Raw genomic sequence first — 58,530 nt, forward strand, 5'->3', positions numbered from 1 at the left:
CTTTTCATTTGCTAACAGGACTAAAACAAATTGCAATTCCTACTACTTCAGGGATAGCCGTGAGTCAGGAGAGCTCAATCCCACAGGGTCCATTTGCAGTGCTGCCCTTTCCTCCACAGCAGAGCAGATGTAATTGGTGCTCAGGGCTGGCTTTCCTGGTTGAACATCCCCCAGGGTACAGGCTCTACCATCTCACATTTGCCAGTGTTGCTGGCTTTAGGATAGTCGCTGGTTCCCTAGAAGGGGGTAGAGGACTGTTTTAGTTTATGGTGATCTTTTTTAAGTGTCTTTTCTGGCAAGGGCCACTGACATCTGGACAGAGTTGTATCAGAGCTTGTGGAAATGCTTTTAGCTAAAACAAATATTGAAGTCAAACCTTTACAGTGTTTGAAACTATCTATAGGTGTGCTTTACCAAGCAGCTTAGGCTGATTTGAACCAGCATTACTGCTGAAAAAAGGCATTCTGGCCCTTCCCTCTCCTGTGGCTTCTCATTCCTGCTCTAAGCTGTAACAGCAAGCTCATTGGGCTGCAGACAAAGCCTTCAAAACAGTGATAGCTTCCTGCTGGATCACTGAGCTGAAATGGCTGAGCATGCCAGGTACTAGTGCAAGCCCAAAAGACTGCAAAGCAAGGGTGGAGATGACAGGACTTCCCCTTTCAGTGCAACACAGCTTTAGATTAGCTTAAGATACTCGGGGAAAATGGACCATCAAATCCTAAAGCGTTGAGGCTAGAGTGCTGACCTGAGATATGGCAGAACTTGGTTAAAGTCTCTTCTGTGTCAAGCTGAGCAGGGATCATCACCAGCCAGCATCAAATTCACCTACCCTTACATATACAAACTCTGTTTATCTCTCTCCATTGTCATGAAAATATTCTGGATTAAAGTAAAGATAAAAAGAAGAAAAAGCAAAACGTCAGAAACACAGAAGTTGCTGCAACAGGGTGTCTAACCCCCATCAGCTGTCCTGAGTGTAGTTATAAACACACATGCACCTGCACACACCAACTACCCTGCAAATAAGAGACGTCAGCCTTGGACAGTTTTGCTGATCAGTTGCCAGCAGTCTCCTGACCAAAATATATGGACTAAGGCTTTGAACTGTGGCTGTCGGCTAGATGAGCACCTGCTCCTCTCTCTCTGCCCCAAACACATAGTTAATTAGCTGCTGCATGCTTAGTTTTGTTTACTGTTTCCCACTAACCTCTACTGTGCTGCTTTTCCATGAGAGCTTAGATAAAGCTGAACACAGCACTTACTAAGCTGGCAGAATTGGACTCCCTCTTGGAATTGATGTAAAAGGGCTCTGCCAGAACTGAATGTACAGGGCTCTCCAGGAACCCACACCAGAACATGGGCTGGCTTTAGAAAGACTGGCTGATCTTATTTCCCAGGTGCCTTGTTTAGCAGGACTATGGATGAACCAGGGCCTCCTTCTTGCAAGACCCTGGCTGCATCACGGGGTGTAATGCAGAAGATTTGTCACTGCTTCCTGCTGCCATTTAAACCTGTCTCTGCTCCTTACAGAAAGCAGTGTAGATGTTTCGCAAAGGTGAATGCTATCAATATGTTTTCTAGTCTGGCTATTTCAACACTTAATTATTCCATTCCCACTCCCCAAAATGTTTTATTTACTTGGCTCCTTGGAGCTGGCAATCACAGACAAGCTTCAGGTAGCAGAGGTTAGGAGGAGCACATCTGGCTTCCCAGATTTGAAACTGTCCCTGAAATTTGGTGCCCCAATGGACTAAAAGTCAGAAGGAAGGACTATAGCTATTTGTGGTTTAGCAAAGCCAGATAGCTTGTGAAATTTGTTCCTTGTGCAAGAACACCAACCTTTTTTTGACCCTAGACTCTAATTTCAGTCCTCGGCATCTGAGCACTGCACCTTTGATCAACAGCTACTAGTATGTAACATCCCCAACCGTTTGGCAAGGTTGAGAAGCTGCTGATTTCACACATTTCCTTATTTTTCACATTCCCATTCTACTTTAATCACCAGCCTCCTTTCATATAATTACTAGAAATAGCCGGAGATGACAGAGAACATTGAGTAAAGTCAGTCTCTCTCTCACTTATGGCTTACACTGCAGTCATCTCTCCATGGGGAGTCCAGGACAGTCCCTTGGCCACGTCAACTACTGCATCTCTGCCCATCAGGAATAAGACGGTGCCATTCCTGGCTAACGCTGGGAAACGTGAAGAGACAACATCAAGAGTCTGAACTTGGCTCTACCATAATACTATGGCTGTGGCTGTAAATAATTTTTACTGTAACATGATTTGGACAACATCTCTCATCAACAGTTGGCCTGATTCAAACACTGAAAAGAGGAAGGACATCCTCACAATTAAGCATGTGTCAGATGAAAACTAAGTGGCAGAGGCAGTTTAATAACCTAGCACCACACCCTGCCTGATGGCAACAGAGGACATCAAGAAGTCACTGTTGTTGGCAGTGCTAATGGAGGCCTTGTCTGAATCACAGAAATGCGCACCTACGCTGTACGTCTCCAGCTGGGATTTATAAGCGTTGGGAAGCACCTTCTGGTCCACAGTAGAGTCTTCTGCGAGGCAAAGACAGGAAACATTTCTACCAAGCAGAGGAGACAAGTCAGACTCTCGCTTGGTGTGAAAGACAGTGCTCTTGGACAATGTTTCCAATGAGCAATTCCAGCCCAATTTCTTAACAGTCATATTTCAGAATATAGCCCCAATCACTTATACTGCAAGGTTTTCAGATTTCGTTACGTTTCCTAGATTTGAGAAAGACAAATGACTTTACTTGGCTGATTTTTTTAAAAACTGGAAGTTGCAGAAAGAGAATAAAAACAGCTTGTTGTTGCAACTGAAATGACCTTACTTGCACCTGATCTTACAGCTTCTCAAAATCATCATTAGCGCTATTTGCACACTTTACTTTTTGAGGCTCACCTCAGTTGCATAAACATGTGGAGTTGTGGGCAGATAACAGGAGTAAAAGGACAGGCAGAGAAACGTAAGCGCTTGAGTAGGACTGAGACCAGGTCTGCAGGTCAGTTCCTCCACGCTACAAATGGAAATCTTGGCTTCAGCTTATGCAAAATGCGGCTCTGGTGGATATTAAGAATAAGGTTGCAGTGGCGTAAGTGGTCCTTGTAGGTCTGACCACCTGTAGCAGGAACCACAAGCTTCATGCCTACTGTGTACGCATGGACCTATGAGACTCTAAATACCTGTTAGGAAGAGCAGTCTTCATTCACTTCTATGTATTATGCAGAGGCATACAGAAGTCATGACTCTGCAGTGGTAGTTACTATGTAGATGCATAACAAGGAGTTGTGGCTCCAGATGGACAGTGGATTAAAGGAGGTTCTTCTATCAGGTTTTGAAACTAATTCTTCTAATGACAGAAACAATTTGCATATTACTTCACTTACCAGTCAAAGTAACAGTCAGTGGCAGTCGCTATTAGTAGCTCATACGTGTAGAAAATTGCTGCCAAAGGTTACGGTTCTCCATTGGGGAAAGCTTTTCTTTTAGAGATTTCATTGAAACCACATCCTAAAAACAATGTGGACCAGAGATGGAGATGATAATCACTTGCTGAAAACAAGTGGTTTCCAGCACTTGTATAGAATTGGCTTCATTTCTGGGAATGAAAAAGTGGAGCCCGATGAACACTGAACGAGGCAGGAAAGTTCCCCTTACTGCTTAATGCAGTGGTAGTGGGCTTTATACGAATACATACAAATGTCAAACCCGAGTTTAGCGAGATCCCTTTGTGCTTACGAAGCCTGTTCCTGAGCTCACTGGTGGAATGTGAAAGATGCTTCAAGTCAATCACACCATAAAGAAAAGCGTAAGACAGTTGCCCCTCTATTCTCTTCAATGGATGTGATATTTTGTATTTGCAGCTAAAGCTACGGGAAATTCAGAGAGATCACATCCATGCTGCATGGCTGAATTGTGCTAGAGTCAGGAGAGAAGCCCTGGGACCATCGTGTTTATCTGGCCAGCGACAGCAGCCACTGTGTCCATTCGCTTTGACCTGTGCCCTACCTCTGTGCAACAGCCGACTCACCTGGTGCTGCAGACGGCATTTTGCATGAGTAACATAGCACTCTTTCCTGCGGTGAGCAATTTAAAGCAGAAAGGCGGGTCTGGTAGGGGAATTGTGAAACTACTGCACTAGCACAGAAGAGTGGAATGCTTAAATAACTGAATATCCTTACTGAAGAAGAGTGCATAAAACAAGCCAGAATTTCTCCCTGACACTTACGCTTTTCTTTGGGGGCTACGGGAGTTCCTACAGAGCTTTCCTAGCCACGATAGTAAGAAATAGGATAACTGCATGGTGCTAAGTCACAGCTGGGGAAGTGGTTCTTCCTGTAACACTTGACCTTCCGCTGAAAGATACTCTCTCTGTTTTGTTATGTACAAAGAAACACCGGGCCTTGGAGAATGAATGGCAAATGTGGAGGTCACTTGGTGGCTTTGTCTTCATTCTTACCCATCCTGTACACCCAAACTGACACCAGTAGATGAGGTTCCTTTTCATATTTTCCTGAGAAGGCAGCAACAACTGCTTTGCAAAGCGCTTCTCAGCCAGGCAGTATTACCTGGGATAATAAGGTCTGGAAATCCTTCTCTTCCCAGTAGCACTTCCAAGCTCTGGGCCTTGATTCAGTTCCTGAAGCATACATGGAAACTGTGTTAATCCATCAGTTTCAACATTCACGCAGCTTCTTTCCAAACCTCTGTAAGCAGACTGATACTGCAGGTCACTTCCTCAAGCCTCCTCTGAAACCTTCCTGGCACTTGACTGCCAGGTCTAACAGCTGCAAGCAATATTTCCTTCTGACTGTGAGCAACCAAGGAAATTTAGCCCATCCTATCTGATGCTAATTTGGTTACGGTGACACATCCCCTTCCACGATTTCCAGGCCAATTGCTTGTCGCGGTTTAAGCCCAGCCGGCAACTAAGCACCACGCAGCTGCTTTCCCCTCCCCCCTCCCAGTGGGGTGGGGAGGAGGATTGGGGAAACAAAAGGTAAAACTCGTGGGTTGAGATAAGAATGGTTTAATAACTAAAGTGAAATAAAATACACTACTACTACTACTAATTGTAATGAAGAGGAATATAACAAAAAAAAAGAAATAACACCCAAGAAAAGACAAGTGATCCACAATGCAGTTGCTCACCACCTGCTGACCAATGCCAGAGCTGCGATCCGCCCCTCCCGGCCAACTCCCCCCTGTTTATATACTGGGCATGACGTTCCATGGTATGGAATACCCCTTTGGCTAGTTCAAGTCAGCTGTCCTGGCCATGCTCCCCCCCAGCTTCTTGCACACCTGCTTGCTGGCAGAGCATGGGAAACTGAAAAATCCTTCGCTTAAGATAAGCCCTACTTAGCAGCAACTAAAACATCAAGAGTGTTATCAACATTATTCTCACACTAAATCCAAAACACAGCACTGTACCAGCTACTAAGAAGAAAATTAACTCTAACCCAGCCAAAACCAGGACATTGCTACAACATTCTCCAGCTGCCAACACAATCCCCAGGAGTCTGTAGAAAATTTTCATTTCAAGTGTTCTAGTTGTGGAGGATGGTGGTTTAACTCGTTATGTATAACCAAATCAAAGAATCTAATCCTAGCTATCAAAGCCTTTAATGGGTGGAAACGCCTCCAAACTAATCTCTTTCCTGCTTCTTCTGCAGATAACGTACTTCAGGAATGATGGAATAACCTACACTATAGGCTTAGGAAAGTAGGATCTGCTTCTGTCCTGCAACTCACCTGGTTTGGCACTGGCTTTCATGTGCACTGACACATTGCCTTCAGCACAAAATTCAAGACCTGTACCCTCTGTTTTCCAAAGTAATAAAAGCTTTGGCTTAGCAGTAGTTGATTGCACTCAGCACTCTGCAGAATATTTTTTTTTTTTCACATTTGCAACCAATAGAAAGAACTGAAAAAAGATGCCAATGCTACAAAGTTGTAGTGCTTTGTAGGTGAATTTAGCGATAGCAGGATTTGCTGATGTTATCCCAATGCTTCCAGCAGATAACCCTTCTCTCTGTGCTCCCTTTGCTTAGCTGATTCACTCTGCTACACACATTTTGGCTTGTAAGCAGTCCTGTGTAGGGGGTGTGCAAGTGAGACTGATTCATCTCTAGGGGGAAACAGACTATAATGATCAAAGTATACTTCTTTGTGGCCGGGCTAAACCAGCAGATTTTGAAATGCAATGAGCAGCTCAAAAAGTGAAGCACACCGTGACTCAAGAGTCATACACACGCGATCTTTTAACAGCATCAGCAGTCTAACCCCCCTAATGCAAGAGCCCTCCCTTCTCTCCCAAGTTTCCCTGACAACAGTTTTAAAAAGCACAACTTTATCGTCCCCTCCCTATGCACCACATGCTGGTGTCTCACCCAGCCCTTACTCGCTCATGCAAATTCCACTGCCTTTGCCAGGTAAACCCCCCACCCCAGCTTCAACTGCTGAGATGTAGCAGAAGCATCCTCACTATACTTCCAACACACATGGCCTGAAGCTTCTCGAGGTCAGTTACACTCAGCTGTGACAGTGCCTGAGTCCACAGGGAAGATGCCTCACCGAGCTGCACTCTTTGGATCCTGTGCAGATACAAAGAGAGTGCATATTCCTGAACCTGGACACAGAGCCACTAGAAATGCCTAAACTATTGCAGCAGGTGCTATGATGTTTCAGCAGGAGGAGGAAGTACGGGCCCAGGCTGTCAACTTCTCTTTGCCAGCAAACCCATGTGAGTAAGATGCAGCATGCCTAAGCATTTACTCCTGTTTAAGACCCCTTATCACCCTGCACAGGATTCTTCCTAGTCTTCCTCTCTGCCTAGGAGATGTGAGTGCATGTGAGTTGTGAGGTGTCCTAGGCTTAGTGACAGCAGGATCCAGAGTTTGGGCAAGACAGTGCAGGTTTGCCCCGTCTCAGGGAAGGACTGTGATTTTTAAGGTACATCCAACTGACTCAGCAACATGGTTGCATTCTAAAGAATGATCTTTAAATATGCATGTTTTGGACTTGGACCTCGCCCAGGGTAGTCTGGCTGGTGCAGAAACGCTAGCTCAATTTGGTTAATGCAAACCTGAACCAGGTCCACGGAGATCCTCATCTGGCTTTGAGACAGCATTAGCTGCTGGCTCCACTGTTCCTGTAGAGCTTGTTATTACAAACAGTGTAGCCACACAGAGGAATACCATCAGTCCTCTTCTATATACAGCTCATCTGACTTTCGGAGACCCAAACACTTCCACCTGCACAGTCTGAGTGGCTTGGCTGGCTGTAACCCTTTTGGAAACCAAGTACCTCAGGCATTGCTAAAAACTGATTTTCTTCCTCTTTTCTACCCACTACCTTGCCTTCCAAGTCAGACAAAGACTGAAAAGATACAGGAGTGAATCTGTGGTCCTGTTTAATGTTTTTTGTGACCCACTGGACTGAGTTTAGCAAACAAAAAGTCAAATAGAAATAAATTTTGATATTGTACATAGTGCTTTCAGGCCACCTTCAAAGAAGATACTGCACTGCTCCATCTCCTCTGACCTAAAGAGAGGTTTCAGCCAACAGCACGCTTCATTTACTTTGTTTGGAGTTACAACTTGGGCATTACTCCTCCATTTCATTGGCAAAGCTGAAATAGTGACGCGATTCAAATCAAGGCACCTGTTGTAAACAATGATGCTGCAACACAGCACCTTTGGCATACAAAGGTTGCAATGAACCAACAGGTAACTGCTCCTTGGAGTGGGCAATGCAGCCAGCACAGGTTTAGGACCTGGAATTGGTTCCAGCAGAGCCAGCTCTAACAGCTTCACCGTTGCTCTCTCTAGAGACCTGACCGTTTAGGAAACTGTGCTCTGCCTCCTTTCTAAGCCTCCTGGCTCTGCCGATCTCTTGACACTTGGGAGTTGCTAAACCCCTGTAGTTTCCTAACTCTTTCTCAATCATTTGAATCACAAGGATCCTAAAACCTGTGGCTGTCTCCAGTTTACATCCTCTTTAAGGTGAGAAGAATCGTATATATCCACCTCCACCCACGGTCACCTCTGGATGCCCTTCTTGTCCCACCCTCAAAATCATTTCCATGTAGCCACTGATCCCTTGTGGCTTTCCAAACTCACCAGTCAGGTCAGCAGCAAAACTCCCACGGAGAGTAAAACCAGAAAAACCTAATACAAATAGCAATATGAAGCACATTCCTATCCTACGCATGCTGCTGCATGCCAGGGAGAAAAGACTCTACGTGGAAAAATAGTTTGCACCAGAATGCTCACTTCCTCCCTACCTTCTTCTTCTTCAGAAGTTGAGTCCAGATGTCAGTAACATAAATTTCTAAACTGCAAGATCATCTGTAATGCATCTTGACCTTGAGCAACTGTGTTGTAAGCTTGAGAGTTTGTCTAGATTACGGATTTTGAAGAAAAAAATGAATGTTGGGGCTAATCTGCTTTATCCTCAAAATTGTGTTGCAGAAGCTGTGCTCTGAAGGCACAAAGAAGTGCAAGGAAGAGAGGCTCCTAATGGTTAGTATCCAGCTTCACTTATTTCACCGGCAGGAGCTGAGCTTAGCACGTTCCTTGCACAAACTGTACATAATTTACATTTATGGCTAAACTTTTTTGATCTTGCAAAGACTTGCATTTCCTCCATTTCTGGAGTGAGTCAGGCAGGATCAGCGCATTTTAAACACAGTTCTAAAAATTGTGGAATGAAGCTCTGCTCCTAGTTGCATTCACAAAACAAAACAGGAAATCAATAAAAGTGAAGCAACTGAAGGGATGCCCACTTGTATCACTTTGATAACCTTTTTTTGTCAAAATTGTCATTTAGGACAACGATTTTTTTTTTTTTTTGGTCAGTGGCACATGATTTATAGGAAAGCAATCCAAAGCTGTACTATGACTGTGATTCACTTTCCTAAACCTATTACCATGAAAACTGTAAATGATGCAATAGGCTGTGACTGCCATTCAAAGATCCATCATAGCATCCACTAAGTAATTTATACTCCCAGGACTGCATTTTACAGTAAATGGAAGCAGAGAATTGTCAGGAACATGCTGTTGGGAGATTAAAAAAAAAAAAAAAAGACGACTACTGCATCAGTGTTGGTAAGTTGACCACGCATCTTGAGCATGCACAAAGCATCTGGGGAGGCAGGCAGAGGAGGGGCTACCTGGTATCTCAAAATCTTGCCACTCCACCACAAGCAGTACAGCGGTGAATTAAATCCCAGACTAACAGACACCACTGACAGCCCTGCACTGGAAAAGCATCTCACAGCAGCCTCTGCTCTCACAGGACTTGCAATACCAAGTCCCACTCCTCTGCAGTCACACAAACTCAGTGAAGGCAACTCCAAGTTTGGTGCCTGAGGAACAGGCCTAAAGAAACCAGCTAGAAAACCAGAAAGTCGTATGAGATGAGGAAGACCCCTCCACATACCAGAACCTGACAGAAGTGCTGAACATGTCCATAGCTGGAAGGTGAAGCGTGGTGGTGGCCATCAAGTAACACAGGCAAATATGGGCTGCGGAAAGCTGGGCTCTTCACTGAGCAACTGCGAACAGTGGTGGGAGATGCTGAACTCAGTTCATCAGAGGCAGAATATCAGAGCACGGACACCTCAGCGCAGGACTGCTCATTAACCGTACTTCTCATTGAGGACTAGACTTTTAAAAAATGTTTAACAAAGGAGCCCAGCGATGCCTGGGGAAGGATTTAATAAAGCAAGGGTAAAATATGCGAAGAAAGGCAGTGGGGAACGGCAACTAGCATTTGAAGAAGAGTCCGTTTAATTCCTTTGCAGCATACACAGGGAGGAGGTATTGTGCAGAGCTGCCTGCATAGAGTGCTGTACAGAGACTGTGCAGCTACCAGTGAGTGATGCTGAGCGTTTAAATCAGCAGCAGCAGCACAGTCCGTCGTGTGATGAGGGGATCCTTAATGTAAAGGACCATTACCGCAGCACAGGCTCTAACGCAGTGTTCTCCCCCTTTGCAACACAGCATAATCTGGAGGATTCCCGATGACAGACTCGCATCTGCTGTTTTGGTTTCCATTGTAAAAAACCACAAAGGAAAAGCTATGTCGCAAACCGCTTTGGCTTGCCATTTGTCAACATGAACGCAAATCCCTCTGCTGCAGAGGGACTGCCTCTGCAGTAAAGAAATAAATAAGTATTCCTCCAGCATAGTGAAAAATCCCCCTGAAGTGAAACAGGAGGTTCCCAGAACTTCAGAAGCAAGGCATTGCCTCTCCAGGATTGTGACTGTAAGGAAAAGAGAAGTTTCGGTCCCTTTCAGCTACAGAATATGAACGACAAGGATGCAACAAGCAACAGTTTATTTGTAGAAAAATCCTTTAAAATTTTACTACATTGTAAGATTAAGGAAAAAATAGTATTAATATATGTACATACAATATATATAAACAAACACACATCGCACCATTAAAATTACATGCTTTTTAGAACAGAGAATGGGTCATATTCCCTCATATCAATTTTAAAGTTATCACTGCAAGAAACCTTGCTTCCTTTTTGTTTTTATCCCCATCAAAGTTTTCAAGTACAGGAAGTAAGTAATGCAGGATCTAATAGTAGAAAACCTTTGTTATACACAAATTACAACTGACAGCTATACAATATTACTCTGCAGTATCCAACACTTGTGTTTTTTGAACTCTATAATGATACGAACTTTTACCTGAGGTGCATGGAAATAATGAAGCATGATAATTGGCAAGTTTAAGAGATTTTCACATTATGATTTGACTGTAATTGAACTTGATTAGGTATCACATGTCTATACCCATAGTACTGGCACAAGTATGCTCTGTGTGAGTCATCACCAATGTCTTAGAAGTGCAGGAAAAATTAAAAGGCAAGCACCACTTGCAATGATAAGCATGCAGACAATTTAAGTGAAACAGAGGTAGCATGTTCTTGTAACTCCAGCAGGGTCATTCAAATCAACTGCACCCTCCCTTCTGCAAAAGGCACTCGCTTTTTCAGCTATAAACAATGTGTTTTTAAATTCAGTCAGATTGACCACAAATGGTGGGTTTCTCTCCTTACAAATATAAAAAAAATGTTAAGCAGAGGACACAATGAAAAGAAAAAAAAAATGAGTGTAAGAAATACACATTTCAGGTAATATGTGCGATTCTTCTCCCCCTACCTTTTATGGGGAGAATCAAAATATTTTATAAAACAGTTGCAGTACGTAATCCAAAAGTTAAGACTTTCCAGTTAAAATGGCAGTATTAAGCAGCACATTATATATCAGGAATAATTTTAAAACACCAGAAGTACACCAGCCTTTTTAATAGATAAAGAGCAACAATTCACCGTTAGAAGTAGAAAGTTTATGCACAAAAAGGTGGTGCTGGAGAAGGATAAAGATCCTTTGATGTAAAACCTCATAAATAAAAATGCACAGAAACTCTTGTACACTACCTTTTATCCTTTCTGCAGTTTGAAAAGATGCAAAACACCTGCTCTTACCGTGACACTACAGAGCTAATTGAGTTATAAGATGTGCCACTGTTGCAACTGGAAGCATAAGCCTCTTGACCATTAGCATCTAAATTTATTTTGAATACAGAAGATGCCTTCAGTAAAAAGTCTGCTGCATCTCTGCGACCTAATTCCCTCAGCTTAGACATTAGGATACCTACAGTGCTCTCAGGAGCATTACTCCACTCCTGCAGAAGGGCATGGACTGGGCTTGAGAGAAAGTCATTTTGTGTTCCATTATTTGTATTGTACTTTGCAACAAGATCAGGGAGGCCCAGGTTCATGGCCAGAAGGCACCAATCTTTGCCCATAGGATCAGGTGGATCCAAAAGTCGACTTAGTTTTCTCCTGGTAAGTAGATTCAGATCGGAAACATGAATATCCATCCCTAGGCTTCCCTGGGAGTAGACATCAAGACACCCAAAACACAGTATACTGCTAAAGCTCTCTTTGTATCCCCCCATAGTGTTAGTTAGTGATGTCTCCTTTTGACTCTGTGCACGGAAAAAGTCTCTAGGCTGGTAGACCATTACTGGTTCATGATGTTCCCTCAGCTGCTGAGGGCTAAGGTAGTATTTCCCGGTCAGAAGGCCTGGTAAGGTTGTGGCCATTAAGTTATCAATGGTGCTGCATACAGAATCCAGAAGTAAACAGCACTTGATCTTCTCTGTTTCCAGTCCTCTAACTTGAACCTCTATACCCTGACCATGGTTGACCAGCAGCACTAAAAGCTCAGCTCCACGATTCATAATCTTTGATCCATTTACCCACAGACGTATATCAGCATCTCCCTCTGTGCTTTGCTGATGAATCCACCTGCAGAGATTCACCTGAACTTTATGAAAAATTCCACAAGGAAATGGGGTAAGATGTTCCACAGGAACGATTCTAACACCGCCATAAATCAGCACCTCATCCTCCTCATCTGTCCAAGACCTGTGGAGATTGTCAGTCTTTATGAGAGCAGGAATATCCACCATTGCTCCACTGCTAAGGTCCCTTGCACAAATATCCATAGCATCCAAAATCTGTATCAGTTCTTCCACATCACTATCTGTCACCAGACGCTGGATGTCCTCTATAGTGTACCGACCTCTATAGTGATGGAGGGCTTTTGGGTTCTCCACTGACAGGATTTTTCCAAGGACATTTGAACAGAGCCAGCGAGGATCCAGAAGCACAACATCTTGGACAGTTTCACTCTGCATAATGTTAATCTGTTTATAAACATGAAAGTTACTATTTACATCTTGTGAAGTACAAGATGATACCCCACGTTCTCTCCTTCCTAACTTACTGACCCAATCATTTAATTAACACTGCTGACAGGAGAAAAACAAACAGTGCATTTTAATTTCTTGCAAGTATTCAGAACAAAGAGCAGATCTTGTTCTTGATTTCCACTAGTAATGAAGCCATTAGAGCCCAACAGCTGTAAAGCCTAGCCATGCCCTGCAAGCTCTTTATGCAAAGGTGTTATCCTACAATTCAATTTCTAATGGACACACAAAAATTTCTCATATGCAGTGAACACATTAGGCACTACCTCATTTAAGATGATAGCATACTTATCGTTTCTGGGTATTTTATATTCTTACAACTATAGCAATAAACTCTAATTCTTCCTGTCTCAAAGAAATAATGTGGAATGAAATAGGAGTCACAAGACTACAATGATAACAAAAAGCATTATTAACCAGTCTCTACTTCTTATGATGCCTTAAGAGGGAGGAGAAAAAAAAAACCCAAACTATAGACATTTGCTTAAATCTCATTAAGCAATATCCTACCAGAGCAGTACCTTGCTAATAAAGAGATGCAATTTAGATAAAAAACACTTACTTCTCCTATGCTATGCAACTGCTGTGCAATATGCCGTAGGTCATCTTCACTTGCTAGGGGATTAAGCTGTTCCTGTGCATCGTATACAAACTGCTGCAAGGACATCAGCTGGTTGGGTCCATTCATTTTTCTCCATGAAGGCAATGTGGAGATTATTTTTTCACACAGATGAGTCATAGGTGGGCAAGTCTTACAAAAGTACAGAAAACATCCATTTGTAATTCTACTCTGCTGAGAGTAACAGTACTATTGTTGGTTTTTTTTAATGGAGGTTATGAGGTCTAATGCATTCATGACCTATATTCACATCTAAAGAGTTCTCTTTGTGACGGACCCTTACTCTTCCATCTGGCATTCACTTGCCGTAAGATCTACCTTTTCTTAATAAAGTGAATTCTAGAAGCAACTTTTTCACTGAAATAAGCAAACTTTCCAAACATCACCATAATTACAAAGGGAATCCTGACACGTGGAACAAAGTCTGGTTTATATAGTCCTGCCTTGTCAAATGTGCTGACCACCTGAAACAGTGACTTCAAAATGTATCAATTGCCTTCATGCATCTAGAAGTTAATCTTTATTTCAGAAATTGTCAAGATTTAATTAAAATATGTACTCATCATCTGTACAGGACCAATTTACTTCAACAGGTGAGACAGCAGGGTACCAGGTAAGAAGTAAAGATGGTACTTTTATCTATTGATTCTCTTGGACATCACTGATGCTTTCATGCTACACTCTCAAGCCACAGCACACACTTCTTATGCAGCAAAGCCCTCCAGATTTCTAGTGACCTCCAGAAAGCTAGTGACCACGGCTACAATAAAGTTTTGTCAGAGAAGAAAAGCTTATTAAATCAAGAGACCATTGGGAGTGTAAAATAGGCTGAATTTTGCATAAACCCAAACATTTTCCTCGATCTACAGAATGAACTCAGTTATACATTCACTTCTAATTCATTTTTTAAAAAATACCTATCAGAAGTAGCTGCAGAAAGTCTTGTTGGTGTGTCACACAAGAGGGCCTTTGGTATAAAGAAATTTAAATCCATTTAGCGCAGGCTACATAACAACTTGACTTGGTCACCCTCAGTATGGAAGTCTCTGTGGATTCACGGTGGTAACATCAAACCATGGCTATTTTACCTTTAGTCTCATATACATATACCTACACATACATATAAAACTCCAAGCACATATTTTTCAGTAAAAAAGTGCAGTAAAAAGTTAATGCATATTCAGTTCACACATCTATATTGACGATTATCTTTCTAACAGCTGAGGACACTGTTCTACTCTGGTGGTTTTTTTAATGAAAAACTTATTTGCCTGAAAAATATTCTGTTTCTCTGCAACACTATGCTGATAAAAAAAAGATTTAAAAAAAAAAAAAAAAAAAAGAAGGGCCAACACTGGAATCCAATCACTGTCAATTCAAAATAGGAAACTGTAACTTTGAACTGAAAATCTCAAATCATTTCCTTTCAAGAGAGATCATTTTCGTGACCTGTACAAAACACCTACAATTTTGAAAATGCTGACTGAATCTTTGATGTCAAGAGTTTTTTTATCATCAGGCCTGTCATGCATGCTGCTAAAAAATTGGAACAGCACTCGTTTCTTTAAGTTTCATAATGTAAGTATTAAATTTACAGTAAATTATTATGCAAGATTTTCACATTTTGGCTGGCCCAACCCAGACCATTAGCCATTACTTACAGAAATTATCTGGCTTCTTATTTCTTGCAAGTGATTTCGGAGAAGCTTCATATCTTTAGACCCAGATGCTCCAGCATCCAAGACAAATAACTTGTCTGAAATTTGCAGATCATTTCCAAATCTAAAAGAGAAGAAGTGAGCAATTATTTACTTAGTCCCAAATCCAGTTTTATTTCTTAATCCAGTTGTACTTCAGTCTTAAATTACACGAGTTATTTTTCTTCAATATGATGAATGAGTTTAAGTACTGATTATGCTAAGATATTTTATAAGCACGAACAGTATAGCTGCTGTCTAATTTTCTTGAAAATAAACAGAGATATTGAGAGAAAATTGTTCTATTTCCTAAGGAAGAAGGCTGAAGATGTGTAAGAAAATTAAAACTGCATCACAGAACTTGTAATTACAAACCCAAACATTTTACTAGAGAAGGAATAGCAGGAATTAATTCTTTTTACGGTCTTTGTATTTGTTGTTTTCTTTCTTCTCACTTTAAATAGTTCAGTTGTCATTGCTATTGACACCAGCTCTCTTTCTCCCTTCCTTTTGACTTTTCAACCGCACATACTTGTTTTCCTAGCTCTGGACTGATTTGCATTTAAAAGGATTCCAACACCAAAGATTACACACAGGTATTTTCTGTTGGTTTATTTCAATTAAGATACTGCCCTGCCACTATTTTGCTGGAATTCCTACATCTGTTTCTTGTACAGTCCAGACAAGTGTCTATACTCACAGGTAGGGATGGTTCCTCATACCACATGTTAGCCACTTATGTGCTCAGTGTGAATATAAATTATTGTTATTTTATACAATAGTATGTTCGTGAAAAATTACCTATTTCCATCTACAATTAGCAGGCTCTCCAAACATTTGCTGAAGAAGGCTAGAAGTTTCCCAAACTTTTAGGTACCTCTTGGATGACCTTGTTACCTGTGTGATTCCACCATGTCCAGCTCTTCACAAACTGTGTAGGGAGTACCTCCAGGCCTGGTTTAAGTTTTTTTCCTACCATCCTAAATCAATTCACAGCAAAGGGCGGCCCTCCTGTAAAGCTTCCTCTTTTGCACCCCGAGCTTGTTGCTGAGAACTGCCCACTTTTCTGAGACTGGTGCAAAACCTGTGCACCAAGATGTTAGACAGATGGCCTTTGGATGTATCCCAGTGTTTACAGGGTGAGACTTCCTAAGCCTCAACTCATTTTTGCACCACTTGGCTTATTTTAGCTCACTTAAGGCAGCTCACTCACTGTAATATTGGTAAATGTTTCAATTTTTGCACAATATAAGCTTCCTGAACATACTCAAAATATCGTAATATCACAAAGCTTAAGCCACATAAAAACATTTTACATATTCCTATGCATTTTAGTATTTTTTCCTTCCAATTGACATGTTTAAACACTACATATAGATACACTCCCCATTTACCTGTTCATCATCATAATATCATAAAGCTTAAGCCACATAAAAACCTTTACATATTCCTATGCATTTTAGTATTTTTTCTTTCCAGTTGACATGTTTAAACACTACATATAAATACACTCCCCACTTACCTGTTCCTGATTTCTTTCAACAACGACATGTCTTTGTCATACCAAAACTCTCCCCCAACAGGCCGAGGAAGATTCACTATGTCAGCATGTGTGGCGACCAAAACAACATGCAGGGGACTTTTCAGCTTTCCACCAAATGCTAGAAGAGAAACCATAGTACTCCCTCACTATGAGACATGCCTATGGAGGTGGCTGTCTTACTGAGCCGCGAAAGTAGCAATACATTTTACATTCTTCATACCAATCACTTTTGCACTGGATTTACCAACTCTAAACATAGCCATACTGTGCTTACACCACTGGTGCTTTGGCTGTTATCTGCCTATAGGACTGTCTACATAATAACCAATTTGAATAGCTAGACTCCTTGAATAACATCAGATACATTGATATTACATGACTTTATTAACAAAAACATTAATAACATTAATGATATATCTATTAACTACAAACTATGATAGTGTGAAGGAAAATAATTAAAAATAACAGCTTCTTGAAAGGGTTTCTCATAATCTTTGGATGGTCCTTAATACTACAGGTGCAGAGTAGAGTATTATAAGTAGAACACAAAATGTCTACAACATTCATACATTGGTATGAATGCTATTTTGCAGTACTTACACAAACAATGACCTCTCACTTAAGTGAGAGTTAAGTAGGAAAGCCTGGCAGAAACCATGAAAAAGAATGAGAAAGAAAGATACAAATGGCATGAATGAAGTGACAGTACAGAACACAGAGTTTTCAATCTTTTCTCAAACTGATCTTCCAGAAAAGAGGAGACATCATTAGACTATTTTTAAGAGACAGTACATCCAAACCTGCTGTTTTAGTCTAAAAAAAATTCACGTGGGAGAAATACGCTTACATCATTGCTCAGTTTTCATCAACTAAGAGCTACAGAATCTTGATTCATTCATAAAAAGCCACATTGTCCCAAATCACTGCATAGCACTTCAAGGTCAGTATTTTGTAATCATAAATCTTTTTTTTTTTTTTTTTCTCTGGAACCTGAAGGACTTAGACAAAATAACTGGAAAGTAATTCCAAAAGTTTAAGTTTTCTGCTAACATCAGTTACTACATATTACCTGAGAGAATCGTAATAGTACAAAAATGCATGGGTACCCAAATTGAGCTGACCAGTATAAACACTGATTTAAGCAAAGTATCTAAATAATGCTGATAATTAGATCAGCAAGAAGAAACTATTAACTCAAATTCTAACTTGGTCAAACCAAGAACTAAGTTTCCTTGCTAGACTAAGGAGCTGTGAAAAGCTTTCAGCAATTGCAAATTAACTGTATATTCAGCTTTGATACTTTTCTGCAAATTTCTGAGCTTTTACTTGGAGAAGTAATTTCATGTCAGTGAGATCCAAATGCTCACGTTGTTAACCTTGTGATTTGATCTAAAATGGAAAATGAAAGACATGCAGATGCTTGAACTGAAAACTGAAGGTCTGCCTTGGCTCATCATTATCATTATCTGACTGAGATAATACATACAGGATCGATCAGAACACAAAAAGAGAGGGGAAATACTCTTTGCACTATGTACGTATTCGATGTGCTTGTCTGGTGAGTCCCTAGCAGTGTTATAAATGTCCATGAGCGCTGAGTTAGATCCACTGGCTGGAATACCATTTTGGTTCACAGAACCAAGACACATGTCAGAGTTTGGTTCGTCCATGAAACTGTTACAGTCTGCAGACCAATGCTCAGCTACAAACACGAACAAGTTACATACCTAGACCTACAGATCTTTTAAGGAAAAAAAAAAAGTTATTTAAGTTAATTTGTTTGCCTGCTTGAATATAAAACAAGTAAGCTTACTTAAAACTTGTGCGAAGTCTGAGAATATGTGAAGTGAAATTTACAAGAAATACTGATTTCTGTATGCCCTAATGCACCAAAAGGTTAACATACTGAAGTTCAAATACAACTCTAGTTAAACATGTTAAAGTTGCACGTACTGAGAGGTAACGCCACTCCACAATGTCATTCTGTCCTGTTCTCACTGACAAGACTAATTTACGCTGGAAACACTGTTAATAGGGGCTAGATATAAGTAGAATTTAAGCAATGCATCTAAAACTGGTTTTAAATGGTTCCAACCCTCTGAAACATTTTTCCACACAGCTTATCTGACATAAAACATCATCTGCCATTTACAGATGTAAATCCCAGTGCCACAAGAGGCTGCACTGTACCTCATGATCCTTTTTAGTTGGACTAAGTGGTGTGTGCAACTCTTCAGGCTTGTTCCACAGATAAAATTACCTCTGTCTAAGAAACCTTGTGTAAAGTTTGTTTGAATACATGGGGATGAAGACACATAACAGCACTCAGCATGGAGGATGTACAAAGTTGCAGAGAAACACAAGAAGCTTTATCCTACAGTCCCCTAAGATTTCATTAACAGGCAGAAGAGCATACCTATTGGCTCCTCAACTGGGACTAACGATTTCAGGAGACTGAGCCAAAAGGTCACTTGGTTTAACTGGATTTCATAAGGCTCCTCGAGACTAAAAAGCACGATGTGAATTGCAGTGGGATCATTTGCAGCAAAATAATCGTAACAGCAGAAATACACAGGATTCCCAGAGAATTCCCAGATGCTGAAATCACCAACTCCTGAAAAACAGACAAACAGATGAAGAGATCACACTTTGTCAGTAAACATGAAGCATCTTTCAGCCATGGAAAGACAAACGAAAGAGTTAATCTGATTTAAACTTTCACAAAGATAAACCATATGCATGTGAGAAAGCAAGACTGCAAATGCAGTCATGAACAAAGGGAACAGGTTTCAGTCAGTGTCAGAGGCTGAGAAGTTGGGTCCTCACAATCTGTTCCTCTCTCACATTCACTTCTCTAGGACATTCAGCTGGATGCCACATGGAAGCACCTGTGTGTTAAACGCATGCAGCCTTACACATTAAATTGGCCTTTGCCTTGCACAACAGCAACAGATCTTGTAATTCCCTTGAAAAACCAGAATAACTGCTCCCCTTCTTTTCCTGCTCACCCCAAAAAGCTCAACATTTTTATTAATTTTTCTTTTTAACATGCCACCGCTGGTATTAAAAACAGCTGAAGGATATTCTCAAAAAAGCAACTTTGCTTTACAGAATTGTACTATTCACATCGTGTTGTTAAGTCAGGACTGAAGAATCACCATGTTAAGGAACCCAACAGAACTGTGCTTCTTTTTGCCATCTCCTTTAGCTTCAGGTGAGAAAAGTATTAGTGTATTGCACTGTATGGCACTTCCCAGATGCACCATCTGATTAGGGTGAAGTCTGCTGTAATTCTACTACCTCTGTTTAAATAAATGCTGATTAAGATGAACCTCAAACTTCTAGAAGAAGATAGAAACCTCAAATCTGCTGTTATGAGTACAGCTATTCAGAGTTCACCCATGTGCACACTGTCATTCTATATCAAGACAGCACAGAGAAAGAACCCCCTTCTGACAGTTGCACAACTCTATTTCACTGCAGAATTTGACATGGTTTCAAATTACACTGAAAGAGGAAATTAGCCTGGACAAAGAACAAGCGTTAGCTACATGGCAAACTCTTCAGCACCTAGGACAAACGTTTTGCCACTGCATGTGTTTGTGGGCATATACTGCGGACAAACGTTTTGCCACTGCATGTGTTTGTGTGCATATACTGCATTCATAAATAGGCTTCTCTCTCCAAAATAAAATCTTGATTAATCCTAACTCAGCCGCAAAATTGCAGCTGCTAAGGCATGCAAAACATTTTCCTTATGAAGAAGAAATCCTGCTGGGAGAGATCTTACCACCTATGTAGCGATTAGTGTGGCTGGTGGTGTATACACACCATTTGTATGGTTGCCACAGTCAAAAGCTGTGTATGTACTTACGACAACTTCTCTGACTGACCCCTCTTACTGCTAACTGGTTTCGACTGCAGAGCAGTTAGCTTCCTTTCAAAAAAAAAAATTAAATCAGAAGCTCCACTCACTGTGTTTGGTGAGCTCCAGGGCTCACCAAACATGCTCCAGCCCTGTCATGGGGTGAGAATGGTAGGTCCTTCATACAGCTGGGAACCACTTACACGGTGAGGACACTTGGGTCTATGGGACCAGATTAAATCTGATAAAATCCCCAAAGGACATACAGTATCGGTGAAGGAGCCTTCACACTAGTAGCCAGTTTGCCAATCCACTCCTATTATACCAAATCCCTCCTTCCTCCTGCAGCACTTACTCACCTCAAAAACATTTCTATGTGATACTATAAGGATCTGACACAACTGATTACTACAGGTATTACATGTACAGAACTTCATGCAGATTTACCTTCTGCTTAAACAAACCAAACCCCACCAGCGTTGGATTCTCAACCACAGTCACTAGCATACCAAGCCAGATTTTTTTTTTTTCCCATTTTTATTTTCAAAAACAAGCAACATGGCATTAACTGTCCCGCAGCATTAAGGCACACCAGCCCAGGGCTCTGCTTACCGTGCAAGCAGGCATTTTGAATGTCAATGGCCTTGGTGGACTGGTCATCAGCAGAGAAGTGAGAGTGATGAGCAGGTGAAACGAAAGCTTCTAATACCCCTTTGGTCAGGCCTGGCTCAAACATCATACTACGGCTTCTCACGCTGACATTCTCACAACCAGGATAAAGATTCGTAATGCTTACTGAAACTGGGTCAGGGAAAGGAAAATGAGATTACAAACCATGTGAAAATCACAACCAGATCACTTCAAAATAGGTATGCAAGGCATAAAAGCTGATTAAAAAAACCAAACTGCTCTTCAAAGAAAGGGGATGACTACCAAGCTGTGGGCATATACAACTACATCCTTATTCTGAATGATGAAATGAAAAATATTAGAATGATCCCATACAGCACTTATTGCCCTTTAGCAGATATACTGCTGGGTGGGAAGCACAGAAAAAACCCGAATGATTTGGGAATGAAAGGTTTCAATAGTTAAAGTTCTTCTATGTTGCAAAGATATACTGCTTTTTTAGCTAAGGGGTACAATTTCATAGCATGGTCTATTTTTATTGGCATGGAAATGCTACATATTTATATAGTTGATTCCTGTAAGTAAGGATAAAAATATCACCGTGTAACAACTGTTTCTGGGGAGGTGAGGGAGAAAAGCAGGCCCTTAACCAAAATTATTTTATTAATAAGCAATTTGTTTAGTTTATGCTTAATTCAGATTCCCTAAGAGTAAATGAGAAACAAAAGGGCTTTTTAATTGACTTGCACCATCTAGTGGAAAAAGTAAAGATTTCTTTCCTCCACTAGATGCTGAATTCTAATATTTGGGTTTTAATATAGAAAGAAACTACCTGTCAGCTGTAAAACTATACTTTCATGTTTGATCTTCTAGTGTAGTATTTAAATCTTTAGGATCTTGCAAATAAATACATGGTGAATTCACACACTTATTTTTACAGAATTTAAACAAACCTAAGCACATGATCAAGTATAGAGAAATTGTGCTCGTTTAAATGTTTATCTGATTATGTCACTCAACCCATAATATTATTTGCATGTTATATAATGATTTTCATCCAAAAAGAGCAGATACTGAAACAAGCAAAAACTAAAACTCCAAACATTAAAACACCACCATAGTAGCTTTGTTTGCACAGAACTGCACAAGTTTCAAGTGTGCATAGCACTGCACAAGTTTCTGGCTTTGTATCTAGGTAAGCTATTTTCGAGTGCATGCTTCAAATTCACCATTATTTCTATAATGATTTGCCAATGTGACTGGCAGTCTTGTCTGATTTCATGATGGTGTGAGCACATAACACCTATCCTCTGGTTCTGGTACCAACCAACATAAAAAAACCTCTCTTCAGTCAAAACCTTCCTGCACTGCCTCCAGGAACTGATATTCCTTGAGTGACTTATCTCCCCTTGTATGACACAGTAAATTAAGATAAATAAATCAAGCACTTCTGATTGATTCATTTAATCAATTTCTTTATTCTGTTGTCACAGATGTGAGCCCCTTGTGTTAAGTAAACAGCAAATGCAACAACAATCTCTGTGCCAGGTATCTTGTCTTGTTAAGCCACTCTGTGAGTGCCTTACAGCTTCCTCAGGTGACTAGACAGAAAGTAGAGATGAAATCTACTACTAGCACTTTTCTAACATTACTTAAAAATGATGAATGAAACCTAAACCTGCAAGTATTATCCAAAGGTTTTTAAAGAAAAAGGCCACCCGACCCCATCTAAAACTTACGTAGTAAGACTACTTCTAAATAGCAATTTAAACCTGAGCTCTTCAAAGTGCCTGCTTAGCTTGTACACATTGTGCAGTCTCTCAGTGTTAGAAAAGGGACCTGGACAAATAGTTCACTACTCTTTCCAGTGTTCTGCCACAACTGTGTGTTCTTCCAAAGCCAGGCACACACTGAAGTGTAAACGTAGCTAGTTCCTCCACATGCTGCAGCTCTTGCCACTTCACACAGGCCAAGTGGTGCTACATGGGGAAAGCTTCCCGATTATTTGCATACATTTACTTCAGTTTAGAAAACCTCCATTTTCACCTTGTTTGGAGACAATTTTAGACACCTCTAACTGGGCTAATCCACTCCTGTACCTTACAGAAAAGCACTCCAAGGCATCAGGGGCAGTTCTGAATCCTCTGTTATTACTTAAAGATCACATAAAGATGCAGCAACTGTTTCAATTTTGCACTGAGTTTATTGAAGCTACTCAAACAAAAAGGCTGACAAAACATAATCCCCAAAACCACCATGGTGGAATCTGGTCACGACATTGGCGTTCATAGCCTAGGACTTTTTGTGAGAAATAAATGCCAGTGTTCACAAGTCCTGTCCTCCACTCTCCAAGTTCACTTATGCAGCATGTGAGTAAACAAAACCTTAACTACTCCTGCACCCTCCACACCTGCTGCTCCTCTTCGTTCTTACTTTAGGTACTAGCCTGTGCACAGGGAAGCCAATACCCTCTCTGCTTTGCTTCGGTTTCTTACACACTTAGCCTGTCCTGTCTTTTGCAGCGCAGCCAGCAGCTCTTCCTTAGGAGCTATACAGACTAAGAGGAAAATGCTTCCTTGTTCAAACGTTACAGCTTTGAAGCCATACCTGAAGGTTTGGAAGACAAAGGAGATGGGGGGAATCTGGTTGAGTTTGTGGAGGAGAGCCTAGGCCTACGTCTTCGGAAAAAGCTTCGTATCAGGCCGCACTTGAGAGACTCCACGAGGGTTGTTTTCCCAGTGCCAGAGTGTCCAAACAATTTCAGTTTGATCCGGGGCTGTGGATTCTGTGTGTGCCGCAGCTGCTGGATAAAAAGCCCCCGGTGGGTATCCTAAAATTCAACATAAAGAAGAAATCAGATGTGTGGCAGGGAACTTCTGCCTCCCAATAAACTCAAAACACGGTGTTTAGATAATGCTTTCTTGCCAGGTTTGTGTTCATGTGGATCAGTTTCTCCATCTGCTTCATCATGCAAGTGATCAGTTACTGACAGAAGGGCAGGGACAGGTGGACAAGGCACAGCTGACTGCTTGCTCTCAAGAGCCACCTTGAGTCTTCATGAAAATCACACATGACTTCAGGCTCAACATCAGTGAATGGGATCATTTTGACCTCTGATGGAGAAGGCAAAGGAGGAAAAACTAGCCTCTTTCAGTACCCATTCTCCTTACCTGTCAGTCTCAGTAGCATAACCAGTATCCATAATCTTATGTAATATACATGCAGCACTGAAGAATTTCAGTGACAGCTACCACCTGAACAATCTGAAAACTCGATGTACATTTCCCCTCTTCTTTACATCAACTTTTTCTGTACTTTTTGTATTTGGGAGAATTCTCCTCTTCTCTCTCCCTCCTCCCTGACCCAGTTCTCTGTTTATTTCCACTTCAGTTCTTTGCAAGGTAAATATTGCTTTTCCCAGACCACCTTTATCTCTCCTTTCTCACACACTCATTCTTCTTCACTTTAAAAGACCTCTCGCATACTATTCACCTTCCATTTTTCTACCCCTCTACTGCAAGTGTACATCCTTCAGACTGGTTTCTCTCTTTACTCCTGAGCCTCAATAGGTCTGCCTCCCTACTTAATTCTCCTCTCACAGTTTGCCCTCTGTGTGCATTTATTGTCTTTTCCACCGCTGCAATCTCATCCTACACAGGCCTCCCTCAAACCCAATCACATCTCCTACAGAAGAGCTTTTCACTTTGATCTCCACCATCACCCCTCTGTATCTTGTCTTGTAGTATCTGAAGGATACTCCTTGTGTTCCTGCCAAAGACAGAGTCAGGAATGAACAAGTCAAATCTGTCTCTTCTCTTTGCCCAGCAAGAAGCAATCAGACATGGATGCTCTATTTCCCACACAACTTGAGCTTGAAAAATCAACTCAATAAGGGGGTGCAGTGCAGGACAGCAAACTATCAAGTGTCTCTCACCACAGAAAGACCTATTTTAAGGAAACAGGGAGATAGCAGAAAGGTGGAAGGGCAAAGGAACTAGCTTCATCTTCTCTTCCTTCATTCCCCCCTTTGGAGCTGAGAGAGAGGCTCTGTTGTTCTGCATTTGTACCGAGTTTAACGTGTAGGATGAGTCATTAAACGAGCACCTACAGCCCCCCAAAATTATAAGCATGCAGCAATTAAGCTGAGAAATTTGACAGAAATAGTAGCGCATATAATTTAGTTCCTTCCTCGTTAACAGGCATTTATTAAATAAGTTAATCACAATGCAAATACTGCACCCCCTCATGGCTAATACTGAATCCTCTGTCAGAGCCCCTATGACAGTAGGTTCTTCGTGTGTGTGCTATTAGGAACAAAACCCTCCACAGGCACTGAAAATAAAACAAGTGTCAGGTATGCTCTGTACTAGATGATATTGACCATTTTCAGTAGTACTAGAATATTTTCAGTACTTTGATATAATTTATTCATTTCAATCGACCAGATTCTCTGTTGCAAAGTATACTCTGATGAAGTATGTAATTACCATACATTCTCCCCAATTACTGAAGGCCTGCTTAGATATATAAGTATACTCTGCTATCATGAAGAAAGTTACAGCTACTAACATCTCTTTCAGAAGAGATTTATCTAACCTTCTCCCTTTTGTTCAACTTGTATTATTCCATATTTATATCATGACTAAAACACAAATTTATCCACCTGCATGCAAACACAGGCAAGGGTTTGGTGCAGGGATACAAGTACGCAAAATGGATCCTGTTATGACAAACGTTTACAAAAGCTAGCATTGCAAAGGAACCTGAACTTTGGCACTTTCTGACATCTTCACTGATATATTTTACAATCCTAGCAAGTATAGATTTCCTGGCAGGACTAAAGGATATGATTCTACTTCCACCTTGGCAATGCCTGGTACACACCATCTTCTATTGCTACTCTGAAATGGTCATTTATTTCAGTTTTCCACAGACCCATCAGAATAATTAAAACACGATTGTTTTAATTGGTCTGGCTCTTGCCTGTGATCTCCAGGCAAGTGGTCCCTGAACCTTTACGGCATGAGTGATGCTGCCTATCCAGAATAATCAATATGTATCAGATGTGTCAGACTTACTGCCTTACAACAAGCCCAGATCAGCATTCCATTCTAGTTGTCAGGGGATTTGGAGATACTGAAATTGCAGAATTAAAAGAAGATATTGAGAACTTACGCAACTATTCCATATGGTATTAGAGTTTCCAGAAACGGCACAAATGCCTCATACTTCATAACCCTAATCTAACTAAAATGGTGATGGTGCGGAAATAAGTCCTCTTGTGGGATGTGCTAATTCTTAATAGTTTATTTTCCAGTTTCTTCTAAACACCTTAGATGCTTTGCCAGGCATTGTCAGAGACAGGGTAAGATAGACCAGTGGTGCAGACTAGCTTAGCCATTTTTGTTAACATGTACATACTAACTTTAACTGAGGACATAATTTCAAATTAAAAATATGAAAAGAAAAAAAAAAACCAAACACCCCCCCCAGCCCCCCAAAAAACAAAAAAAAACCCTCCACCTCCCCCCTCCCCCAAACCCCCCCAAGAACCCCCAAAACCACGAGACACCATTCCAGTAAGGATTTTTGCAACAGCTTTTTAGAATGGCTTTGATGAATGTCTTATTATATGATTTCCCATGGTCAAACTTTTCTTGGTATCTTAAAAACATTAAAACCTCAGTTAAAATTCATGCATTCCCAACCTTTTTAAGTCTTGCAAGCAGACTGGCTACATGTTCATGCTGCTCTGCTCTGGCAAGATCTTCTGCTGTTTTCCCATCCTGTTAAAACACAAATTATTAGCAGCAGTTCCTTCCTTTTGCCCACGACAAAAAAAAATCATGTGCAACATAGCTCAGTGGCTCAAGGCAGTAACAGAACTGCTGTCAGATGCAAATGAAATAGGGAGAAGAAAAAAAAAGACACCAACCAACAACCAGTAACGATTACCCCCCACCAGAATCCCTGTTTTTTTTAAATTGTCAAAAAAAAAAAAAAAAAGTGCAATGCAGAACAATGGCATTTCTTTTACAAATTGGCATCTGGATGCCACTGTAACAAGACACTTGGAATTCAGAGCCTGAGAGCGATGTCAATACTCCCCATCTGAATTCCTCTTCTCTTCTCACCAATTACAGGATGATAGTGATTTCTAGATATTACATACTAAACAGATCTAAAAGTGTAAACAGTTCACAAAGAGTGGACACATCAGCATATTCACTCACATTAATAGCAGGTGAATTTTGGTTACTAATGGATAAAGAATGACAGTGGCATATCAGTCACTGGAGGTTTCCAGAAAGCAAGAACATTGTAAGGGATGTGGTTTAAATTGCATCAGCAAATTTAAAAGAAGCAGCAAAGCTGCCTTCAGCATTCCAGTCTTGCCATTTAATTACCCATGTTTCACAGGTCAGCAGTTTAATATTAAACAGGCTCAATGAAAAATTGCTCACTACTTTCACTCTTACAACTACATTAATGGTATTGTATTGTTTTAATTTTTGGTAACAGGTAACTAATTTATGAGCACTTTGCTGCTTTCACTGTCTCAGATAAGAGCTTTCAATTATTAAGAAGTAGTACTGGAAAACTAAGATCTCTTTCTTGGGTTTCTATCTTTGATTTTACTAGTTTTTCATGTGAAACCTGCATTGCCTTAAGTAGTTCCTGAGGTTACTGCAATTATTATCCCTACATATGAAATAAGTATCTTTGACAATTGAGTGTCCACCTACAGAAGCCATTTTCAGGTTTCCATAAAAGTTATTATGTACTCCAGAACTTCAAATAATTCAGACAGAACAGGAACAGAACATTAGCAAGAAACAGCCAAAATCGTAGTTGATGGCATGAACTGACTAAATTTGAACCGATACCTTACCCTTAAATTCCTTCCATAGTTGACATGTAATTGCAACTTTAGTAAAGAAACATGTGAATGTATTTTTTAAAATTAATTTTCCTTGGAGAAGATGTATCAAAGGGGAAGAATCTTGTTGTCTGTGCTGACCCTACCCTCCAAATCCCAGTTAATCCCGAGTGCCTGCTGTATGAGAGGAAGAGTTGTCTAGTGGCTGGGCAGCTAGCTTGCCATCAGGAGAACTGCTTCAATACTTCTAGTGCTTCCTGAGTTTCCAGTCTTGGGCACATCCAGGGGAATCCAAAACCTTCAAATAAAGCGGAAACCTTGATCCCCTTCCTGAGAATCCCTGTGGTAATAGGATGTAGCCTTCACCAACCTGAAGTGTGAATTTTATCTGGATCTCCAAATCTTTGGCCACCTCTTAAGTCCAAAGCAGGACTGCTACAGCCTGGCCCTGCACTCTTCCAGAGCGCAGTATGTTCTTGTTGCAATGTAAGATTGGAGATGGCCTGGCAAACTCCAGCACCAAGCACACAGGCAAAGACAGATCCCTGCACGGGCATCATCCCTTTGAATCAGAGCAGGTACCACACCTCTCGATGGGTACGCTACAACTGCCCTGGCATGGGATGGGTAACTTCATGCCCTTGCTTTCTGTGTCTCATTGCTCCATGGGGGTTTGTTCTGGCTTCAAGCCTGGCTTTGGCTAAACAGCTGTACTCTGATATATTGTTTGTTTAGCTCAGTCACAGCTATTTGGGCACAAACACAAAGGAAATAACCATCTGATGAGTATTCGGCAAGGAGTGTGGATGGCAGTGGCTCAGCCAGAGCCTGATCGGTGAGCATGGTTACAATGCGATGGAGGCGACTGCTCCCAAAACTGGAAAAATAGCAACAGGAATGGTTCAAATTGCTAAAAGTCTACGTAGATGTGTGCACAGAGGAAGCCTACCTGTAACAGTGGGATGGCACTGTCATGACCCAGAGCTCCCTCCCCACTTCCTAACAGGTTCCTGAGCTCAAGACCAGCTGTCTGATACAGCTGTCTAATCTTGGTTCAGACTGCTGTGAAGGAAGAAGACCTGAAAAGAAGCCCCATCAGGGGCTTTCGCACTACCTTTTGCTCAAGCGTTGCTCTTAGGCTGAGGCTTTTGCCCTTGGTCCTTACCTGAGCAACACTACAGCTATATGCCTACGTGTGGCCATATAGCCTGACCTGGCCTCTAACTTCCCTATTTGACCTTGAACCTGTCTCTTCACTATGGACTTGCCTGGTGACCACTAGACCCTTGGCTGACCATGGTCACTGAGTCCAATTCCTGACCTTGACTTTACCTCAGACCTGCCTCATTGTTATGGACTTGTCTGGTGACCCGGACTCTTGGCTGAAGCTCGTTGCCATCACTGGACCTGCTCTGCTTGCCTTGCTTGGGTACTGTGGGACTGGGCCCTTGTTGGTGAGGACACTGTCCCTGCTTGCCTTGTTTACTCTTGGCTCCCAGCTCACCTTCCCTTATGAAGCAATGCTTTAGCAAGGGCATTGCCTGACAAGCATCATTTTTGAAGTCCATGGTCATCAAACCACATAGTAAACAAGACAGGCAGAAAGGCCTGTGGAGTAGGTGAAGGATACCCCAGAGCACTGGCAACAAGCACCAAGTACAGCAGAAAGAACACTAGGTCAAACTTACCCCAAAAAAGCATTTTGAGATGTTTACATTGACAGATGCTAGCAGTTCAATTCACATGTCTGTTGAAAGTTTAGACTCAGATCTAGAGGCTCAATTTATTGATTGAGGTAGCAGGTGGAAAAAGCATTTGCTTCCATGAAAAAGAAATTAACAGAACAAAGTACCCTTTTTTGTCCAAAACTGTGAACAAGATGAGGCTGTTTAGTTCTCTGGATGTCCACTGTAGGACGAACTGTAGAGCTGTCCTGGTTTCAGCTGGGACAGAGTTGATTTTCTTCCTAATAGCTGGTATAGTGCTGTGTTTTGGATTTAGTAGGAGAATAATGTTGATAACACACTGATGTTTTAAGTTGTTGCTAAGTAGTGTTTATACCAAGTCAAGGATTTTTCAGCTTCTCATACCCAGCCAGGAAGAAGGCTGGAGGGGCACAAGAAGTTGGGAGGGGACACCGCCAGGACAGCTGACCCAAACTGGCCAAAGGAATATTCCATACCATATGACATCATGCCCAGTACATAAACTGGGGGAAGCTGGCCAGGAGGGGTGGATCGCTGCTCAGGGACTAACTGGGCATCGGTCGGCAAGTGGTGAGCAATTGCATTGTGCACCACTTGTTTTGTATATTCTAATTCTTTTAGTACTATTATTGTAATTTTATTATTATCATTATTTTCCCTTCCTTTCTGTCCTATTAAACTGTCTTTATCTCAACCCACAAGTTTTTGTTGTTTTTTTTTGTGTCCCCCCCCCGATTCTCTCCCCCATTCCACTGGGTGGGGGGGAGTGAGCAAGCGGCTGCGTGGTGTTTAGTTGCCAGCTGGGGTTAAACCACGACAAGAGCACAACAAGAATTAGAAAATACATACACAAGCAAAATAGCAAATGGGTTTCAGTAAGTTATTTTGCTATTCAAGCTTTCAGGAAAAGTACAGGGTATCTATACACTGGAATAGCAATGCATAAGCAAAGCTGGCATCTGAAAAGGGCTTGGTTACAGGATCCATGAAAGCATATTTCACACCTGGTGGTAATATTGCATCGCAACTGCTGACTGGCTCCTTTGGTGCAAATCAGACAGCTATGCCTGCAAGAGCTGGTCCTGAGTTTAACTGGCCATTTGCAAGCATCATCATTCAAAGTTTTTAAGTAATCTGATAATTTTAAACTTGGTACAATTTCAGAAACTTTCATAAGGAGAAGCCAAGAACATGGTGCCAGCTAGCACATGAGCACAACAGAATTTTTTTGGGCGATATTCAAATATTGGAAATGATTGTATACTCCAGGAGTGTAAGGTTTTCTAAGGTCACTTAACATTCATGCAATCAAATTCAAAATCAAACTAGTCCTAAAATGGGCTTTAGCCTGGGGAGGAGACAGGGAAATCATACTGCAGCCCAGTTACTTAACAGTGCTGAAAAGGTTAACTCCTCAGAAATTGCATTCTGAGAGAAGAAAAAGGTAATTAATTCTACTGCACTGGCGAAAGAGCTGTTAATAAGACTTTTCAGAACAGTTTAACATCCACCTAGCAAACTCATGCAAAACTGAAATGCTATTAAAATCACCACATGCATTTCCTTCCTCTGCTCTTTTTCCCTTCTCTCTGCCACAACATTGCTGGAATAATGGATAGTTATCTATGTTCAGTCTGCTTCTCCTGCCAGATTTAGTATCAGAATGATTTACTTTGTTACCTCCTTCAAAACGATCTAAACTAAAGAGATAGAACATACTTTTATCTTGGAAGGACAGGGTCCACACAGACAATTATACGAACACAGTCATCATGACATAAATGAAGTGATACAGCTCAAGAATTCCCCCATCACTTTTTTGTTGTATCTATCTCTACAGTATGTAGTAGTGAAAGTACAGATACACAATGGGACATACCAAAAAAAAAAAAAAAAAAAAGAGAACGAGAGACAAAAACAGGTGACAAAGGAAAATCTGCAAAACACCCCACAAAGTCCACTGCATGCACATTTCATTATTATTGATTAATAGGGGACATGGCAATCTACTATCCAGTAGTTAAAGTCATTTTTAGATGCTAAACTTGTTTAAGCCACAATTCCAAGTTCATTGGCATTCTCATGCCACATGAGATACACGTTTAGAGGAAAAACCCACACTACAGGAAATGCACAAAAACAATTGTATTTTCTACCAAATGGGTAAAGCAAATGAAACAGAAGTTTTCTCCTTTTCCCCTCCATTTCAGCTGTCTCAGGGATACTTTGCTAGGAGAAGAACTTTGGAAAACACGGACTCAACTAAAATCTAATCACAACATGATTTCAATATACAGAGCAATAGTTATTTCTGAGCAGAATGCGTTCGTTAGGGCGAGTAGCAATGTAAACTGATCCAATGCATCTGAAAATAAAACATGGTTAGTTTGTTCAAAACACAGGTAATGGTGTGTATGATGCCTATGATGTATCATGTGCACATGAGGTGCGCATGATGAAGGATACTTCATTCCTGCTGTGGATATGTCAGCTAGGAAGTTTCTCACCTTAGTGAGAATGAAAAATACCTTCAGTGGTGCTAATTGGAAGCAGTGGTGCTGACTTGACATAAATGATTTGTTTTACAAGGATACTTGCATGCTAGTTCACTCATCCATGCAACCACACATCTCCCACCATGAAAATAAAACTTTTTAATCCCCTGAAAGCAAGAAAAATATTTAAGATATATACATTTTTACAGTAGCTGTACATGATGTGAAATGATGTACATCTTAATGACAGTGGCCCACTGTGCTTACAGAAAACACAATGCTCCAAGTAATTCTTAGGTGAAGAAATTCTTAGGTGTAGATGAAGTGGTAGCTGTACTGTACCTTAATCAGTTTCAAATTCAGTTGTAAGAAGGGAACAAGTGCACAACAGAGAATGCTTTTCAAGCTGTGGACATACAACAGCCTAATACATATTTTTTTTTTTAATTTCAAAATGTAATTATATTAGACCATTGTCCTTTTTTCCACCCTCCTCTAAGAGATGAATTCGTTTCCTACCATCATACATAAAAGAAGCAAGAAACATAACAGTATCTCTCAATACTTACAGAGGTTAAAGCTTCTACACTGGCACCAGTGAGACACAGGAACCGGACAACATCAAGAATGCCATTGTTTGCTGCCAGATGTAAAGGTGTTCTTCCATACTAACATGGGGAAAAAAGTGTCATTATGTTAGAAAAAGAACTTCACTCAAAATTTTATGACTAATAATCAAAGATACTGTACAATTATACATACTGATACACAGCAAAGGTCTTGCAAAAACTGTAAGAAAAAGTACTTTTGATTACAGCTTAAGCACAACTGCTTAAAGCTCGATTAAAAGCAAAGGCTAGATTGACTATTTAAAAAAATGGGAAACAATTTTATAGCTAAATCCCCCACAACTGTGGAGGAATCCTTTAGAGTTTTCTGGCTATATTTAAGAATGTCTTTCTAATTCCCAATAAATTTAATTGCATTTTCCTTAATTAAATATGAACCAGTTAAGCAACACTAAGTCCTTAACCTTTAAAGCTCTGGATTCTATTTCAATCCAAGTATTACTAAAGATTACATATCTCCAGTCTCCCACTTCCACCCAAAGGAATAAAAGGGATGAATGCAAGAAGTCAGCCTGAAGGAATCTGTGCTTTCAGTGTCAGAGGGAAAGTGCTCCAAGTATTGCTTCCCCAATTTTTGCTTTTCTCTGTGAATCTCTCCACTGACAAGAGGTCCTCATGATATCCACTTCCGGTCTTTCATGTTCAGAGCCACTGTTATAAATATCACTACCATATATTCTCTGCTTGTAACTCCTCTTACTATCAGTTCACATACCTTCATGCTTTCAACACTGTTCTCCCTGTTTCAACCCTACATTCAGAAACAAACTCACAAAATTACTTCATGGAAGAGTATTTGAAAGCAAAGCTAACTTTCTGACAAGTGGAAACTGAAAAGATGCCCAGCTCCTCAAAACCCTACACCTCAACTCAAATAGCATCCTGGCTTGTATCAGAAACAGTGTGGCCAGCAGGACTAGGGAAGCAATCGTCCCCCTGTACTCTGCACTGGTGAGGCTGCACCTCAAATACTGTGTTCAGTTTTGGGCCCCTCACTACAAGAAAGACATTGAGGTGCTGGAGCATGTCCAAAGAAGAGCAACGAAGCTGGTGAAGGGTCTAGAGAGAAAGTCTTATGAAGAGTGGCTGAGGGAACTGGGGTTGTTTAGTCTGGAGAAAAGGAGGCTCAGGGGAGATCTTACTGCTCTCTACAACTACCTGGAAGGAGGTTGTAGTGAGGTGGGTGGTGTTGGGTTTGTGCAGTGAGGGAGGGGCTACAGGGGTGGCTCCTGTGAGAAGCTACTAGAACCCTCCCTGGCTCCAACCTGGACCCGCTGCTGGCCAAGGCCGAGCCCATCAGCAACGGTGGTTGCACCTCTGTGATAGCATATTTAAGAAGGAAAAAAACCCAACAACCTCCGGAAGTGGTGAGGGTAAGATGGAGGGGGAAGAAGAGGAGGAAGAAGAGCTACAGTAAAAAAAGAGGAGGAGAGGAAGAAGATGGCAGAAGAGGAGCTCCAGTGAGGAGAGGAGTGGGATGTGAGAGAAACAACCATGCGCACACCAATCTCAGTGAAGATGGAGGAGAGGGAGGAGGTGTGCCGGAGCAGAGGTTCCCCTGCGGCCCATGGTGAGACGGCAGGCTGTCCCCCTGCAGCCCATGGAGGGTTAACGGCAGAGCAGAGATTCCCCTGCAGCCCGTGGAGGACCCCATGCCGGAGCAGGTGGCTGGGCCCAGAAAAGGCTGCGACTCTGCGGTGGAGCCCACGCTGGAGCAGTTTCTGGAGGACTGCAGTGTGTGGAAAGGACCTGAGCTGGAGAAAAATCATGGGGGGCTGACCCGCGTGAGAGGGACCCCTCGCTGGCACAGGGGAAGAGTGTGAGGAGCCCTCCCCCTGGGGAAGGAGCAGCAGAAACAGCGTGTGATGAACTGACCACAACCGCCATTCCCGCCCCCTGTGCCGCTGGGGAGGGAGGAGGTAGAGGTATTGGAAGTAAAACTGAGCCCGGGAAGACAAGGAGTGGCAGGGGGAGGTGTGTTTTTAAGATATGGTTCTATTTCTCATCATCCTACTCTGATTTGGTTGTTAACAAATTAAATTCGTTTATTTTTCCCCAAAATCGAGTCTGTTTTGCCTGTGACCATAAGTGGTGAGTGATCCCTCCCTGTCCATGTCTCGACCCACCAGGGTTTTTTCGCTGTATTTACTCCTCCCCATCCCACCAGGGGGGAGGAGTGAGCAAGCGGCTGCGTGGTGCTTTGTTGCCGGCTGGGCTTAAACCATGACATGGGTGTTGGTCTCTTCTCCCAAGTAGCAAGTGATAGGATGAGAGGAAACAGCCTCAAGTTGCACCAGGGGAGGTTTAGATTGGATATTAGGGAAAAACGTCTTCACCAAAACGGTTGTCAAGCACTGGGACAGGCTGCCCAGGGAAGTGGTTGAGTCACCACTCCTGGAGGTATTTAACAGATGTGTAGATGTGGTGCTTAGGGACATGGTTTAGTGGTGGACTTGGCAGTGTTAGGTTTACGGTTGGACTTGATGATCTTAAGGGTCTTTTCCAACCTAAACGATTCTATGATTCTATGATTCTAAATAAATGCGTGTGTTCTACTGCACATAGTCTGTGGAAGCAACAAACAGTGCCTTCAATCGGTATTACGTACATGTGGAACAATGCCAGATTTAAGGACCGAGGGTAAATGGTCATTATGTTAATGTACTCCCATGACAGCGCTTGCAGCTGAAGAGGACCAGTCCAAATAAAGATTCACTATTTGATAAGACCCAAACTCACCCTTTCAAATAAAGAGCACTCTAAAAATCACTCTAGTATACATGACTCCTAAAAGAATAACAGGACATAAACTATAACCACAGCTTCTGTAGCCATGATCCCACCCCCACTGAACACTTGAAGACTGATTATTTTTTCCACAGCATGCTTGCAGCCAGGCCACTGATCCCAGCTCAGCATTCTCCATCAGGAAAAGAGGTGGTAATCCAGCCTTGTGCTGCATTAACTCACCTTCTCCAAAATGTGTTCTCAGCTGTGGATCTGGATTTAATTGCCTAGTCAATCAGGTTTAAGCTCAGAGGCAGGACTGGGGAGCTCATTATTTTAAGTTTTTTGACTTGGCAGCTGATGATTTTAATTATTAAAACCAAAAGTGATTGCACTGGATGACCCTCAAGCCAAAAGCCCCACAACTTTCTTTAGCTGGCTAATACAGAGAAGGTCAGTGCTTTGGTAATAAATGGAAGTGTTAACTAGCAAAATGTTATTCCCAGAATATGTACGTTTCCAGAAAAACATAGAAGCTGCAACACCTGAATCAAACAAATTACAGATAGCAACATAAAGATTCCTATGAGTAACTTCTAAACTTTGTAGCATATATAAAATTTAAATAGGGGTGAGAAAGACATTCAGAGCTAAATATCAAGCCCTAAGCCCCATAGCCTGTCAAGCAGAGTCCAATGGCTGACCTTAACCTATTCAAACTAACCAAAGGGAAGTTTCCTGAAACAGCTTACTTTTCTCTTAAAGATCTCTAGGAGGAAAGCCAGAATGTTAAACCTTGAAAGCATCACATTCAATTACCCCGTACACTGCAGCACCAGCACAACAGAAGAAGCAAACAAGGCACTAGTATCTCAAAGTTTAGGGACAGGTTATTAAACGTTCTTTTTGGAAAGTGCTTACAACAATTACGGACAGTTCACATTTTTAGCTGGCAGTAATCCAGCAATATGCACTGGAATCAACATTTTTAGGGTTATAACGTTTACCAAGTGTTTCTGCAATTGTCACGTGTTTGTGAAACAATAAGCAATAAGAAAGTTGCCAAAAAGCACCTTACTCAAGACTGCTGACTTCAACTTTTGAAAATAATTTTACATTTAACATTTTAATTCTGAGATTTCCTGTACCTTGCCAGTGACAATTTGTTTAATAGATAAATTAAAGCTAACCTATTCTAAGATAAATGTTTGATTAGGATTTATTTTAATAAGTCAACTCAATGCAGAAAAACGTAAACCAGCCAATATGACACTTATTTTTATAACTGGGAACAGAATCTGAGGTTGAGTTAAATCCCTTGTTAGATAACAGTGCAGATCTTTTCATGTAATTTGGAAGAATTCAAAGAAGATTTTTCATAAAAATGTATCAGTCTTCAATTCTGTATAGAAATTACTGTTATTAAATCATATCAAATCAAGGCCAGCAGCAATGCATTTCATCTGTTCTTCAGCGCCTAGATGTAATTCGCACAAAGCAAAGCTATACACCTAGGGAAGAAGGTTAGCATATACTTCAGCATTAGAGTTGAGTGGCAAAATATACTGTGATAATTCACTTGGGCTCTTTCTTCATGGATCTTTAATCATCTATTCAACTGAAACAAACAGGTAAATTTGCAAGGCAAGACATTTAATGCTTTGCATTTGGCCACTTTAAGAGATAAAAAAATAAAAGGAAAAACATTTTTCATATCGGAGAACTGGAAAAGGTCATCTAATGCAATAGGTGAGCTGTTAAACAAAGTAGTTCAGTACCCGTATTCCATTTACCTTATTAGTGACATCCAAATTACAACTTGCTTCACAGACTGCCATCACAATAGGAACATTCCCATCCTTGCAGGCCACATGCAAGGGAGTGTTGCCATGCCTGTCTTGGAAATCTACAAAACATCCTTGACTGATGAGAGTTTTAACTACTTCTATTTGACATCTTCTCACAGCAAGGTGTAGGGCTATATGACCATCCTGAAATCACAAGACAGCTTGTAAGTGAGATTTAATAATGCTAAAAACCAAAGCATTTTGCAGAGTCACAATCATTTCATGTAACTGCGTGCAACTCTTTGCCTCAAGAATCACAACGATTTTTATTTTCGAGGGTGGAGGCAGGGAGATGCACAGTATCTGTCAGAACAAATGAGCTATGGGATGAAAGCAAATTTCTATTAAGCCACTGGGCTTTGCAGTGGAATGGATGAAATGCAAATACACACTCTCTACTGATGACTTCCCTAGGAGGTGGGAGACTGACCAACTGTAACAACCAGCTGAATATTGTAAACCACTCTACAGTTTACTGGCAGAAGTTAGTGATGCAAAAGTCATGCAATCTGCTTAGTGATCAGTAACTTCAGAGACAGAGCTTTCTCTCTCTGTGGAACAACTTAAAGAGACAATGTGACTGGAAAAAACAATTCTTTTAGAAGCAAAAGCATTTTTCGGAACTTGCCTCAGTAACTATCAGCAATAAAGGTAGCTAAAAGGACAAGCAATGAAATACCAAATTTATTTGTTAGGATTACACCATGAAAGACAAAACCCAATTCTCAATCAAATAGTTATATTTTTAAATAGTCAGAATTTAGCTTATTGGAAATAGGTGTGATTGATCCAACCCACAGGAATCAAAGGCAAACAGTAAATCCATCTTTTTTCTCTTAAGTTAATAGTTTCTTGCCAATTATAGAACCCAATGTTCCTGCCATTTTTCACAGAGTGTTACTTATAAGGTGAAAATTGATAAGGTGGTAATAAATCAGCAAAAACCCAATCGTGGAAAAATAATCAGTGGGCAACTTTAAGGACTATTGCAGTCATCAACAGTCTGCGTGTGAACTGCTCAGAAAACCCATGTCATGGAAACAGCGCTGGCTTGCAGCATTCAAATGAAGCAATTCAGAGAGACGGCTCTGTGATGCCTGTGATCTCTGGACATAATTCCTGACCAAAAGCAACAAAACTAACCTTGTCTGTTGCGTGAAGGTCAGCCCCGTGTTCTGCCAAGCATTCCACAATATCATGGTAACCCCTAGCAGATGCTGTCAGGAGCGGAGTCTCCCCTTCTTTGTTTTTAATGTTCACATTGCAACCTGCTTCACAGAGTGCTTTGGCAACAGAGTAGTAGCCGTGCCAAGCAGCACAATGCAGTGGGGTTTCTTCTTCCTATCAACATGGAAAATAAAAAAAACCAACAGAGCTGAACCAAATGCCAGGAGGAACAATTCCCCAGCTTAACTTAAAGACAGGAAGATGACACGAAAGAAAAAAAGACAGTCTACTAAGTAAGCCCTATAAAAACATGTTGTAATTTCTAATGCTGACATTCTCAAAGCAAGAATAACTCCTGCTAACTCACCAAGTGATTATGGTAACGCACTAGATTTTCATCATTACCTGGATTCTGAGAGTCCATATTTCTCACCATAAAACTATCTACTGACAACACGTTGCATGTCAGCAATCTTAGTTTACATGTTTCCATGCTCCTGAAGCTAACTATCTTGGTTCTTTCACTTGAAAACTGATTCTCATTCATAAGCAACTTCTATATCCGGCGCGCTAAGGGACTAATCCGGTGTTTAAAACAGATCGCTCACCAAGGAGATGCAAATCCCACTAGACCTGCAGTTTGAGGCAGATCACTCTGCTTACCATGTTCAAAAAGCACATCCTAATGATTTAGGAGTGTAGGCAGTGACTTAGAAACATGAGTCCTTTAAACGTGCATCATGACAAGCGTTTGAAACTGTAGGCATTTTGAGTTCACTTGTGACTGAAGTTCCTATTTGCTTTTTGCTTGAACCCAGGAAGCTTCAAAATAGTCACCTTCAATCTCCTTATACTTCATAACAGTTACATGGAACATCATTAAGAAACTCAAATGTTTTACAGAAATATGCTATTGAAAGTAGCCCACTGAAAAGCAGGGAGGATTAAAACCCACTAAAAAAGTCATTCTGTTAAATTCTAAGAAATAGGATTTCCTTTCTGTACCTGGCAAATATCAGTGAGGAGACAATTGATGCTGATAATAGTATGGACTATGTTCAAGGTTTCTGTAAAAATCTGAAGAAAAAGAAATAGTCGAACAGCATGTCCTGTGGTCCCTTGGCCTGCTGCTGCTTAAACAATATAAAGGTAGTCCTACAGGATGCAGCACTTGGGAGAGGCTTGTGGAACTCCCACACACACTTAAATTTGGGTCAAATGGATGTTTTCTTCTATTAAGCCTTTTCTTTCCTGTTTTCTCACAAGAGTTGAGAGCTCTAAAGAAGCCCTCCTGAGCCCTCATTTTCAGCCCTCCTCTCATTTTCAAAAATGAGTGCTTGACACTTCAGAAGAGTCCCATGATGGATAAAAACAAGCTGAAGTCAAGGCAAAAACTAATAAAAAGCTTTAGCTGAACTCACAAAGCACACACCACCACCGATACCTTCGTGATGTTGAGTTTCTCCATCTTTAAGCTTTCATTTTTGAGAGAACCTGTGTTTTATAACAGTAGTTGGTTCATGCACACTGTTTTTTGCATTGTCTTTATCTATTAAGAGGTATCAAAACCTCCATAATTCTGTTATTTTCTTGAAATGCAAACATGTCAGAGGCTGCAAGGCAAGACTAAGAGTTTTGACCACTTGTACTAAAGCCTTATTTGTTGAAGAAAAACAGACAGTGTCCATGACTCACCTTGTCTTGAAAGTTTGGATTGGATCCAATGCTACAGAGAAACTGAACCACATCCACATGCCCGTACCGAGCTGCGACGTGAAGAGCGGTCTCCCCAGACTGCAATTACAGAAGAACACGCCAGTGTAATTTCATATGTCACCCCCAGATATACAACGCTGTGTACAGCCTGAATGCTTGTATGCTGCATGGGGTACTCCTCCCTCCCCGTAACCCAGCAGCACAGCTGCGGTCAGCAGCGATCTCCTGCTTACAAACTGTAGTTGTACGTGACAGATACACAACCACCTGACAGGTTATTTCTTCAAAGGCCTTCCTCTTTCAGAACTTATCTTCCTACTTAATTTGTTCCAGGTCACAGCCATAATGGGATTTCTGAGCAATGCGAGGAGGCAGCTGCATGTGCAATTGGTGTTGAAACAGACGTCCTATTTCTATTCACACTATTTCCATACGCTCCGCCTCTGCCCTCTATATACAAATGTAAGGAGCTGGCCTAACACCTTGGTATATCCTGGCGTATTTTGGTCATTACACGTAATTATTTGCAACCTTTTGTTGAAATTATATGAAAAAGAAATAGTATTTTTATTAAGAGAGTAACCTCTTTCCTAGTAGCTCTATCAGGAGTTGAACACTAATTTTGCTAATGTGCCTTGCCTTGTGCTAGTTCCCTCAACTAAGCAAACTCTGCGTCACAAGTATAATTGCCTCTGTACTGGAGCTTTGGCTAGTATAAAAAACATCGCTACGGTGTAAGATTTTAACATCAACTAGTTTCTAGGGCAAATGTTGCTCAACTAACACTTCTGGAGACAAGGTAAGTGCTCATCAGCCATAAATTGTTAGGCTTCATTATACTCAACTTAATAACAGTCAAATTTACTTGTCAGACAAAAGTGATTTTCAATCAAGAGGAATGAAAAACAGAATCACGATTTTACCCTGAGTTCCAAATGAGAAATCTAGTCTTCAAGTGAAAATTAATTTAGGTTTGTACTTCCCCACCTAACCACCATGTACTCACCACATTTAATATGCACGCTTGGTTAACATTTGTCAGGAAAATAATCAGTACATCCAGCTACTTTAAAGCTGTGTTATCACAGCCCTATATGTCAGCTTATAAAACCACACTAAAAAAGCCAGTTACATTCTTGGAATTATGGCACAGCTGAAAATCATTCCAATTGAAAAGAATTTTTTTCTTACCTTATCCTTAACATCCAAAGGACATTGATTATCATTGAGGAATTTCAGCGTTTCTACATGACCATGTCGAGAAGCCCAATAGATTGCATTAGATCCAGCCTGTCAAAAATATTTGATTACAGATGTTATTGATCAATTTAGAATCCTAATTCTAGTCAACTGAGGTATACATGCACTTAGATATAAACAGATATGTTGAACAGCTGTTCAAGCTTATATGAACATACCTACTTTTTTTTAAAAAAAACTTCAAATTGGTTCAACAACCCCACATACCAACAATGACAACAAAAACCCCTCTATGCAAGGATGATTAACAGGATCACTAACTGTTTGCAAGGATAATCCTCTTCCCCCTTGTAAGGGAGTTTTTTGGAAAGAACAGTCATGAGATAAAAACCTTTCTGCTGCTTTACTTTATCTAATCTATCTATTAGATAGAGAAGCAGAGAGTGCTTCAAGTTTTCTTTAAATGAACCCCAGATTGTTACAATACATTTTGAAACAAGCTTGTTGCAAAGCATACCCTCCATCACATACGAGTTTCAGTTGCGATATTCCCTATCTCTAAAATATGCATTTATCATTCCATATTAAATGAAGTTCACCACTGTGTTTTAGGGCAATCACTAATTTGAACTAATTGAGGCCATTTTGTAAGCATGAACTACATTTTAAGATTAGTATCATTTGAATTACTTCAGCTAATAAAGTGATCAAAATCAGAGGATACGCCCTAGTAATAAATGACATTATTAAAGATTTGCTTTTATCTTTTTGCTATGGAAGACAGAAAACAGGCTCTACATCCCAGAGTTTTTCATTTCCAGTACAACCCAGTCTGAACTGCTTGTCTGCTGCTAACTGTACTGAAAAACTTATACAGAACGGTGACAAAGCAGAACCCTGACCTTATCTTGAACCTCAATACGGGATCCACGCTTTAAAAGCAACTGAAGCATCTGAATGTTTCCACAGCCAGCAGCAATCAGTAGTGGAGGTGTTCCATGCTAACAACAAAATACAAGCAAGAACGATATATTTAATTTTTGAAGGATTAAGAAAAGAGAGTGGAATAGAAGGCAGCCATTGAATGGCATCTCTGGATTTCCAGTTTCAAATTAAGTCTTCAGGGAATACTGTATAGAAAATAATTTGTCCCTTTGTCCAAAGAAATTTATTGCACAGCAATGTTCCACATTTTTGGGATGAATTCACATTTACTAAATGATACACCACACATTAAAGGCGTGCTTTTCAAATTAGGAATATTAATATTAAGCTCTCATTAGCCCAGTGTGGCAAGAACGTTCCTCTTTGCAACTTCTTTATATCTACATTTTAAGCCAGATTACCTAAGGTGTTTGCCACACCACCTCAAAGACACAAGCCACCAGCAATATATGGGAAAATTAAATGGGACTGTACCATTAAAACAAAAAGTACAGTGATTTCTTGAAAGGTTGAAGACTTCATCACAGTAAAATAACAAGACGCTTTACTCTTATAGTGCTCTTCATGAATATTTCTCAAAGTACTTTATAATGAAGGTCAGTATAACCATTCAAAAAAATGAAAATTAGAGCAGAGATGATTTATCCAAGGTTAAACAGTAGAGCCAGCAACAGAACTTTGGTCTCTTGGTCTCAGTTCCAATACTCCCATTAGTACAGCAGCAGTGCATTGAAATACTGTAGTAGACAAGTTATTTCTGAAAATGAACACCACCATCTAACATTATGTTCACATAACCAGTTTCTGCAGTACAGGACTTTTGTTTCTAACAGTGTTTTGCAAAGTCAGTTTTTTGGCAGTCTGGTTATTCCTGCATATTCTGCCATCTTCACCTGCCGCAAGAAACAACAACTGCAAACAAAAGCAAAGGATGGTATCTGATATACCACAGCTCCTGACAATAGATTTGATTAATACCTTCACAAAGGCCTAGGCAAAAAAACCCATTTTGGGCTCCATTTTCAGGTAGTTTGAGTAGACTGAACATAGAACACATTAAAATTTCTCATAAAGAAAGGCAGAATTATTCCACATCCACTTGTCTTTTCATTTCAGGTGTTACATTTCTTTTTTACAACCACGTTGCTCTATTCAACAAGGTGATAGCTAGTCCCCCACGCACCTCCACACAGACCCACACTACCTTGTTGGGTTGATTGACATCGTAATTTGTCAGAGATCCCAGAAGGTGCTGTAATCCAGGAACATTGTCATCATTGATGGCATGAATAATAGCTTTCATCACAAAAGAATCTTCCTCATCCTTGTAATTAAACGAGAAGGAAGAAAAATTGTTAGCTTCAAGGAGAAAAATCCCTCTCAACAGCTGCCAAGACATCTAAAAAAAATTAAAAAGTAAAACTTTCAAAGTCTTTTAGAGTACTTCAGCTGCAACTTGTAATCCTTCATGAAGCATATGGCTAACATGGATGCGTGTTATTTGAAAACCCACACCAAAACCCCCCACACTTTTTCTAGTACAATATGCTTCCCTCTTCTTCACACATGAACCTGTTACTCACTGAGATTCCAAACAGGTTTCTTTCATTAAGTGTATTTTCTTTTTCCTCCTAGGATTTTCAATAGATGCAATACTTGCATGAAATGAAACTAATTCCATGCATGCATGTGAACATCAAAAAAACCCAAGAGGTACACAAATACAAACTGGAGTATCAAGTTTCACGCCATCCAGGAATATGACACAGGAGAGGTACTTTGGACCAAGCTTTCATCTATTCAAATGGACCAGTTAAAAATCTAGAACATAAGTAATGAGCCTAGATAACCTTTGCAGGTGTAACTTAATTTTTCTCCCATGCACTGAAAAGTCAAAGAACTGAAATTCACTGAGCCCAGTATTTGGATCACTCTCACTTCCTCCCTCCTGAGGTTACAGATTTTTTAGAACACTAACATTAGGCTACAATCCCTTCTGCTGCAACACAGGTGTGAAATGCTGATCCACTGTTAAAAGGCACAGTGACAGCTGAAGTGGGGGAAGCAGAGAAAGGAGGGCAAGACCGAGAGAACAAAGAGCATGGAAGCAGAAAGATAAGAGCAGAAAAAGTGGAAACAAGAGTGCACAGTTGCACAGGAGGGACACAGGGAAGATCATATGGATAAAAAAGGGCTTTGCAGAATTTTTAAGTTTGATCCTGTTAATCCACAGGAAAGATGAGGTTACCCAGCTCTAAACACATTAACATACATACTTTGCTGATCACAGGGAATTTGTGAAGCATGTATTAAAACCTGGAGAGTAAGCTAAGTAAGAATGCTTTTGGATTTACAAGCATTTGTAATTACAGAGCACACAGCAATTGCTCCTGACTACTTACATCTAGTATACGTATATAATACCACAAACTGAATACTGGCCAACTTTAAAATTTCCTCCTTAAATAACTGCTTGTTGTGATATTGCTGTCTAGCATTCATTGGATCTAAGAGGGTCTCAATGATTTTGAATATTCTGTTAAAAAAATGCAATATTATTTTACTCTACACAGTGCCATGAAAAATTCAGATGCAACTTTTTCACATTATAATTGCTACAGTACAAAAAATCCTCCTGAATCAAACTTCAAAAACAAGATAGATGAATTTCTGGCACTAGCTATCAGCCTCACCATGGTAATTAATAAATTAAATTTCAAGGTTTGTGTCATGGAGAAGATCAGACTATGGATAATTGAGCTCTGTAGCCTTAAATCTATTTCTTCCTACCTATGAGATTAATTAATTATGCACATTTTCAATAGCCTAATAGTTCTGTTAGAATAATTTCAGAAAAAGTTACGTTTCACATGTAGTAAAGCATTCTAAGCATATAAGTATACACTTACCAGAGTATCATCACTCCTAGCGACACTCATGTTACTTCTGGACAAGAAAGATCTTGACAATCTTTGGCACAAGGATATTAAGCGCACTGATTGCTTTTTAAAAATAAGAAGAAAAAAGCTATATGTAAAAAAAAAAAATCAAAACAGAATACTTGTAATAAGATGGTATTGCAGAGATTTTAAAGGAATACTGTCGTATTAGCAAAACAAACTGGAGTTTGACTTCAACATCCCTCATCTCCTTTTTACATTGCATTTGAACCTTCAGTTTCTTTTGACATTTATAATCCAAATAGGCTACTCATATGCACTAAGCAAAGCTACGTAATATTTTTGGATTGCTACTATTTCACCAAGCTGTTCAAACAAAACAAAACAGATTTATATTATGTCCTCTTGTTCACATTGAAAACATTTAAATGTACATACTTTAAAGTACGTAGACTCAGGAAACCTAAACTGAGTGCAAATTAGCTGACAGCATTCCTTTAAATGCCGTATTACAAAACAGTTTAAGATATTCCTAGACCCACCATTTCATTCTAGGGCAGCAGACCAGTACTTAAATTTTTTAAGTACCTATCACAGACACTAAACTGCAGCAAAAAAATTGTACTGCATAGCTAGATATTTTGTGCCTTTCGTCCATAGCTTAGCAAAATCATCCTATTTCTTGGCCTCTGTGACAATGAATAAAACTCCTTTTCTAGTAACAGCAACCTCTGTTGTCTCATGTTTCATCTCTCCTCATGATAAACAGATTTCTCATGTAACAGTCCTGTCCTTGCTTAGTATCAGTGCAAATTCCCCAGCGTGCACACTGAAGGAGGAGGAATAACCATCTTGATGAACCGCTCCTTGCACAGATCAACACTTTCAGCTAATACCTTGCCCCACTTCTGGAAAGATTAAGTGATGCCAACCTTCTAAACAGGTTGACAGTCTCCTGACCAAAAATCCTTTGCAAAAGAGACTAGTTTTTCCTTCCTACTCTGTTGAGTGTTGGCATAACTACTGGAATAATTATTCTGTGAGACCTGCTTAAGGGACGTTTGATTTACTGGGATTACTGTCACAAAAAAAACATGTACCTACACTTAGAAGTCTGTTTTCTCTGAAAACATTATCAAGACAGATGATGACAGCATACAGCTAGATGCATAAAACAAACAATCCACACTCAAGCATTTGTATGCAGATCATTAACAAAGAAGCCTTCTCCCATACCACCGTACTCAAGCATCTAATTTATTCCAAATGACAGAGGAATGGGCTGCTTCTTCCTTCTTCTCCACTCTTAAAGGCACTGATGTTTCCCTGGAGCTGGTAATGCTACTGCATTTGTATGTCACCAACATTTTCAAGATTTATTGAATGACTTACTTTCCATTTTCGTCGTGCTGCGAACTTTTTGAATTTCTCCATATTCACTGCAGATGCTTTTCTACTAAGTGCTTGCTGGGTGTCTTTAGGCTATGCACAAAAGGAAAATAAAGCTGTTGTAAAATATCCCACAATTACAACCAGAACTTTCATAAAGCACCTTCCTGTAAGTAAGACTCTGTCCTTCAGTGATGACTTCCACTTCCGTTATAATAATACTGTAATGATAAAGTAATCGTAAGCACATCATTTTAGTATCTACAGCCTACTGGGGCATGCAGATGGAATTTCTTGAGAAAACGCCCTAAAGGAAATCCAGACCTAAGAATATTTCATGCAATACTAAACTTTGTTTTTTCATTTAAAAAAAAAAAAAGCCAACAGAACATTCAGCTTTATCCTTCACCTCCCTCTGTGACGGAGGCATTGGATATCATCTCTTAGATAGATCTTGTCTTCTGGGAAGATTTCCTGGATGATTTTAAATGCAGTCAAACTTTGTTCCAGTCTCAGTGTAATCAGCTGGATGCTGCTGGGACACCCCCCCACCCACCCCACTCTCCCCCCCAAAATCACATCCCACCTACCCGTGCAGCAAGCTCTAAGGCTGCACCCTTTGAACTTTCTCATAGGCCTAATACTAAGCACCAGTTACCAGTAGAGTATACCAAATTCTGCGTTATATGATCCAATACTTGAAGTCATTTTTATGGAGAAATGCAGGTAAAGGTAGTGATGGGAAGCGGAAAAAGAGGGTATGACTAGTGGGGTGGGGGGAGAATGCCCGGAAAGTTAAGATATAAAGGAACATAACAGGGCACAAAACAACACGTCTTGTTGCAGGAGAGGAGACCTTGGTCCCTGAGAGACAAACTTGGACAATGCTTGCTTCAGTGGTTTAAAAGATCATTTCAACATGTTCAACATGTTTCAACTGTATAAGATCACCCCCCCAAAAAGTCAGCAAAGCACAGTCAAATCTGTAGTTTGGCAAATTGGTATAGAAATGTCTGCCCTAGGATGCTAAACTGTGAATGGATGTGGCATGGATCAATATTCTGCTAACTGGTTCTCTGGGAAGTGGAATGGGGTCAAATATCTACTGTGCATCCCCAAGACCTGGGAAATCAATGGCACTAAAGAGGTTTACTACTAACAATCAGAATACAATATGGAATTTAAAAAATTAAGTCACAGGTGTTACTACACACATTAAGAAGAATGATAGGTCCCATTTTCTCCCTCTCAACCTAGTAGCACCACAACAGCTTGATCCAAACCAAACACTGTGGAACACTGAAAGAAGAAGTGGACCACTGCCCCGCATCAACTGCTTTCTTCAGTCTAAAGATGAAGGACAGAAGAGAGATGACCCTTTTTTGCCCCATCTAAATAAGGAGATTAGAAGATGAAAAATGTGAGAAGAAATTGGACTGAATTCAGAGAATGTATCTTTGTCAGTGCAATGCTCCTTGAAGATTAGCTTCTCTACCTGAGCATGATTTTAATCTCAACAGTGGGCTATTTCCCTATTGCTAACTTACATAGAGGATATGTTAATGAAATCCACATTCTGCACGTATTATTTTTCATACAGACAGCTTTCCAAAACAGTAAGTTATATTAAACAATTATGCCAATTTTCCTTGTTAAGGAACTTGAAAAATGAAAGCGAAGTACGAAATAAAGCATGATTAAAAACAGGACAACAGAGAATGAATTACATGCTAACCTTGATCCAAGGATGCAGCAAACTATCTTGAATAGTCATTCTCTTCCTTTAATAGAATAAAAGATGGAATGATTTCAGACAGTAAAGAATACACACTGCTATATGTTTATTAAACTAACATCTCAAAATATCATGTAATTTGAAATACTAGAGACATAGGCTGCAACAGTGCATACACAAGGGAAACAACTCACTTTGGATCCTTGACTAGAAGTCTTTGTATAAAATCCTTAGCTAGGGCACTTGTATTACTGAAGAACTCTTCTTCAAATTCATAATTCACAGCAGATACATTTGCTAATGTTTCCTGTTTGGTTTCTCCAAGAAACGGTGATGCACCACTTAGACTGCAATAAAGACAGAATGTTCCTCTTATTACATATTGTAACATTGCTGTTTCAACCCTCTGAGATCAAATAACAGCACAAAGTGAAAATTTTCCTTTTCTGCCTCAAGACTGCAAATGTACTTTCAGGGAGATGTGATCTAGCAGGACAAAAAGCTTTGCTGTAATTTCAGAGAATATTGATTAAGATAAAGCCGCTGGGGAAAATCACCTACAGATTTGAAGACAGCTTCCCATGCTATCTCAATGCTGATTAATGGACATTCTTTTAATAATTTTACTATTGCTTTTGTGATCATTCAACTTGAATCATGATGTGCAATCAAAATGGTTTGACTTGTATAAACACCACCAAAACCCCAGAGGATAGAATCAGAATTAAAAAAACCCAGCATTTGCAAGAACCACCCATAGATTTTGGTACTTACAGAATATAAGTTATTACACCAATGCTCCTGGAATGAAGAGAAAAAAAAAAAACAACAAAACAGGATGAGGGAGAGGGGAGAGAAACAGATGGAGGGAGAGAAAAAAAAAAGGTTAGAACATAAGAATACTCATGAAAGATTTATTTCAAGTAAGATCCAATAACTTACCACATATCTGCTTCAAGACCAAGTGGCTCATAATTTACTATTTCAGGAGCTAAAGGAGAAAGCAGGAAGATCAGTACCTAGTCAAAGAACAGATCTATGTCACTCTAAGCCTATATATGTCAGAGATAATAAGCTAAGATCCTGATAGATGAAAACAACTTAATGCAAGTCTAAGTTGGAACTGAATGCTACAAATTGCTTATTTAAATTTCAAAATGTCATGAATTACACACAAATTACATAATCTGTAACTCAGCCAAACCAAGCTAAGCCACATATACTGTTTCACATCCTGAGAAAGAATAGTTTGAAGAAACAACAGTTTTCTCACCAACAAACTCTGGCGTTCCGAAGATATTTTTGAATTCATTTCCGAAGTCAATTTTGTGTGCTAAACCAAAGTCAATAATCTTGATTCGAGGCTTTGGTACATTCCTGTCCAACAACATTATGTTTTCAGGCTTTGAGAAGGAGCAAGGGGGAAAGAAAGAGAGGTTATACATAGGTATGAAATGTCTGACACATACCAGCATTCTTCAGCACTGAACACTTCTCTTTACCTCCTTCAGCCTTTTGAATTGTGTCTTCACCAGAAAAATCCTGTCTTTTCCTATCATGATCTAACATATGCTAAACATTAACTACAGTAAATTAGGATTTCATGTTGATGGCAGAGTGCTGTGATTTCCACAGGGCCAAGATTTTACCTCTTGTAGACACAAGAGTTGGAGTTTTCATGTGGACTCACCCTAAGCGAAACACGCTGTCTTCAGTGAAGGTCACAGCCCCTGTGTTAAGGCCATTCGAGCAGTGCTGGGAGCTTCCAAGAAACAAAGTCGTATAAACTAGTATTTGGACTTGGTTAACATTACTCCCTGAAAGAGGTTTCTTACACCTCCCTGATTGCTTGTGGAGTGTGAAACTTGTTGCCTTTGGATCTCCAAGACCAACTTTTAGAGTGGTCCAGCTCCCAGATTTTAAGGCTCAATATACTTACAAAAAAGGTTGTAAGTCTATTGAGTTGTTGTAAGGTTGTAAGTATGTAAGTAAGTTTTTTTACAAAAAAGGTTGTAAGTATAAGAGCAGGTTCTCATGTCTTTTCTAGCTATATTTTAAAATATGGACTTTGGATTATTTTACAACAAAGATTTGCAGAAACAGAACAAAATTAGAAGATGAAATATCAAGATTATCATCAAAGGAGCCTGCTTCTACCCTCCATCACTTTAACCAGCATACAGAACCAGCTACTTAGTCTCCATATCCTGTCACGTCCACAAGCTGGTGTGCTCTGAAATGCTCCTGGAGCTACATCCATCCTGCTCACATTGTTAAGGACTTCTGGAGTCATTAAAGACAGCTCTTCATCATCACCCTTCTTTTACCTCTCTTCCCCAATTACAGGGGCTGATACGCGCAAATGTAATTTTCTTCTTCCCTCCCTACATTTCTATTGCACACTTTTATTGTTCTGCATACTTCAATTCTTGCTGTGTACTTTAATTCACATAGTCTTGGTATCTGGTGTAAGGATGCTTTGTTTCATTACAAGCACATTGGCAAAAATTTACATTTCATATTGTAAGAAATGTATTTCTTACTAGATTCACAATTCTTTTCCCCTGCTCACTGTCATACAAAGACCAAATATATTACTGTAGGTAATGAAGATGAGACTGGAAAAGGTATGCTTATCCTGAAAACCATTCCCTTCCCTACCTTTTCCCCAGAACACAGCACCCCTTTCAGAACTGCATTGCAATGTAATAATTATGCCCCCTTTTCCTATTATAGACATAGCTGCTGACTTCAGCAGACTTCAGGGAATGTTCAGCTGCCTACCTCTGAAAAAAGTCTTACAGAGGAAAACATTCTGAAATCGAAACATTAAAAAAGCAATAACTAAGTTTAGATACAAAAGCCCTCTTTTCATTACCAAAAGGATGCACTTAACAGTTTTTCTAAAAACAAACAAAAAAGCCCCAAAAGCAATTACAACTCTGTACTTTTTCAATTTAGTACCTATAAATAATGTTCATGTGAACATAAAATGTATACAACAGCAAAAAAAAAAAGTTGGAAAAAAGGCATCCTGTTCAGAATGTTTCAACCAGATCCCATTCGCATTCCATAAAAACATAATCATCATTTTTATTTCAAGATTGCTTCCTCAGAATGGTTTAATTTCGTTGGAAGTTGCCATTTTCCATGAAGAAACTTGCATTAAAAACAGATGGGAACTATTTACGGTTCAGTAATTTCTTTTCAATGGCTGAGCTTTCCCCTGTCTACGTAAGCTAGCAAAACAAAACTACGGCCAAGATCTGCGCGATGGCAGATTTGTGGCTGGAGTTACAAAGGACTTTAATGGATGTTGCTTACAGTTGTCGAAGTTTTTATCTGCTCAACACACCTTAAGATCAAAGTGGGCAATTTGCAGAGAGTGGAGATACTGAACACCATTAAGTATCTGTTTGAGAAATTCTGTGGCTTCCTCCTCCGTGAGAGATTCTTTCTCAGCTAAGAAGTCGAAGAGCTCTCCACCTGCAACACTTGGAGAGCAGAAGCAGAGTTATTGATGAGCTTGCTTTAACCAACGGGTTCCTTTTAGCGTAGCTATTCTCAAACCAGCCTTGAAAAGGATCTAGATGCTTTAAAGGTCATCAATATAAAAAAGATGAAAATTACTTAATTCAATACCCAAAATAGTTAGTAACTACCCCTCCTCCCCATGAAAAAGATACAATAAAAAGAGTCTTATTTTCAAACAAAAAAAGGTTTAAAAAACCAAACAAACATGGTTGGCTGTATCTAAATTTAAATGAAGTAAACCCCACCTACTCTCTGTATGCACATTTAAAAGAATAAAATTAAATGTGAGGTAAGTATACTGAAAACATACTAATGTAATGGGACATCTAGAAAATAAAACATGAATTGGCTCATACTACCAGTAAAACATCAGACTTCCACCCCCCCCCTTGAAAAATACAAAATTTAAAGCTCACTTTGAAATAGTTACTGGTAGCTGTCCTACTATTCAGTTTCTAAACTCCTCAAAGCATTCAACTCTTTGAAAATATATTCTATTCTTTGAAATAGTGTATTATGTTCAGCATGTATGTTATATTTGTACTCTAACATTAGCACACCTTTCCTACAAGGAAAAGCCTCTACTGCCCTTAAGACTATTTCCAGCAAGTGTTTTATCTGCACAGGCAGAAAGAAGAGAGGTAAGAAGTGAGGAGGGTACATGAGCACGTCTAGATTTTTGCATTTGAGGGAGAGGAATAAACTGAAGATGACTCTTTTCTCAGCTCAGTTAGCAGTCTGGCAGGAGTGATGATTAACTGTCAACAGAAAAAGAGATACTGAAGTGAACAGAAAACATGAACTACAACTATTCTTAAAAAACAACCAATCTCCTTTCAGTTTGAGGACATATACTAAGATGACTGTCTACTGTGGCAAACTGTTTTTCCTGTTTATAAAAGCAGCATTATTACCTAGATATGTCTTAGAGACCGCAAAGATGGTCATATTATCCCCTATATTTTGCATTGCATCGATATTAAAAAAAAATCAGAAAGTACACCCTAATTTATGTTGCCTTTCTGTACGGAAAAAAATAATCTGTTCAGGATTTAAAGTTCTGATTATGAAAAATAATGGGATTAACATATAACAATAGCTAAACAGTCTGGGCAAATCTCTGGAAATACATTTGACTTCTTTATCATGTCTACTTTTCAAGAGACTTAATCTGCATTATTGTAATGCAGATTGCATGAAAAGTGTATTTTAATGAGTTCTTGGAGCTTTTACTGAGCTGCCTGGACAATAATGAGAGTATTGTTTTGGGTATTGTGTTGTAATATTTTCTGCATGAAAGAAATTATTGAAACAAAGTGCCATTAAATATAAGAATTATAGACTGGAAGGAAGAGAGGTCATTTTAATAATTTTTTTTTGTTGGAGAGACATTAAAATGGAATTCCTAAAGATTAAATACAGTTCATTATTTTACAGAGGCTGGTCAGAAACATCTTACAAATGGATACACATGCATATTCTCTCATTGTTTGCTTCTGACTGAAAAAATAGCAAGAAGTTTTCAGGCTAAGGTCTGTACCTCTCCAGCACTTTGTGATGATGAACAGAAACCTGGATGGTGACACAGTGCTGGCATTTCTCTTAATTTCCAATTACTGGGCTAAGGTACATGTGTTTTTATGCATCTCAAAGATGTCACATTTGTGACTAGTTAATTGCATGAGATCACATATAGCTCTTCCCTAGCCCTGCTGAGTACTGCCCTCCTATCTGTGCCACAGGTTAGTTGTAGTGACATTTCTTTTATGATTATATCATAGGCGTTATAATAGCACGAAATAAAATGTTACCTGTATTTCACAGGTAACATACCTAGCACTTGCAAATCTTGAAACTGAGGTCCAGAGAAGCTAACAGGTTAAAAAAAATTTACTTTTTTTTCTTAAAATTGGAAGTTAATTAGAAAAAGTGGTAGATTTTTCCAAAGTGTTGTGTGCTTCTTTAGATGTTTAAGTACTGTCACCCTAAGTGACTCGACAGCCCTTGCTTAAAGAGTAGGTGAGTGAGGAGGGACTGGATGTAACGCACTTAAAGCTTTGTTCCAGAAGCAGCCGTACCTCTGGTTTACGGGAATTTAGTGTGCCCCTTCACATTACGCACCTCACCCTTAATGCGTAGGGTGAGATCCTACGCGGGTTCACGTCAAAGAGCGGGCCATCGTGACTTCTCCTGTTGGTAACTCCTCAGCTGTGGGGGCGAGCTCAGTACCCTGTGTTCTCCCTTTGGGCGCTGCCATCGCTGGCAAGCACAGTGCCCAGCCAGCTTCTCCTGCTGCTTACTTTTACTGGCAGGGACATAAGGCATGAGAGAAATGGGGTTTATAGCAATGATGAGTGAAATGTTAAACTAGCACACACAAGACGACCTGGAAGCTCAGAAAAGCCCGGCTTCCTGGGAAGGTCCCTCTGCTTCAGGCAGCCTCCAGGGGCCCTTCCTGTACATGAAGGGCTGCAACTCACGTTCCCAGAGGAGCTCAGTAACACAGGCTGTGTTTCTTAGCTTCCTCTTCACGCTCATCATAAGACTGCTTATTCCCTACCTTCCTGCTGACTCTGGCAGGTCTGACATTAAGCTGTACCACCACAGGTGTACAGAAAACCATGGCATCACTGCAAGGCAATTACTTCAAGCAAGTCATAGAGGGTTAATACAGGTCCACACTCAACATCCTTTACAAGTTTCACTTCCACAATTAATTCACTGGATTATAGTGCCCCCAGGTCTATCAGCAGAGCCTGCTTTCACAGATTTCATAACCAGATTATATATCTAGAATCACTAGATGATCTTGACTGGTCTTCCAGATATCACTGATCAAGAAATGGGTTACAACAAGCCAGTAAAGACACCGGCTACATAAGCTTCACAAGGCAGTCTTCACAAACCTCCTAAAATGCTGTTGGGTTTTCAAGTCTAGCCCTGCACCTCAGCCAGGATAACAGTCCCACAGTAAATAAACACTGCATATTTTACTATCCCGTGGTCACCTTCAGAACTGGAGCCAGAAGCCAAGCAGAAAGCCCCATTCCACCACTGTACCTGTGCATATCCCATCTCATGCACAGAGGCAGTCCTAATCTAAAGAAGGGGCAGACAACTCCATACATCAGCCTCTACGACTGATCTTTTTGAATGTCACCTTCTCCCAAGAAGTACACTGGTTCCATCTCCATTACAATGCCCCAGCCTTGTTTCTAAGTTAGCTTTGGGGTTGCTGGTGCATGAACACCCTGTTGAAATCTGGCCGAAACCAGATCATTGCGTGGGTTTCCAGAGCCGCACAAACTCACTCCCAGCCTGCCTCTGGGGCTCTGCAGAGGGGCCCACGCAGCCAGCGTCTAACAGACTGCCGCCAAGCACTGGCTGGATAAAGATCGCTTCCTGAAGGGAGCAGAGGCAAGAGGTTCACCAAGCACTAGTGTCACTTTGGAGTATCTGTACCTAGTATCCTCCGGAAGCGCAGAGCTTCTCTCCGTTCAGTTTCTCTGTTTGCTGGTAGGAATTATAGGACAGCTTTCTGAGCAGTTCATCTGTGCCGTAACACAACTCTGATCTCCAAAGTGCTAGCAAGTAACTGACAGACAACAACCTACACCCCTTCAGATTACAGAGGAACTTGATTACAGTCAAGTCACAGCTAAATTCCTTTATGGCTGCAAAGCCTCTATGTTCACCTTCGCATACTGTTTTCCTTTAAAGTATTAATTCTTTAATGCTCCTGTATAAAACCTTCCTGTTTACCTTTAAACTAAGTCACTATTTTGCAGTCCTAATAGGTTGTTCACATATTTTACTCAATAAAATAAGAATTTGTGATTGATGGAGGTCACATCTTAATCCTAAAGGACACAAGTTATATTATTGACCATGTTGTAACATAGAAAGCCATAAGGGCTGAGTAAATCTATCTTCACTGTTATAACATGACTACATTTTATATTGTTTTCTACTAGCAGACCACATGTTTTTTGAAATATTTTGTATAAACATTTTCATTAAGAGCAAAGCTGGTATGTGTTGCTTTGCCGGTATTTCTAGGCAGAGGTGCGAGCTTTCCCGAACCAACAAGTAAAAGCTTCAGGTCAAGTGCATTCTTTCTTATAAAATGCAACAGTGGTAAAAGCATTTCACAGCCTTACCGAAGGACGGCTGACAGATGTGTTTGCAACCCACCTATCTCCCTGTGGGAAAGAAAATAGATCACACCTATGGAAAAAGGATTTCTGGATAGTGCTTTTGCCAGTTGCCAGGCTTTCTAACTAGGAAACGGAACTGATCACCAGATCTCAGAGGAAGTCATTATGGGAACCTACACAGGGAACTTAGAACCAATTAACCTTCAAAGTCAGCATGGTCACCTCATAACTACTCAGTCCCATGCCATGTTGATCACATTGCTCATACTGTAATAGCACCAAAATGATAATTAATGATTATCTAAGGATTTCTGATTAAGTTAAAAAACCACAAACCCCAAAGCCTAAGCTCAAACTTCTTATTTGAAGAAACTTAACCTAATATGTTGAAGTTTACAAGGTTTAATCTACCTTGCTTAGATTTCAAAACAACATAAACTAGTAAAGAAGAATTCCAGAACCAATTTGTTCCATTTTTTAAAGCAGATTCAATTTGATAAATTATCTGAATTCTTCTCTAATCCAAAAATTCCTTCTGTCAATGTGAAAAAGAAATGTTTTCTCTAGGGTTTCTGTGGTCAAATGTCTCTTGTATGACTCCTTGCATTATTTTGAAACAGATGTTGTCAGCCCAAGACTAGACTGAAATATTGCTACTTCTGTTTTATTTAAGGTTAAGGGGTTTTACGTCCACTTCATTTCACAGCCTTTATGAATTGTGCGGTTACCAACCCACTCCTCAGAAGTACAAAGTGTACTAAATATTTTGAAAGAGCAGAACAGGGCTGCTAGCTCGTTACGTTACCTACCTGCTGAACAACATTGTACTTAGTTTTTTCTTTATCTAGCTACCAGAAAAATCAAGGCATGTTACAGCATCATTATGCTTTGTAATTTTCATTTGTCCAGCTTCTATTAGAAACACCAACTGTCATGAAATGCCCTCTTTAGTGTGCCTCAATTCTTCAATTATATTGAACAAGAAGCATTGCCAGCCAGAAGAACACAGGCACCAAAACCTGGACTAAGATTTAAGCAGCTAAGTCCCGCTAAGAGGGAGACCTGAACACTCCTGTGAATCTTTCCTGCACCCAAACACAGCTGGTATTTAGGTTTTCATCACTGAAGTTCCCTAAGCGCCCAGAGTCTGGATAACGCACATGGTTACCGACACTTTGGCCCAGCAGAGTGCCTTAGTATTTTGATCCCGCCTAAGACATTCAAATTTAACGTATGAAGAGCATTCAGGTTTAGCATACAAGGATGCCATGCATTTTGCTCAGGGACTGTGGAGCCCAGAAGCCAAGTGCTCCCTCTCCGAGATGCGCTCAGTGCGTTGCAGAGTCACACTGGCTCTAGCTCCTTTCTTTTCAGCCCTGTCAAGCCTTCATTCTCACCCGTCTATATGTCCTCTGTGCATCTAGCTGTGGGCCTGCAACTCAGGATTTTGAAGTCAAAAGGTGGCACAACATCTACAAATTAGTGTTGCAGAGCTTGCTTACCTGCTGTTGCATCCCAGTAAGCACTGAAGATTCAATCTTCCTCTCAAAATTCAGTACAAGGCCACTGAAGAACAACTTTCTTATAACTTACAGGTAAAATTAACAAAAATCTCAGAGCCATTTCTATCAAAAGACAACTAAAGAAACGCTGTGCAGACACTTCAAGCTTCTCTGGAAGCCAAGCTATTATAAATGTAACAAGTTCAATTAACTCCCCAGGAAGACAGAAGAGGAATTTAAAGAGTTCATCATTATTTGCTCTTATTTACTCTTCAATGAGCAACTCATGACATCATCAGAATTTTTATATGCGGATCTATCATACTCTCCTTGCTCTGTTCTGTTTTGGTTAATATTATGAAGGTACCAATAAGGTGACAACTCTCTCTGAGACACTGGGATGCACAGGACTAAATTTTAAGGAAAGTATACAGGAACTAACTTTAAAAAAAAGCATAAAACCAAGTATTTAATGAACCATCACTTGTAAGTTAACGCCATTCCTCTCTTTCTGAGCTAAGACTTTCAAAGCTTTTTCTCCTTTTTTTGAATTTTAAAAACAGATATCCGTCACTCAGAACCATGTTACAGGAGCTAATGGTCTTCAATTAAGATTTCTAATTCAGAAATGAAGGGGGTTATTTTTGCAGAGAAAAGTATGAATACCTAGCTCCATCCACAGCTTCCCAGTGAAAAGAGTCAGCTACAGCTATCAAGCTGTTTTAAAAGGTGAGACCATCTGCATTACTGTTGAGCATTCTAAGGAACTACTATACAATTTAGGACAAGGGTATTTTTCTTCACAGTTGC

The 58,530-nt window shown here is 40.2% G+C and overlaps 1 protein-coding gene across 1 annotated transcript; it reads right to left on the reverse strand.

Annotated features, from left to right (window-relative positions):
- Positions 1 to 10,372: 10,372 nt before the first annotated feature.
- DAPK1 (death associated protein kinase 1) lies at positions 10,373 to 52,015 on the reverse strand. Its single transcript, XM_050913065.1, has 23 exons — positions 51,883 to 52,015; positions 49,801 to 49,930; positions 49,470 to 49,518; positions 49,302 to 49,328; positions 48,722 to 48,874; positions 48,528 to 48,573; positions 46,796 to 46,885; positions 45,413 to 45,505; positions 43,708 to 43,827; positions 42,461 to 42,559; positions 41,550 to 41,648; positions 40,338 to 40,436; positions 38,619 to 38,816; positions 37,422 to 37,619; positions 32,842 to 32,940; positions 26,900 to 26,977; positions 23,799 to 24,021; positions 21,174 to 21,362; positions 19,113 to 19,310; positions 16,676 to 16,814; positions 15,118 to 15,238; positions 13,400 to 13,588; positions 10,373 to 12,774 (listed from the first exon to the last, which is right to left on the reverse strand). Exons 2-23 carry the CDS (start codon positions 49,916 to 49,918, stop codon positions 11,542 to 11,544), a joined length of 3,858 nt encoding a protein of 1,285 aa, XP_050769022.1. The 5' UTR covers positions 49,919 to 49,930; positions 51,883 to 52,015; the 3' UTR covers positions 10,373 to 11,541.
- Between the last annotated feature and the right edge of the window lie 6,515 nt (positions 52,016 to 58,530).

The sequence above is a fragment of the Gymnogyps californianus genome, chromosome Z (assembly GCF_018139145.2).
Source record: "Gymnogyps californianus isolate 813 chromosome Z, ASM1813914v2, whole genome shotgun sequence".
Lineage (NCBI taxonomy): Eukaryota > Metazoa > Chordata > Aves > Accipitriformes > Cathartidae > Gymnogyps > Gymnogyps californianus.

What these genes read in the sequence shown, in the direction of transcription:
- DAPK1 (XM_050913065.1), bottom strand. Translation starts at nt 49,918, where the DNA reads ATGTTGTTGGACAGGAATGTACCAAAGCCTCGAATCAAGATTATTGAC. An exon ending in ATGTCAATCAACCCAACAAG is followed by an intron (nt 42,560 to 43,707) that starts GTAGTGTGGGTC and finishes TTTTGTTGTTAG; the next exon opens with CATGGAACACCTCCACTACT. An exon ending in TCAAAATGCCTGCTTGCACG is followed by an intron (nt 19,311 to 21,173) that starts GTAAGCAGAGCC and finishes TCTGTTTTTCAG; the next exon opens with GAGTTGGTGATTTCAGCATC.